The 72,089-nt window shown below is 43.1% G+C and overlaps 1 protein-coding gene across 1 annotated transcript; it reads right to left on the bottom strand.

Moving 5' to 3' along the window:
* Positions 1-14,782: 14,782 nt before the first annotated feature.
* Positions 14,783-60,623, bottom strand: LOC124616255. Its single transcript, XM_047144562.1, has 4 exons — positions 60,510-60,623; positions 38,589-38,762; positions 31,069-31,170; positions 14,783-15,623 (listed from the first exon to the last, which is right to left on the bottom strand). The coding sequence occupies exons 1-4, from the start codon at positions 60,547-60,549 to the stop codon at positions 15,490-15,492; spliced, it is 450 nt and encodes a 149-aa protein (XP_047000518.1). The 5' UTR covers positions 60,550-60,623; the 3' UTR covers positions 14,783-15,489.
* Positions 60,624-72,089: the final 11,466 nt, after the last annotated feature.

Genomic DNA, 72,089 nt, shown 5'->3' with positions numbered 1-72,089 from the left:
ATCACCTGGCCAGGACATGGTTTTCCAGTCGTCTAGAGTCCAGCCGATATGATCATGAGCCCAGAAGAGGCGCTGCAGGCCATGTCGTGCTGTTAGCATAGGCACTGCTGTCATAGCCCATTAACACTAAATTTCACCGTACTGTCCTAACGGATATGTTCGTTGAACGTCCCACATTGATTTCTACGCTTATTTCGTGCAGTGTTGGTTGTCTGTTAGCACTGACAACTCTACGCAAATGCTGCTGCTGTCGGTCGTTAAGTAAAGGCCATCGGCCACCGCGTTGTCTGTAGTGAGAGGTAATGCACTGAAATTTGATATTCTCGGCACACTTTTGACGTCGTTAATCCCGGAATATTGAATTCCTTAACGATTTCCGAAATGAAATATCCTATGCATCCAGCTCCAGCTACCATTCCGCGTTCAGAGTCTTTTAGTTACCGTCGTGTCGCCGTAATCACGTCGGAAACATTTTCACAAGAATCACCTGTGTATAAATGACAGATCCGTCCATGCACTGCCCTTTTGTACCGCGTGCACACAATATTACCGCCATCTACATTCGCATATAGGTATCTCATGACTTTTGTCACCTCGGTGCAGCACCTATTCGCTAACTTGATATACAGTACTTTCTCCTCTGCTTGTGACGTCGCCATATATACAGTGGCGGTCGAAATAATAGAGCCACCTCTATTGACGAGATTAAGAACTAGGATATCTATTAGTTCGTGAAATCGCCACGAGTGCCGTGTTGTCAGTCCCTTGTAGACAACATCAGGGAAGACGTTGCTGCTATCTTTAGTCGTCCGAAAGGAAGCGTTTGAGCTAGACGTGTGAAAAGAGGCATAAAGGTAAGAATCTTATGGGTCAAAATAATAGAGCCGCTTTACACATGTGCCTTTAAATTGATTTTTATGCAGTTGTTTTGTATGTAAATTGACGTGTGGTTTTGTTTACATTCGTCTAGATGGGCAGAGCAAAGCATACCAGTGAAGATGAGCGTATAGTAATGTTCCGGATGTTCAAAAGTGGGATGTCCATGAATAAAATAGCCAATGTCTTGCACGTTTCGCGAAAACGAGTCCAGAACGCCATGAGACGGTCAAAACAAACAAAGCCGCAGGTGGAGAACAGGGGGCGACCTCGTGTAACTACTCCTCGCGTAGACAGACTCATCACTAGGGAAGTGAAGAAAGACCCATTTTTGTCAACACCACGACTGAAAGCCATTTTGTTTAGCGACGAACATGATGTTCAACCATCAACCTCAACGATTCGAAGACGACTGAGATCTGCAAAATTGAATGGGCGCATTGTAAGAAAGAAGCCACATGTTTCACAAGCTAATGTTCGGAAAAGGTTAGCCTTTGCCCGGAGAAATGAACAAAAACCTAATACTTGGTGGAGGAACATCCTTTGGTCCGATGAATCCAAGTTTAATAGGTTTGCCTCAGACGGAAAAGTCTATGTGCGCCGCCCACCAAACCAGGAATTTAATCCCAAGTACACTTTAAAAACTGTGAAATACGGTGGCGGAAGTGTTATGGTATGGGGATGTTTTTCGTGGTACGGCATTGGTCCAATACACCGTATCAACGGCATAATGAACGCAGAAATGTACAAAGACATCTTGGCAAATGTGATGCTGCCTTATGCTGAAGAGGAAATGCCGCTGAAATGGAAATTTCAGCACGATAACGATCCAAAGCATACTGCAAGGATCATAAGGCAGTTTGTTCAAGAGCACAATATCGAAGTATTAGAGTGGCCACCTCAGTCCCCTGACGCATCACCCATTGAGAACTTATGGGAGATCTTAGACAAGAGAATTGACCGCTCAAAAGCTACATCGTCAGAAAAACTGTGGGAAGAAATCCAGAGAGCCTGGTATGCGATCAGTAGTGACGAATGCAGGCGTTTAGTAGACTCTATGGGTAAGAGGTGCAGGGCAATCCTCCAAAATAAGGGTTACCCCACGAAGTACTAATGCAGTCCTATGCAAAAAAGACTGTTCCTGTACGTTTCATAAGACTGAGATCAAGTACAATATATTTGTTTCAATTGGCTCTATTTTTTTGACCCTGTGGTCTGGTATTCTTTTGAATATTATCGATTATTACTGATTATTTTGTGTTGTGTTATCGATATAACTGACTATAGTACAATGTGACTCGGTTGTAATGGTTTCCATCATAGTTCAAACATGTCAAGTAATAAATGTGCACTTTATTCCAAACCTTTGCCAGGTGGCTCTATTATTTTGACCACCACTGTATATCTGAACTACTGTGGACCAGTTGTTTTGCATCGTTTATGAATTGCACTTGCTGTTGGTAATCCCTGTTGCTGCATTCTTCTCTATTTGACTGATATTACTAAAGTTTATGTATCGATATTATGTGGGTACCACTGGATATTGGCCTTGGGGTCTGAAAATGATTATTTCTAAAACCAACAGAAAAATGCAACTAGTGCTCACATTTTATTTTAAATCAATATTGCAATTGCGGAACCTGAATCAACATGCTACATATGCTGGACAAGGAATTAACTATTGTTGTTGCCGCTGGTTTGCTGTCGATCCCGATGAGAATAATCCTGTCACTGAAGTGTTCACTATAACTCAGTCTGTCCTACCTTCCTATTCGTAACGAATCCTGCTTCAGTTAAACCATTTTCTACTGCTGTTGGTGTGACCCTACATTCGTCTGATCAGAAACCTTATCTTCTCTCTATTTCACTTCACTGATACCCACTATATCTTGAAGCTATGCATTTATTTTTTTCAGATTTTCAAGTTTGCCCTACCACTTTCGTCCCCTACCACTTTCAAACTTCTAATGTTCCACGCTCCGACTCGTAGAATGTTACTCTTTCGTTGATAATTCAGTTTTCTCTTGGTTACCTCTCCTTTGGCTCTCCCAGAGGTCTGAACCGGGGAATAATCCGGAATCTTTTCCCGTCGGAGAGATCATAATGACTCATTTTCAGTTACAGGCTACGTGCCCTGTGGATACACCTCATGTGTCTATAACGCAGTGGTCTCCATTGCCTGCTGCGTGTTCCTGACGTTGGTCATTGCTAATTCTCCCTCCAGTTAGGGCAGTTTCCCACCCGCAGTGCAACACGGTGCCCGACGATTTTATTCAAAATTTAAACGTTATGTAGATTAAAATGTAACTGTAGGCTGTCAAGTATGGTTACTCTACCGTCATGTACTGACTAACATCAGTATGTTAGTGTTGAATTTGTATTTTGGTGACTTTTGGTGACGTATGTAAGTTTAAAATGCTGCAGGCTTTCTATTTATCAGTTCCAACTCCAGTCCCCCATTTATTGTGAGTGACGAAACTATCTGAAAGGATTTTTAGAAATACTCTCTTCCACGCGAACCAAAAACATGAGGATGGTATCTTGCTTGATACTGTTAGTATTGCCACTATGTGGTATAGTCCAGAACCGCGCTGCTGCTACGGTCGCAGGTTCGAATCCTGCCACGGGCATGGATGTGTGTGATGTCCTTAGGTTAGTTAGGTTTAATTAGTTCTAAGTTCTAGGCGCCTGATGACCTCAGAAGTTAAGTCACATAGTGCTTAGAGCCATTTTAACCATTTGAACTGCGTGGTAGCTTTTACTGAAGACATAGGTGCTTAAGAAGAGTGATTTTTTCTGATTTTTCCATACACCAAAAATAATGCAGGGTAATGGCTGTATCAAACGACTTCATTAATTTTAGCCTTTGTTTTTTGGAACTGTGATTATTTAAGCCTGTGACGAATTATGCTTTTGGTGTTGGATTTAGTTTTATTCTATCTTGTGATCAGTTAATTATTTGCAAGCTTCAACGATAATAACTGCCATATGCTAGTATCACGCAGAACGAGTCAGTTTACAGTCACAATACAGTATACTCTCTCACTCAGTAACGTGCTAACCTGTTACGTTAGTCTGAAGAAACCTTAAATTTTTTTCTCTTACATCCAACGATCTGTAATTTGATCTCTCTCTCTCTCTCTCTCTTTTACAACACACACACACCACACAGAAATGTGTGGGAGTTACCAAGTAGATATGATTTCAGCTAACTTTATTTTCTATTAAATTCTACGTATCGCTCGGTAAATGGTCAAACATTTTTATTTCTGAATCTTTCTCTGCTACAGTAAACTTGTGTGATGTGTAAAGTCATTTCACCCTCTAGAACTGAGTTTATGAAAGTTATTGGTATTTTCGAACTGCGATTTACTATGGATAAGAAACTTTATTAGGTAGCAAATGTTCTGTGGGGCTATGCTGTGTAGCGATTTTAATTTGTTTTACAACTGATTTGTCTTTTTATGATTGCTGTATGGAAACTTAATAATTTTTTCTTTTTTGATAACTTTATAATTATTCGACCCTCATAACAAAGATTCATTCCAAAAGTTTTAACATTGACGGACAAAAGATGATTTAAGCTCTTCGTTTATTAGTTTTACTAATAGTTGCCTTTCGTTGTTTTCATGTCCTGGTGATAAGACATATAAGGCAAGTGCTCTGTAACTTCAAGTGAAATTGTGTTAAATAATGGAAGCAACTTCTGAAACAATACTATTTTCTCATTTACGATAACTCTGGAAGATGATAAATATTTAAATTTTGCATAGAGAATTTAGATGGAGGCGACGATCTTCACGACCTCGCTGCTCAACAATAGAGGTACGTGAATGTTTTCATCTCTTTTCCTTCGTGGCCGCCAATGTCAATTTCAATATCTAGTCACATTTGCCGCGACATTCAGAACCTGCAATCTTTCTTTTCATTTAATTACTAAGTCCGATTGTTTTCTTTCTAAGATGAATAAATGCATTTTAACCACAATTCTTTTTACCCAGGCCATGGGGAATGATAGTACTAAGAATGTACGTGCCTCTATCCCGATCGTACGTTTGCATACAACTGTGTGTATACCGACGTAATTGTACTTATGACACAGTTCCCTGACAGTATTAATTCTTATTTTGAACCACTCACTCGCAAATGTACGTGTCCTCTTATTTCGTGTTGTCAGTCGGGTGTATTCCTTATAAATGTTACTTTTAATATTCAGTGGCTTAGTTTCCACAATTGACCTTTGCCTCTGTCGGAAAGGCGCTTCATGCGAAATATTTACTACGCGACATTCATACTAACTCTCATTTCAAAGTTATGACACTAAGTTTATAACAATTTAAGTGGAGTTAAAAGGAAAACTTTTTCACATTTTCGGATTTTTATCTCATTATAAAATTTGCAACTTTCCGAATAAAATTATACGTATGCATATCACTTACGAACTCACGCGGGAACTATTTTACTTTATTTAACTTTTTTTAATGTAGTCTACACCAGTTGAAAATGTTAAAATTTTTACTTGCATTACTTCAAGAGTTAATAAAATCGGTAATTTGTTATATAGAAGGCTTTGGATTGCTGTGGTATAAAGGTTAAATTACGTGTTTGTATTGGTCATGTCCAGAAGAGGATGAGCACCAGGTTGAGGAAGTTGAAACAAAGTTTGAGAGACAAGAAACTCTCTGATGCTAAATCCATAAGAGGCAAGCTGGCAGACAAATTCATGAACTACAGCAGTATTATGGGATGGCCATTAGAAATAATACTGAGGATTTGTTGAAAATGAAGCAGGCAGTATGGGCTACCTTCTTCCACGGACTGTCAACTGATGAAACACCAATACACCAACTTTGCCCTCCTGGATCTGGTTCATGGTGCAATTAACGCAATGCCCAGTACTCAGACAATTCATACAACCATAAACATTCCATCCCAGCAGCAGTTATGGGTATCTTAAAATCTGTTTACAGAGACCTAGCAAATCCTGAATTACTGAAGAAGTGTATGCATGGTCAGAGTCAACATCCCAATGAGTCATTCAATAATCTTATGAGGACTCGCATACCAAAAAATGTTTGTGTTGGAATGAAGACACTAAGGTGGGGGGTCAGGGATGCTGTTAATGCTTTTAATGATGGCAACATTGGTAGGGTGAAAGTGCTTCAGCATATAGGAATTAATCCTGGAGCAAACTGCATCAAAGAACTTGAACGGATGGACAAGGTTCGCATTCATAAAGCGGAGGATAACACAGTTGGCCTCTAAGGAGCCCAGAAAGAAGAAAAGAAAAGAAAACTTGGAAGAAGATCAAGAGGATGATACACAGTATGGTGCAGGGTGTTTCTGAGTGGCTAAAAATTAAAAATTAAGCATATATTGAGTTAAAGTCTTTTGAAACTTTAGAAGCCATTCCTGAAAATTTATATTTTCTGTTGCATTTTCCCCTAAATCTAAGAACTCACTTCGAGTAGAGAATTCAAATTTTCAGGGAGTAATAACATGCATATCTTGAGTCTATTGAACTAAAATAACAACATAATGTTATGTAAAATTAAAATTATTTAGGATAACGTACAAACAAACAAACACAAAATTTTAACCGTGTGATTAAAAAATTGTATTTCGGAAAACAGTGATTGAAATGCAATTATTGTAGTTCAGTAGACTCAGAAGATACAGTTTAATGTCCTGTAAAAGTTTCAAGTCAATGGCTACAGTGGTTCCTGAAATACAGGGAAGCAAAGTCACTAAATTTAACATTAGGTTTGTTTATAGATAAATCTTCTGCTACCAGTCACGATTTTGTTTATTTAAGATGTTTTGGATGATTGAAGTGTACAACAAGTTGTGTGTGATGTTTAGTGTGTGTGAGACTCTGCACAAATGGACCATTAGAAACGAAGCAGACACTCACACATTGACAATATTAATAGAAATGACATAATTCACACAGAAAACGCACTTGAAAATGGGAATCATTTCCCGAAACGCGTCGTGCGAACAGTAAATAAAGAAAATCGTGATTGGTAGCAGAAGATTTATTTATAAACAAACCTATTGTTATCACAGTCGCTTTCAGAAACCATTCATAATGGATCAAAACAGAAATTTAACATTGTCGGAATAGAGCTTTCCAACTCCCCTTAACAGGGCGGTTACATTACCTTAACTCTCAGTTATATTCTCCTCTTCTTTTGATTCAGGATTGTTCAAAGGGATAAGATCTATTACCCACTTATCCACCAAGCTAGTAGGAATTAAATCAGTGTATATGAATTGATTCTATCAAACGTTCCTGTTGAATTGCAATCTCCAGGCCCTATTTAGTCGTGTTAGATAACTTGTTACTTTCTGTCTGCAAACCTTCGTGGCGAGAAGACTATTTTGCAAAATTTTTATGTCGCACGAGCAGGTCGACCATATTGCGAGGTACGGAGGCGTCATCTTTCCACGACAAGAAACTCCATAGCAACTGTTTCCTGGCACCCAGATGAACTTCCGTCCTCAAGAACATATTTTATGGATAATTATACAGGGTGTAACGGATATAAGAGCAGCAAATATTTTTGTGTGTGGCCCCATAATATAAACAACCATCAGTGTATTGGTTGGTTTTTCTCTGTGTCGAACAAACTTCCGACAAACACGTCACAAACTTTATGACCTGACGTTTCCTGCACGGTCGAAAGTGCACCAATAAGAGGTATAGACTAACCGATTTGCGTCCACGTATGCACACTGCTGCGCCTTATTTGCTGCACAGGGGAAAATGTGCATTAATAGCTTGCTCTTGTAACATGAACTAGAAGTTACTGGCCAACCCGAAAACATACTACTCCTAATCGCTATAATTATTATTCAGCAGATGACGCAACTACTGATGTAATTTTATTCAGTACACCATCCTCAGTCACCACAAGAAAAACAAAATATCAGCACTTATACCCGTTACACGCTGTTTCCACCGGAAAAGTGTCTGATATTCTTTCAATACTAGAAGCTATGAAGAGTTTTTTGTGAATATATGAATCACTGGCAACGTTGATGTATAAAAGGATCTCAAGTGGCTAATCTTACCATAAGATTGCAACATAAATACCAAGTACTGCTGGAAGAATTAGATTTCAAGTTACAGCTTTCTGTTTGCTAGGACCGGTAATAGTAATGAGGTGGTTTACTTCACTTATATTTGAAAATGAAAGATAGGATAATTTAGATCCAAAATTGAACAATGTGTTCTGTGACATTGGACATCTTATTTAAGACTGTTTTCTTGGGTCTTATTCACACGCGCGCGCGCGCGCGCGCGCGCTTGTGTGTGTGTGTGTGTGTGTGATGTTTGTTTTACAGATATTAAAGTGCAAAAAAAAAAATGCTGTGCCTCAGTTAAAAATTAAGGAATGGTGTCTATGATAATGTGAATCGAATGAGTGCTGAATAAACCGATCATTTCTCTTTATCTTTTTATCGTCTCTTAGTGCTAAACGAGACAGGAAGTCGAATAATATGACAATACGAAATGCTTGTTGTTATCTGGATCGATAGGAAACCAAATAAAACGTTCCTGTCCTATGTCTGAATTGCGTGTAAATATAATGGTTTCGTCTCCAGTGCCTGAATGTGAAATATTAAACTCGTATCCTATATCTGAATTGTGTGTAAATATAATGGTTTCGTCTACAGTGCCTGAATATGAAATATTAAACTGGTATAAGACACATTGCACAGAAGATACAAAATATGTGAAATAGTGTATGATTTTAACGAACAGTTAATCGCTACTAGACTCGCTATAGGATATATGGGACTGTATGTCAACCTTTGTCTTCGTTTCAATTCTGTAACTGTACATAAGAGCACAGTCACAACACTGAACTCTATAAACTTATCTGACAGACACTTCTCCAGTATATAACTGGTATACTGGGCTGATGTGGGGGAGAAGGATCTTACCATGGCATTTCACTACGTACAAACCACTCAGTTTCGAGCAACTGACTGGCAACACAGACCTTCGTCGGTAGCTGTAAGTGGATGTTAAGGGGGGTAGGACGTGAAACGGACCGACTTGGAACAGGAGAGGCACCACAGGATATTTTAATTTACACTGTCTACACTTTTACAAATAAATTCATAAAACTTTGTTAGCATGACCAGGAAGGATTCAGGGTTCACACTCATAGCAGAGGAAGTTCAAAAACATAACAAAACAGTTTTTTTTACATGTGAAATTTTATCATTATCTTGGTTTGGCTGAATTTGTTGCTGTAGGTACACTTTTCTTCATAAGTAAGAGAGATTCTTCGATGAATTTTGCACAGCATACAAAACCTACTTACAGGTGTATCAAACTCTAGAATTTCCCAAATCTGTTAAAAACTGTGGTAAAAATTGAGATCATTAACTATAAAATTCGAGTTTTCTCCAAACACGAAGTTTAAAACGTAACAGCCCATTCATTTTTCCATAGATTAAATAAATTCTAGAGTTTCACACACCTGTAAGCTTGGTTTGTAAGGTGTGCAAAATTCATCTAAGAATCTCTCTTACTTACGAAGCAACAAATGCAGCCAACAGTAAGTAAAAAAAAAAATCATGAAATTTCACATTTAAAAAATATTATTTTTTCGTGTTTTTGAACTTCCACTGCTATGAGTGTGAATCCTGAATCCTTCCTGGTCATGCTGACAAAGTTTTATGAATTTATTTGAAAAAGTATAGATAGTGCAAATTAAAATGTCCTGTGGTGCCTCTCCTTCTCGAAGTCGGCCCGTTTGATGTCCAACGCCCCTTAACTATAGCAGGAGATGAGGCAAATATCTGCCATATATTTCTCTCTGCGTTTTCTGTCGCTGCGCAGGTTGTCCAAATTAAAAAGGTAACCTTGAGTTTGCCTTTACAAGATGTTCAACGTTAGTTCGAGAAAGCTTTGATGATCGTGTGTGTCACACTAAGTAAAGAACTTTAAAGCTGAAAGCAAGAAATTTGACTTCAGACGACGGTCAAACAAAATAAACATTGATGTACTCCTAATATGAAATATTAACAAAAAATTCTGCAATTTGAATTATAGAGATGTGGCAATCGGAAACCTCCCTTGCTGCCCACTCATAAAAGGGCTATTTGTTTGCAGGAACACGTCTGTAGTTGTGGTGCACTTAGAAATCCCCTACAACAATATCTTAGACAAAACAAAACGGTGCAGACCATTGATAATCGGCGTGCTGCGGTACTGTAGCGAGTGGATTTCAGTGTTTACGAGGATTCACGCACCTACCAACAAACAGAAAGCCAATTACGCAACTTTAGTTTGCTAAGATGATAATTAAAGCCTTACGACTACACGTGGTGCAGTCGTAAGTGACTAGCAAGCGGGCCGATCCGACTGGGTGGGAATGAACTTTCTGACTCTTGGTTTTCGTAGTTTTGCGTTTCTGGACTGCTGACCGTGAGTAGTAACTATCGTGTGTAAGTTTTTGTTTTCATTTTGGGTAACTCAATGTAGCTGACTGTAATGTGCCTTAACGTTTATTACACTAATCAGAAACATTTTTGTTTCCAAGACTATGAACGGTGTTCCCTGCTGTGTCGTCGATTATGATTTCGGAAATGAAATTGGTTTTTGACTATCGGGCTTAGTTTTCTTGCGACACGCTACCCTCTCTCTATACATCGAAATCCATGAAAACGCTTGGTTAGTCCTCTGTGAGTACATTCTGTTGATTTATTACTGAGCAATTATCGTAATATGTACAAGGAATAACAAAATGGAGCCTCGGTTCAGAAATGAAGGTGGTTTGACAGCAGTGCGGCTGAATTAGGAATGGACACTTAGAATCACGTTGTGTTTCTACCGACTTGCATCTCAGTATTGAGAGTTCGGACAATCGTTGGAAATGACTGCTTGTCCTTATTTCTTGAAGGTTTGTGGTTTGTGTTTTGTGATAATGCAGTAACAGAAATCCTACAAAGCTGTGTAATTGGCGCAAATTCGTTTCAGTATGTCTGTGGAGAGTTAACTCAGAAAATGAAAAAAAGGGAAACTTAATCCTCCTGTAAAGAAGTGCGCTACGAATTTTATTTCGGCAGTATTGTTGGTGACCATTGCGAGAATTGGGCTCCACACACATTAAACCAATGAAAGAAACACGTTTTAATTTCCACATGAATGGGTTCAAATCTAGTGAGCTTGGTGGACACGCAGTTTGGGACAATCGACCATTTATTCGGTTTTCTCTAACTGTGTTGTGGAGTATCCGAGTAACCTCAAGAGCGATGTGTCTCGTCGTGCATCAAAACTGTTGAGCCTAAAGCACCTTTTCCCACAGAGCTAGGATCACACGCTGGCGAAGCAGATCACAGTAACGCGTACGTGTACGCTGCGTATCTTTCGTCCTTGGGGTCTGAGATTCTCAACGAAAAATGGACCAATCATGAACTGTGCCGTAAGGCCACATAACACAGTGACGCGTCCGCTATTCAGGAGACCTTTATGAAATTTCGTTGGCTTTGCCGATGCCAAAATGCGACAGTTGTGAGTGTTCACTGCCCTAGTAAGCGTGAAGTGTGCGTCATCACTACACAGAATATTCCAAGGCCACATGTCATCAACTTTGAACCTTGCGGTAAACGTAAAGGCAAAGTCAACTCGAATGTCTGCGTCACGTGGCAAAAGTCGATGAATAATGTGAACACTGTATGGATATCATTTCACAACTGTCGGCAGCACTTTTTGAACGGTGCACCATGGAATGTTCAGCTGTCGCGACGCAGCTCATGTACTGCTTGAAGATTGCACACTGCGTTCAGCTGTGGCAGCAGCGACTTCTTCAATACTTAGTGGCGCTACTGCTTGTTGGTCATGTTCAACGCTGGTGTGGAAGATGACCTCTCCATATTCCTTTAATGCGTCGATAGTCGCGAATAGCAGCAGCACTATTGCTGTTGTTTTGATAATTTAGTCTTGCCAGTAAAGCTCTCATCACCTTGTCCAGGCCCCTGTTGACTGTCTGAAACTGTAATTCATACTGATGCTAGTGTTCCAGTTCTACACCGCTGCTCCAGTACCACCGGCTAACGGAAGGTCACGACACTAACACTGATAACAAAGCAAATCCTGCAGCGCACAATGAAGGTACCGATGAGATAAATTGTTTTCGGTCTACACTGGCTCAAGCAGCGAAAATTTAATTGTAACCACTGTGTACTACGTTCCTCATAGACTGGTTAAAAAGATCATGTGGCAATTGCTCTTACTGTGGTTTGGACGGAACCAACGGGCCATCCAACAGACTCTTATTTTCGCCTGACAGAAATGGATAGTCGTTTTGAAAACAAGGAAAACTGTGTGATACCAGAATTTGTCCTCTGCCTATAATGCCCATATCTCACAATGAAGAGCCGCCAATACCAGAGACTCCTGAGAATGTGACAGTGAATGGAGGTGAATACAGTGTCAAAACCGCAAAAGACAGAGAGTTACACGTGTGCCTCTTGTTGACACCGAAATTTGTATCTACCTCCACTGACAGTGAGCTTTGTGGAAGACACGGACAAAACGCAAGTGGATTCATGTATCTACGAGAGAAGTTCCCAAGGATCAGTGAAACAAAAATAAAGGAAGGAATATTTTGAGTACTTCAAATTAGGGAACGTTTCCTTACTTATTGAGTGATGACGAAAGAGTGATATGGTTGTATTTCACGAGGGTGTGTAAGACCTTGTAATGTGACAACGTGCCATTTAGTGAAGGCCAGGCATTGTCAAGGCGCAACGGTAGAGAAAGTGGACGCTTATGCCATCTGTGGGCCAGAATCGAAGGCAAAGCGGAAGTGGTTCCGCCTGGTGGCAGCTAAATTAAAGAACGCTATGTGGGAGACAGTGTCTGGCTTGTCTTGCACTCTGACAGCGAAATAACAGAAGAACTAAACTAAATAATATTGCTGCGTGTAGTAAAAATATAGATGTAATATTATAATATAAATATATAAATGAAAAGCACCAGTTCGCTTTTGTTCTACAATATTACTTTTATTGCTAACCGGTTTTCGGCTTATAAGGCCATCGTCAGACATTTACCCCAGTAAATGTCTGAAGATGGCCTTGGAAGCCGAAAACCGGTTAACAATAAAAGTAATATTGTAGAACAAAAGCGAACTGGTGCTTTACATTTATTATTATAATGTTGTTCTACCAAGAACCGACATAAGATTCTGTTAATATGAATGTAATATTACTTTAATATATGAAAATGACTGTAATTGAATATTGTAATGCTACGGTATTTTTAATTGTAAATAGAGAATTGGCGTAATGTAAAATAATGTTTAGGTGTGGGGGGAATCCACGAGAATGAGAACAGTGTACAGGCTGGCGCGTAATATTGGCGGTAGAAGTAAGTTGGTGTAGTAGCTCTGAGGCAGAACAAGTGTTAAGTGGCGTAAAAGTGACTGCCATTGTGTGCTACGGTAACGTTGCTAACAGACCATTCAGAAGTGAACTGAAAATAGATATGGACTTCGTTTATCGTATGGCTACAAGCTAAATTGACACTAAGGCTTGTAAGACGCGGTATTTCGAAGGAGATGGACTGTGAGCGGCAAAATAGTACGGTTTCCCGCTCTGGGGTACATGGCACTGCATGGTGTAATGCTGCGTTAATTGCGACGAGTTGCTTGTGCCAACGGCGAGGTGTTAAGGGACCAATAGCCGCACCCACCGGCGTATTGTGATCTCAATAACTGATGAGGTCCATTGGTGAGCTCACTTCGGCAGCAACGAATTAGAAGTTATCTTACAGGAGTATTATTATGAACAGTGGTGGTTATACCGATGCCATTACCAGTACATTTATATTCTGTGAATCAGTTTGTGTAATAGTCAAACCAAGTTCTTTACAGTGTGTAAAGTTTGGAGGCAATAACAATTTCGTGGTTTAAATTGCATTCCCCGAGTATAATCAATTATTTAAAGGAAATAGCTCATCATTACCCCATATCCAGTGATTTCTATGTGCTGCAACATCAGTGAAAAGTTATGGTGCGTGAGTATCGGCGTAGATATATTGAACCAGCTAGATGTGGTGACTCTTCAGTGCCTTGCCATAGTCAAAAATTACTCGGTTCCGGTCGAGCAACGTAATTCTCAATTAGTGTTTTCAGTAACTATATTGACAAGCAGATCTATATTGTTCTTTAGTTAAGCATTCAAGGAAATTGCTGCCACCACAGAACACATTGTGCCTTCAGCACAATGCAAGCTCAATAACATTAAATTCAGTAATTACAATTTTTGTAGTTTACATTAATCCAAAACAAGTTCAAATGTTTATCATGTGTGTTTATATATTGTGAAACGATTTCAGGCTGTGGTAGTTTTTTAAATGAATAATGTCACTTCAAAGAGATTATCAGTGCTACTAATAATCAAATATAGACGTAAAAATAAGTTGGTTACGCGCCATTATCATGATTTATTCCAAAAATTCCGTGTCGTAGTTGGAGCACCTTAGGGTGTATATTCAAACCTATTACACGCGAGAGCCGCTTTCCGGAAGTCCCGACAACGCATGGTCTAATAATAATACAGTAAATTCGGGTAGTGGTATCGCAACCTTCTTGGCCATCCTCACGGCAGAGAACTATCGCTATGTTTTACAAGAACTACTGAGATCATACCATCTTATGGGATTGTGCTTAAAGTACATTTCTTGAATGATTATGTGTACTTCTTCCCGGCTGATCTTGGCGCCACTGGTGACGAACATGGAGAACGATTTCAACAGGACATTTCTCAATTGGGTAAGCTTTATCAAGGCAGATGGAGTACTGCAATGTTGTCCAGGTAATGCTGCTCCTTAAGAAGCGACATTCCCGAGGTAAAGAATCGCAGGAAATCGGAAAGGAAATATTCTTATACGTGGTTTTTTATTTTTTTTCGCTCCTGTGTTACTCATTTCTTTGATTCCTTTGTGTAGTTACATATTTTTGCTGTTTGAAGTCTTGCTTCGGGAAACTGTAATTTTTCCAGACACATCTGATACATAGTCTGCTTCCTCTAAACATGTACAAAAACCATTATTACATGACAACTGAGGCCACTATAGAAAGTCTGAAATTAGACCTATATTTAGTGGCGAATTATTTTTCAGAAAAAGTGTAACTGAAAAAAAATGCTTTATTAAAATTCCAGTCTTGGACCAGAATGTTTATTTGTAACGACGTTATTAATTTCGGTTGGTAATGGTCTTGTTCATAACTGATTACAAACGTGTTGCATTACACATATCACATCTTTATGTGTGATACGTGTAATGCAACACATTTTTACTCAGGCCTGAAGGTGGTCATTGCCGACCGAAGTTAATAAATTTACTACAAATAAACAAGAGTGGAATTGTAATAGAGCAAATATTTTCTTGGATCGCTAGAAACATTTTTTGTAACTACGTCACAACTTGAAAAAAAAATTGACCAATGTTATTAATATAGTACGGGACCAGCATCTGGTAGGTGAACTGTGTGGAAATGTCTTCTGCAGTGGAGCGAGCAGCATAGCCACAGAGAACCGGCGACGCCACAAGTCTCGGCCACAAGTCGCCGCTACAAGTCGCCGCTACAAGAAGTCGCCGGCTGCCACCAGCGTCGCGACGACCGCCGCCACTGCCAGCACGGCGCCGGGCGCGAGACCCGCCCCCGCAGCTGGCGTCGCCTTCGTGGTGTTCAGTATCCGGATCTCAGGGCCGTCGTCTGCAAACCAGTGTACACAGTAGCATCCTAGTGCTCAGTCTTCGTTTTAGTTTACTATCCAATATTCTCCACAACGGGAAACTTCTTGCAACGTTTGCTGGATTTCAGAACTTTTGTATTTCCACAGATCTTCAAAAACTTGAACAACTAGTGCTCCCCTCCCAGGCCACGAAGTGAATCCCAATATCTACCAAACTTACCCATTCTAACAGACTATTTTCTCCTCAACACACAAGATGCCTAGTTCCACTAGCTTTCACTTTAAAAACTTTCTATGGGGAACCTTTTTTCAAATTATTCAAGTCCTACTCTGTTCCTAGTAATTCATATAATAGAATCCACAACAAAGACCGTCATAACTATTTCACTCATTATCTTTGGAACCTATGTATTTCCAATCTTTCTTCAATTATCAAAACAAAAGCAAAAGGAGGATAATGGAATGTAGTCGAATTAAGTCGGGTGATGCTCAAGGAATTAGATTAGGAAACGAGACACTTAAAGTAGTAAAGGAGTTTTGCTATTTGGGGAGCAAAATAACTGATGATGGTCGAAGTAGAGAAGATATAAAATGTACACTGGCAATGGCAAGGAAAGCGTTTGTGAAGAAGAGAAATTTGTTAACATCTAGTATAGATTTAAGTGTGAGGTAGTCGTTTCTGAAAGTATTTGTATGGAGTGTAGCCATGTATGGAAGTGAAACATGGACGATAAATAGTTTGGACAAGAAGAGAATGGAAGCTTTCGAAATGTGGTGCTACAGAAGAATGCTGAAGATTAGATGGGTAGATCACATAACTAGTGAGGAGGTATTGAATAGAATTGGGGAGAAGAGGAGTTTGTGGCACAACTTGACTACAAGTAGGGCTCGGTTGCTAGGACATGTTCTGAGGCATCAAGGGATCACCAGTTTAGTATTGGAAGACAGCGTGGAGGGTAAAAATCGTAGAGGGAGACCGAGAGATGAATACACTAAGCAGATTCAGAAGGATGTAGGTTGCAGTAGGTACTGGGAGATGAAGAAGCTTGCACAAGATAGAGTAGCATGGAGAGCTGCATCAAACCAGTCTCAGGACTGAAGACCACCACCACCACAACAACAACACAAGAACTTCAATTATCGCCGACTGAGAAACCAAAATAGCGTGGCCACTGTCCACAGCTAGTGGTGGCGTGGTGGGCACGTGATGGGGTGAGAGAAGACTAGAAGTGGAGGAGAGACGATTGGAGAATTTTTCTAACGACGACACGGGCCGCAAATGGGAAAATACGACACGGGCCGCAAATGGCAAAATACGTCGACATAAGCGACATTGACAAAGGGGAGATTGTTACAGCTGGTGCCTGGGAAGGTGTATCTCGGGAACGGTGAAGCTGGTCGACTGTCTGCATTCTACTGTAATGAGCACCCACAGAAGGACGGTGAAACCACGGGTGGGCGACTAGGTGTTAAACATCTGGAGGTTACAGGTTCGTCCACTCTGTAAAACAGGATAGGTAGCGATTTGTGGTAGATCTGACGACAGAGTACTATGGAGATGTAGAAACAAGTGTTTCTGGGCACACAGTTCAGCGCACATTGTTGAACGCGGGGCTCTGAAGCAGACGATATCCTCCGCGTTCGCATTTTGAGCGAATGGGTTCGTCAGTTGCGTTTGCAGTGGCCACATTATCATCGAGATGGGCCGTAAATCAAAGGAATCTGATTTCCTGGTAGGATGAATGACGTTTGGACTACGTCGATAGTCATGTCTGGACATGCCACCATCCACGCGAACAGCTGCGCGAAACAAGCACAGCGCGAAGGACGCCGGCTGGTAGGGGCTGTATTATGCTATGGGAGGTATTCACCTGGACTTCCACGGGACCTGTGGTAGTATTCGATGGCACAATGACGGTGGTGGACTTAGAGAACATTACTGTGGACCGCCTGTATCCCTTCACAGTTGGTGTCTTACCCACAACGACGGAATTTTCCAGCAGGATAACAGTCCATGTCACAAAGCCAGACACGTGTAGCAGTGAACTCTCATTGAAGTCTTGGCCACCAAATTCGTCTAATCCTAACTCCATGGAACATATCTGGGATGCTATCGGACACAAGATCCGCATCCATGAATCACCATCCCGTAATTTACGAGAGTTGTTTAAATGATTTGATACCGCCTACAGCCCTCATTTTTTCCTTATTCGTTGTATTATTGCACAGTTTTTGTTTTACATCATATTAACGCCTGAATGACGTGCAGATGTTGTTATCACAAAACCAGTATCACTGGCACCGTTAGTACGTGTGGATATCAGAGTTTAAAAGTTACAATGTTTCCTCGTGCCATCGCACTAGACTTACACATTATGACACCACATTAGTTAATAGTTACTGTTAGGCTTATGACGACTACGACACCGTCACTCACTAGTGCAATCGCAGAGGAGACCATTCAAATTTGACATTTGCAGAGATTTGTGTAGCACACTGTGCCATCACTGGATTATTTACGGATATTTGAAATAAGGTCTAAGATTGAACTTTTCCAACAGTGCAGCGAATAAAGAGAAATCAAAGCTGTAGGCAATATCGAATGACTTAAGCAATTCATCGCAGCTGTGGACCCGATTTCAAAGAAGTTTACGGAAATTTCTTGACTTGTGGGTAGGCATCCGGTGCCACATACATCCTGAAACCTACCAGAGACTTGTTCAATCCATGTCACGCACAATCGCTGACCTGCTGCTTGCCGATGGTGGACTGTTACGCCATTAAGCAGGCAGAAGTAATGCTTCGGGTCTTCACTGTGTGGTGCAGGGCCTTTTCATCAAAAAGACACCGTCTGTGTAACAATGATGATCTCGTCGTGATACGTGAAACGCCATCTGGGAGACGTTCATTGTCAGGGACGGAGGACCATAGCCTTACAGCCATGTACACACTAGCAACCAAGCATCCTACCTTTTTTCATGTTACTGCTCAGTATTCTGCACAATGGGAAACGATCTTCCAACTTCACCTGGACTTGAGTGCTCCCGTAATTCTACAAATATTGAAATCCTTCGTTGCGCTTACCACATGTCCCGAAACATTTGTTTTCGTCCCATCTAGGTCACGAAATATTTTCCGATATACAAGCAACTTACTAAATGTAACAGACTGAGCTCTTCCCTTCAGACACCTACCCTCCTCCCCTCCTCCCACTTTCCCTTACGATTCTTTTATTTAGGAAACTTTTTCTAAGCTAATCAGCTTCTATCCTATTCCCAACAATTTATCTCCTAAAATCTTTAATGCAGGTCGCCATAGCTTCTTCGTCCCTCATCTTCCAAACCTACATATTCCTACTCCTTTTACCATTCTAATCACCACATACTGGTGCAAGGTATTATCATAAAGACGTCATAGTTAACGTGTATTCACAAACTCATTATTGTATTTAAAATAATGAATCTTAACACATTCTTTAAATGTTTATCACAATTGCATATATTTTATGTAAAGTTTTTGCTGAACATTGGTTATAACTTAAACCACTGAGATCCCAACCAACACCCATGTGTGGCAAACGGGATTAATGGTAATAACGAGAGTAAGCTTACTGAAACAAAAGCTGGTGCGTTCTCTTTGCATGTAGAGAAAATTATCTACAACTTGTAATGTTAATGCAAACTTTTATATTTTTGATGATCATATAATCGATTCAGAAGTTATGATATGTATTAGCAAGTGATATTAAATGACGAAATTTGACTAGTGTAAATAATACTATATAATAATAATCAGTATAAAAAAATATAGAAGGCGAATGTATCGATAGGTCATAGCTGGGATGCAATACAACAGTCTGTTGGAGCGTTCGGTTCGATAGATACTTGGCTGCGTAGTTACACGAAGCAGCCAATGCATGTCCAAAAAATCACCGATTTAAAACACATTCAGTTACCAAGCGATGTGTATCAAGTGAAGATAAGGACACGTAGGGCGACTTCCTGATTTCTGTGAATGGAGCCTTTTTTTTTAAGGCAATGAATGCGGAGATGAGTAGGGTATAAGAAAATTTACTCACATTCCAGGGCAGAGAGGAGCAGAAGTTCTGGGGTAAGAAGTATTACGTTAAACATAAGATGGATAAAATACCAATACGTTTCACTTTTATATAAAAATTACTAATTCCTACTGTGTTCAATGCTGTTGGAAGTTGACTGTATGTTGGACATCTCCCACATTCACATATCTGGTAAACAACTGATTTAGTTAATATGTTTCGGCTATCTGTACAATACATCTAAAATTGTAGGGTGTCGTAAGGTAGCGCTTATTTTACATCACATCATACACTAAATCCAAAAATCATCGATTTCATTCCAACTGTCAGCGTACCTTTGTAGCTCCGAGTTTCGTCCACACTGCTGTTATAAATATTTAAACCTTGAGAAACATGAAATCTTCATTTCCTTCGCTTGTCTGCCAAGATCCATTTGGAGCTTTTAGAGATATAATATGTCTACTGGATAATCTCAACTACTGGGACAAAGGCCTGACTAGATCCTAAACTGATGTGAGCGTGTAGGCTTCCGGAGCCACAGTCAGTTAACGTAAAATTTTTCTGGGTATTGAGCCATGTCATGTAAACAATAGTCGTTAGCAATAAAAGAACGCAAAACAAGTGGGACATATATAAGCAGTGCGCTTACCGCATGGGAAACGATCATTAATCGAATAAGGAAACATCTTAAACGGATTGGTGTCCAGTCTGTCTTCTGCAGGTCATGTTCACCAACGACAGGACAGATGCCCTGCACACTGCAGGCCTGTACAGAGTGGACTGTGAGAGTGGAGAAGTCTGCATTGGTGAAACCAGCAGCTCAGTGGTAACGCACATCTAGGAGCACGAGCGCCACGTTCAAATTGGGCAGGCCAGAAATGGACGGTGACCAAAGAGAATCCCACGAGAAAATAAAAAAAATGTTAATCGAAACTTGTGCATTTGCCAAGAATCCAGGGATGGCGAAGCGCAAGATCACAGAGTCCGCCGGAATACTGAAACATCCTAATAATGTGAATATAAAACGTGAGTGTTGCACGATCATGGCTGCCAGTCATCTGAGGCCGCAGGTCCACACAACAATTTGAGACACGAGCGTTGCCATCGAGAAACTGGGACTGAACGACCACGTGAAGAACACCTCATTCGCCCGTGATTGCCAATCATCGCTGATAATACATGGAGCGATAGGAAACAGCAGTCCCTCTCTTTTTGCGAAAAGAAACTAATGTTCAAAAAGTTTTTCACTCCTTTCACCGTAGAAGACCTATAATGTCATCCGTTCTTGAAATTGTGACGTAATGTCATGTTCAGTAGAGGGCTCATAACGATATATGTAAAAGGTATATCCTAATTAATACGAAAACTGTCACGGGTGAAAATAGGGATAACGGAAGCAGAAAAGTTCCAATGAAGATGTGCCCACAAATGAGCGGTCATGAACTAGCCCCTAATTCAATATGACACATTTTACTAGTTTGTACAAATGTATTTAAAATGTAGATTGACATGACTAGGGATAACGATATGCACGTATCGCGTTCACAAGGCATAAAAGGGCAGTACATTGGCGGAGCTGTTATTTGTAGTCAATTAATTCATGTGGAAATGTTTCCGACATGAATATTGGCGCACGACGCGAATTAACGGACTCTGAACACGGAATCGTAGCTGGGGCTTGACGCATGGGACATTCTATTTCTGAAATCTTTAGGGAATTTAGTATTCCGAGATACAAGCGTCAAGAGGTACTGTGGGAATACTAGGTTTCAGGCATTACCTCTCACCAGGGATAACGCAGCGGCCGACAGCCTTAACTTAATGACCAATAGAAGCGGCGTAGAATTGTCAGTGCTAACAGACAAGCAACACTGCGTGAAATAACCGCAGAAATCAATGTGGGACGTACGACGAACGTATCCGTGAGTACACTGCGACGAACTTCGGCGTTAATGGGCTATGGCAGGAGGCGAACGACGCGAGTGCCTTTGCTAGCAACACGAAATCGCCTGCACCTCTATCTCTTGGGCTCGTGACCATATTGGTTGGGCCTTAGACAACTGGAAAACCGTGACCTGGTCAGATGAGTCCCGATTTCTGTTGGTGAGAGCTGATGATGGGGGGAGGAGGGGGGAAGGGCGGGTTCGAGTGTTGCGCAGACCCAAGTTGTCAACAAGGCAATGGTAGTGGCTCCATAATGGTATAGACTGTGTTTACATGCAATGGACTGGGTGCTCTGGATGTTCAGCTACTTGGAAACCATTTGAAGCCATTCATGGACGTTATGTTCCCTAGCAACGATCGGATTTTTATGGATGGCAGTGCACTGTGTCAGTGGGTCACAATTGTTCGCGATTTGTTTGAAGAACATTCTGGACAGTTCGAACGAACGGTTTGGCCATCCAGATCACTCAACATGATTCCTATCGAACATTTAGGGGACGTAAGAGAGAGGTCAATCCGTGCATAAAATCCTGCACTGCTAACACTTTTGCAATTATGGACGGAATAGGGGCAGTATGGTTCAATATTTCTTCAGGAGACTTCGCATGACTTATTGAATCCAATGCCTCGTCGAGTTGGTGCTCTACGCCGGGAAAAAGGGGGTCTGACAGGAAATTAAAAGTTATCCCATGACTTTTGTCACATCGCTGTAAACTCTCCAAGTAAGTCCTTGTCCAACAGAATTTCAGCTTTGTACAATGTTTGGGAAATGTAGTAGACGCATCATAGGGCTGCAGCACATTTTGCTCCTAATGTAAGGCGACATCTAATAGACCAGTATGGTCCCACAGAAATAGGTCGATCAGGGCTTGTACATTGGCATCCAAGATCAGCTGACTTAAATCCTCATTTATCCCTGTGGGGTCATTTCAAGAATGAAGTCTACAACACTCTCGTTCATATGGTCGGAGGACTGGAGCAGCTAATTCTATAGTCTTGTCAAGATTTAAGAAATGACTCGACGATTATTTGAAAGAATTTTTATCTCAATGAAGACAAGAGAGCATTACTGCATCGAAATGCGAGAACAACACGTGGAACACTTCCTGTGACACCACGAGCCTGCAGTAAATTGTAACAAGCAACGCTCTGTAGCGGTGTTGGTAGTGCAATGCGCACCTGATCCCTTTGTTGCTATCGATTCTGCTCGCGCTAGCTTTCCCTCTGTTGGTTGGGGGAGGCGACGACGCTTGGCCGGGAGTGTAGGCACGTGGGCGGCGCCGCGAAAGGGATATATTCCGCTGCTCGGCTTCCTGTGGGTGGGAGGCGAATTGTTGGCTCGCAGTAATGGTAGTTTAATATCCGTTTTGATGGGGGAAATGTGAGTGCTATGCGTAGGTCCAGAATTGGTCGAAGGCGGCGGCCTCGACTATGAAGAGTTATCGGCTCCGTCACACTGGCTGGGTACGTCTGACCGTTGAAGGAAGCGAGCTTCCTTGGGAATTATAATAAATTTCGTTCAGACCGAGAAGCTTATGTCCATGAACCAGTACGGGTTTAGAAAATATCGCTCATGAGAAACTCAGCTTGCCCTTTCGTCATATGATATACTGAGAACTGTGGATGAAGCGCAACAAGCAAATTATATATTTCTAGATTCCGAAAAGCATCTGACACGGTGCCCCACAGCAGGCTGTTAACGAAGGTACGATCATCTGGAATAGGTTCCAAGATAAGTGAGTGGCTCGAAGACTTCTTAAGTAAGAGAACGCAGTATACTGTCCTCGACGGCGAGTGTTCTCCAGATACAAAGGTATCGTCCAGAGAGCCTCAGGGAAGTGTGATATGACCGCTACTACTTTCTGTGTACACAAATGAACTGACGCGACAGGGCGGGCGGCGATCTGCGATTCTTTGCTGACGATGCTGTGGTGTACGGTAATGTGTCGAAGTTGAGTGAATATGAAGGGATTCAAGATGACTTAGACAAATTCTGTTGTTGGCATGATGAATGGCAGCTAGCTCTACATGTAGAAAAATATAAGTAGCTGCGAATTAGTATTAAAAAATCATAATGTTCGGTTCAAAATGGTTCAAATGGCTCTAAGCACTATGGGACTTAACATCTGACGTCATCAGTCTCCTAAACTTAGAACTACTTAAATCTGACTAACCTAAAGACATCACACACATCCATGCCCAAAGAAGGATTCGAACCTGCGACCGTAGCAACAGCGCGGTTTCGGACCGAAGCGCCTAGAACCGCTTGGCCACAGCAGCCGGCTTAATGTTCGGATACAGTACGAGTAGTGTACATCTTGACACAGTCACCTTGTTTAAATATCTGGGCGTAACGTTGCAAAGCGATATGAAATGGAGCGAATATGTGAGGACTGTGACAGAAAGGCTAATTGTCGTGTTCAGTTTATTGCGAGAATTTTAGGAGAAGATATGGGACGCTAGTGCGACATATTGTTGAGTACTGCTCGAGTGTTTGGCATCCGCACCAGGTCGGATTAAATGAAGACATCGAAGTAGTTCAGAGACGGGCTGCTAGATTTGTTACCAGGAGGCTCCAACAACACGATAAATATCACGGGGTTGATTCGGGAACTCAAATGGGAATCCCTGAAGAGAAAGCGACGTTCTTCTCGAGGGACACTATGGAGAAAGTTTAGAGAACCGGCATTTGAAGCTGCCTACAGAACTATTCTACTGTCGCCAACGTACATTTGCATATGGACCACGACGATACGAGAAACTAAGGCTCATACGGAGGCTTAATGGATACTTGTTCTGTTTGTGAGTGGAGCAGGAAGGGAATTGACTAGTGGTGTTGCAGGGTACCTCCCGCCACGCATCGTATGGTGGCTTGGTGTATGTGTGTTGTGTACGTGTGTTGCCTGCACATATTGTGCACTGTGGTGTGGTACGTGATTACTGGCTTTCAATTCATGTATCCTGGTTCATTATGCGCCTTCTTCGTAGTTGTGACATCGTTTCCGTCGGATACTGTGTGCCACAGTCACTTGTTTGTTTTTGATATCTAAGAGCAGACTCGAGGTTTGTGGCAAACGTGTGAACGTAAATGTGGAAAAATGAGTTTGTGGCAAGCATGTGAACGTAAGTATGTAAAACTGTTATTTATTGAGCAACGTGGCTGTCTTGTGGTGTGTGTATAGGATGGCTTTCTGTTACGTACCTTGGTAGATTATCTGCTCTGTTCTCTGCCGCAAATTGGTAGTGTTTAAAGGTGTTTATTATTTGTTTGAACTGTGTTCTAGGTGGCTAATTTCAAGCTTACCCACAGTTTGCTTGCCTCACATGTTATCCAAAGTATGGTTTATGAAAGCAGCGTTAATTCAGTTTGTTTTCCTGGTGCTTTAAGTGCTTGTTAGTCTTACTTTACACATAGGCTTTGCAACTTATACTGTTTGATTATTTTTATATGTAGCAGGACACGTGACCCATTATTTAAAGCTTTACTATCACGGACTTCACTGTATGCACTAGTGCTGTGACCGACGTCAAACCGAACTGGTAATACTTTCATTAATAGTGGTCTATTTTTGTAAGATAGCTGGCCAGTTGAGTACCTTAGATCCATATTACTTGCCGTTTATTATTTTTATGAGCTAGTTCTGTGCCTGTTAATTACTTGTCAATTGTTTATTTGATAGTGCTGTGTGGACCCTGCATAGTCTGTCGGTAGATTTGAGCGGCTACTGCCTTTCTTTGGTGTCCTGATGTTAAGTGTTGGTTTTGCCTAAAGGCGTTCTGTAATAAGAACTTATTGTTTAATTATTTGTGGAATTATTGTGTTTTCATCAAATTTCAGGACAAATCCGAAGGCACCTCCGCAAACTGTAAAGCTTGCATCAGCACCCGTCGACTGTTAACGCTGAGTTAATGACCCGCAGTCGATTCTTTGAAACCACTATTAAAATTCTTAGTAAACCTTAAAATTTTGTTCTGGTTACAATTTTAGTTTTAGTATTCATGTTCTTAAGCCGTAATTGTTCTTGCTACTCTCACTGCAACAGGTACCTCACTTGAATTTTTCAATTATCGAAATAGAAAATATGTTTCAGTAAAGAAAAACCTGCAATACAAGCTTCGGGTACTGTTTGGTTGGCCATTGTGCTGCAAATCTCACAACAGTTGGTTACTAATGGATTTCTTACATTTCACGCGAATTCCAAGCAAACCTTAAAACGCCTTCACCGATGTAAACTTATTTCTCGTGGCCACGTGCAACTAATTTAGTTAACCTGTACGTGTTTACTACTGAAGCTCAGTGTTTTTAAGGTTTATAGTCCCTTTAAAATTTGGTGTTGCCTTCATCGCAGTTAGTAAGTTCAATGAGCCATACGGTCATTTGATGAAACTGCCAAGTGTTAATCAATGGTTTCAGCTTTTAGGTCTTTAATCTGCAATTATTCTTTGTATTTGCAATCTCATTATAATGCGCTTTTGTCATTGGGCCTTAAGCCGTTGGTGCAGTTGTTAAGAATAGCTTTTGGATTTACCTACCTGATGATAACAGTTTTCTTTGGCTTTCCTACGAAACTGCCATTAATTGGGCCTTAAGCCAATGTTGCAGTTGCTAAATTTATCATTTGGTTTCCTTTACCTCCCACGAACAAAGCCACAAGGCGATTAACTGTTTAGCATCAGTTTGATTTGTTCTTCTATGTTTGTCACTATAACAGTTCAAAATAAATTTTTGTTGTGCAAGGCACTTGTTATTTACCAATGAAACTTTTATTTAATTGTAGTCGGTTTAATTTCTTGTTAACTACTTGTGATGGGGATTCCCTTGTTGGTGTACCGTTTACTGTGTGATTTTAATTGTTTTAAATAAACTATTGTTTGAATGTACTTTACTTGGAGGCCCCAGTACCCTTCCATTCCGCAAACAGCTCCCTGCCTCTTCAAATGTATTCCTTGTTACAGTAGGCAACGGCTGAAATATGAGACCAGTTCATCGACTTACCGAAAAGTTTTATTTCAGATACACTGCTCTGCAAAACTTAGGGACGAGATAAATTAACACAATTTGCTAATGAATGGAAGTGCGGAGCATGTCGACAGAGGTCTCCCAGTCGTGCACAGAAAGTTGAACGTCGCAAGGCATAAGGTCAGCGTGACCATAGCGTCAAATGGGGCTGGCCCCACAGCACGAGTCAGTTGAAGGAACGGGAAAAAACAGTTTGTGTCAATCAGCAAGCAGTTACTGTGCACTGTGGTGGCGTTCTGTATCACAACATGGCTCGGGGACACCTTTTGGATGACTTCACACCAGGAACAACCATCGGCAAACAGGAAGATGGACGGAGTGTGACGAATGTTGCCCAGGAGTTTGGTATTGGCCACAGCACTGTTTCACTTGCATGGGGAGCGTTCCGAACCACAGGCACTGCTGCAGGGCACGTTATCTCGCCCTGCACGGCGATTGCATGGGGATGGTCTCTCTGCCCGACTAGTGCTCTACGGAACATCAGCAAATCCGCAGCACCCTTTGCAATAGTGCTAAGAGGACAGGGACTGGACTAAGGAGAAGGTGGGTCGCGTGCTCTTCTCGGATGAGAACAGGTTCAGTTTGAGTGGTGAACCCAGACGTACACTCATATTTCGAGAGGTGGGAACGTGTAACGCACACAGAAACATTGTCGAACATGATCATTTTGATGGTCCAAATGTTACGGTGTGGCGGAAGGGGGCATAATGTTGGATTTCAATTCTGACCTCGAAATCTTTGAACATGAACATTCACCGTTCAGTGTTATTGTGACTCTGTACTCCTTCCTCATGTGCGTTTTTTCAGGGGTGCATTCGGCCCTGACTTCATTTTTACGGACGACAAGTGCGTCCGCATCGTACAGCACAGGTGTAGGAGCTCTTGGAACTAGCTGATATTCGGCGAAGAGACTGGCTTGCCCGTTTCCCCGACTGAAGTCCCACCAAACACGTGTACGATGAGCTGAGGAGACGTGTATATTTGTACATAATAGGTCAGTACTTCAAAGTCAGTAGCGGCTAGGAGCCACCCATTCTCGAACAGTTCGTTTGTGAACGTCTATTTGCTGGAACGTTTCTGCTTCTACTAACATATGTTTTCTACTGTGTCAGTTTTCGCTGTGGATTGTGGTACACCTTTTGAATGTGGACCCTGGGTAACACACAACACCAGCAGACCCACAGGAACGCAGCTGTAACCGTAGCTGAAACCTATTCTTTTGGAGGGGGAGGGGCCGTAGGATAACGTGGTTCATCAGTGTTCTGACCGGTTTGATGCTGTCCACCATGACATTCTATCTGGTGACAACTTTTCATCCCAGATTAGCACCCGGGCGCTGTGGCCGAGCGATTCTAGGCGCTTGAGTCGGGAACCGCGCTGCTGCTACGGTTGCAAGTTCGAATCCTGCCTTGGGCATCGATGTGTTTGATGCCCTTAGGTTAGTTAGATTTAAATAGTTCTAAGTTGTAGGGGACTGATGACCTTACAGCCGTTTGAACCAGATTGGCACTTGCTGCCAACATCTTCAGTTATTTGTTCGATATTACCCTCTACAGCTACGTCTAGGATTCTCCAAAAGTCATAACACATGTCCTATTATCGTATTCCTTCTTCGTTTCGATGTTTTCCAAATGTTCCTTTCCTCGCCCATCCTTCGGAGGACATCCTTATTTCCTGTCTTATCAGTACATCTAATTTTCAAGGTCATTCTTTAACACCACAAAATCAAATGGCTCTGAGCACTATTGGACTTAACATCTGAGGTCATCAGTCCCCTAGAACTTAGAATTAGTTAAACCTAACTAACCTAATGACATCACACACATCCATGCCCGAGGCAGAATTCGAACCTGCGACCGTAGCGGTCGCGCGGTTCCTGACTAACGCGCCTAGAACCGCTCGGCCACACCGGCCGGCTATAACACCACATCCCACACCCTTCTGTTTTCTTCTTTTCCTGTTTTTCCACAGTGAACGATTAACTTCCGTAAAATGATGTGCTTGAAACGTACATTCTCAGAAATTTCTTTCTCAAATTAAGGCTTAAGGCTGACACAAATAGACTTCTTTCGGCCAGGAATGTTCTCTTCGTCTGTGCTAGTTTGCTTTGTGTTCTCCTTGCTTCATCTGTCATGTATGATTTTCCTTCAAAGGTATTTCCTTTGTGAACTTTATTCTCCCCAATTTTGATGTTAAGTTTATCGCTGTTCTCATTTTCGGTAGTTCGGGCAGCTTTCGCTTTCCTTTGGTCTACTCTCAACCTACGGTGTATTCTCATTACGTTGTTCATTCCATTCAATAGACCCTGTAATTCCTCTTCACTTTCACTGAGGATAGCAGTTTGATTAGTGAATCTTATAATTTATATCCTTTCAGCCTGAACTATTCTCTTATTTTTTCATTACTGCTTCGATAATTGAGAAATAGCAACGAAAGACTGCACCTCTGACTTGCACTCTCTTTAATCCTAGTTCACCGCATTTTCTGGGTCAACAAAAACCTATATATGTACCTCGACTTTGCTGAAGTCTTGCTTCCATTAGCAAGTGCAACGTAGTACCTTACTCTCTGGTATCTCTACCTCTCCTAAAGGCGACCTGATGCACAGATACACTGAAGCACCAAAGAAACCGGTATAGGCACGCATATTCAAATGCAGAGATATGTAAATAGGCAGTATACGGCCCTGCGGTCGGCAACGCCTGTATAAGACAAGTGTCTGGCGCAGTTGTTAGATCGGTTACTGCTGCTACAGTGGCATGTTATCAAGATTTAAGTGAGTTTGAACGTGGTGTCAGAGTCGGCGCACGAGCGATGGGACACGGCATCTCCGAGGTAGCGATGAAGTGGGGATTTCGCCGTACGACCATTTCACGACTGCACTGTGAATATCAGGAATCCTGCAAGAACGGGACCAACGACGACTGAAGAAATTCGTTCAACGTGACGGAAGTGCAACCCTTCCGCAAATTTCTGCAGATTTCAATGCAGGAATATCAACAAATGTCAACATGCGAATCATTCAATGAAACATCATCGATATGGGCTTTCGGAGCTAAAGGCCCACTCGTATACCGTTGATGACTGCCCGACACAAAGTATTATGCCATTATGCCTCGTCTGGCCCCCTCAGTACTGACATTAGACTGTTGATGACTGGAAACATGTTGCCTGGTCGGACGAGTCTCGTTTCAAATTGTATAGAGCGGACGGAGGTGTACGGGTATGGAGACGACCTCATGAATTCATGGACCTTGCATGTCAGCAGGGGACTTTTAAGCCGATACAAGATCTGTAATGGTGTGGGGCGTGTGCAGGTGGAGTGATATTGGACCCCTGATACGTGTAAATACGACTCTGACAGGTGAAACGTACGTAAGCATTCTGTCTGATCACCTGCATCCATTCATGTCCATTGTGCATTCCGATGGACTTGGGCAAATACAGCAAGACAATGCGATAGCTCATACGTTCAGAACTGCTACAGAGTGGTTCCAGGGACACTCTTCTGAGTCTAAATACTTCCGCTGGTCTCCAAACTCCGCAGACATGAACGTTATTGGGCATATCTGGGATGCCTTGCAACGTGCTGTTCATAAGAGACCTCCACTTCTCGTACTCTTACGGGTTTATGGACAGCCCTTCAGGATTCATGGTGTCAGTTTCTTGCAGCGCTACTTCGGACATTAGTCGAGTCCATGCCACGTCGTGTTGCGGCACTTCTGTGTGCTCGCGGGGGCCCTACACGATATAGGCAGGTGTACCAGTTTCTCTGGCTTTTCAGTGTAATCATTCCTTAATTTTCTTTTCCGTTCTTCTGTATACTATTCCTGTCCGCAACTTAGATGTATGAGCAGTTATGCTGATTGTGCGATAGTCCACTTACTTATCTCCCCTCGCTATCTTCAGGACTTTGTGGATATTCTTCCGAAAGTCTCTTAGATTCCGCTCACCAACTTAAATAAGTTTTTGATTGTCACTTCCCCCAATGATTTTAGAAAAGCAGACGGAATGTTATCTACCCCTTTTGCCTTATTCGATCACATGTATTCCAAAGCTCTGTTAAACTTTAAAACATGAATGGCACGACTCGATTCTACACCTAGAGAAATTTTACGTTAAGATCGGACACTTTCTCTACTAGGACTTCCTACACTCCTACCAGGACGAAATCGTAGTGTGTTTAGCGCTTCCTAGCATATTCACAACAGAGTTGGTATGAAGGCTAGTCTCAGCCTCGAGAAGTTTTCCCGCATTCTCCGACGGACAGCCTGCACGTCGGCCGTGACCATGCGGCGCAGCTGCCGGTCTATGGCGACCAGAGACAGTCCCGCGCTCCTTCTCGCCTGCGACAGCTCCGCCACCACAGGGAGGGCCCACGGTCCGTGACCAGGGTGCACCTGCGCGCAGGCAGAACCCGGCACGCAGCCGCCGCCGTACACACCTGTCGACTCGGTGGTCGTATCCATCTCTGGGAAGCACTCTGGTATTTCCGTCTCGTTAGACGGGCTTCCCTCGCAGCTGCCAGACGTCAGCTCCTTGAATTCTGAAACAAGGAAAACGACTAGCTCACCAAACAAAAAACTACTCATCATGTTGAATGGACACACAGGCCTGTGGACTGATGCTAAATATTTGGCCAAATTATAGGTAGGGGCGCCCAAGTTGCTGACAATGGGACGCAAAGGAATAGCACTCTTATGAATCTTGGGTAAACGATACAATCATACAAAAGAAAGGACCATGGGACTTTTGGACACAGTGTGTATCGGAAACCTATTCACACTGACCGCTGTCTTCATGTGACCAGCTGTCATCCACCACACCAACGTAGCGGAGTTTTGCGGACTCTGGTGAAAAGAGCTTATGCCATTTCTGACAAGGAACATTTGAAAGAAGAACTTGATCATTTGAAGATAGTTTTTAATCAGAATGGATATACGGAACAACAAACGTGCCGTGCTCTTCAGTTTGGTCCGTCACGCGAGCCAATAGAGAATACTTTTGAAGCTGTTGCTTATTTACCCTTTGCGGGAAATATATAATCAAAAATTTCAAGAATTTTAAGAAAATATGATACGAAAAGTGGTTTTACGCCGGTGGCCAAGAATAGGGCAGGCACTCATACTTGACAGAAGACACGGTTTTCTATGCATCTTTATGTGCACACTGTGCACCAGTGACTGAAAAGAGCGACGCGACGCGATTGATGGGCATACTAGAAACACTGCTCAACACATACGTATAAAGCCTCATTGGGTTTTCACTGTGTTTTCCATTTCCCGACCAATTGGACTTTTATAAACGAATTGCCCTGTATAATCAGAATGTCAGTGAAAAAATAGTTAAGGATTGAAAATAAAAAAGTGGGTATCAAAATGAGCTAGAAGTGCATATATGAGAATCAATTAAATTTTTTGAAATTGGAAGTAAACCAATACGATCAGACATCACACATTAGAGCCTACTCATCTCAAACAAAAAAAATCATAAAATATAAAAACAAGAAAATATTCAACACGTAATGATACGCTATGTGATCAAAAGTATCCGGACACCCCTAAAAACATACGTTTTTCATATTAGGTGCATTGTGCTGCCAGGTGCTCCATATTAGCGACCTCAGTAATCATTAGACATTGTGAGAGAGAAGAATGGGGCGCTCTGCAGAACTCACACACTTCGAACGTGGTCAGGTGATTGTGTGGCACTTGTGTCATACGTTTGTACGCGAGATTTCCCCATTCCTAAACATCCCTAGGTCCACTGTTTCCGATGTGACAGTGAAGTGGAAACGTGAAGGGACACGTACAGCATAAAAGCGTAAATGCCGATCTTGTCTGTTAACTGACAGAGACCGTCGACAGTTGAACAGGGTCGTAATGTGTAATTGGCAGACATCTATCCACACCATCACATAGGAATTCCAAACTGCATCAGGATCCACTGCAGTACTATGACAGTTAGGCGGGAAGTGACAAAAATTGGATTTCATAGTCGAGCGGCTGCTCATAAGCCACACATCGCGCTGGTTAATGCCAAACGATGCCTCGCTTGGTGTTAGGAGCGTTAACATTGGACGATTGAACAGTAGAAAACGTTGTTTGGAGTGGCGAATCACGGTACACAATGTGGCGATCCGATGGCAGGGTGTGGGTGTGGCGAATGCCTGGCGAACGTCGTCTGCGAGTGTGGTTAGTGCCATCAGTAAAATTCGGAGGCGGTGGTGTTATTGTGTGGTCGTGTTTTTCATGGAGGGGGTTTGCACCCCTTTTTGTTTTGCGTGGCACTATCGCAGCACAGGCCTACATTGATGTTTTAAGCACATTCTTGCTTCCCACTGTTGAAGAGCAATTCGGGGTTGGCGACTCCATCTTCCAGCACGATCGAACACCTGTTCATAATGCACAGCCTGTGGCGGAGTGGTTACACGACACTAACATCCCTGTCATGGACTCGTCTGGACAGAGTCCTGACCTGAATCCTATAGAACACCTTTGGGATGATTTGGAACGCCCACTTCGTGCCAGGCCTCACCGACCGACATCGATACCTCTCTTCAGTGCAGCATTCCGTGAAGAATGGACTACCATTCCACAAGAAACCTTTCAGCACCTGACTGAACATATGCCTGCGAGAGTGGAAGTTGTGATCACGGCTAAGTGTGGGCCAACACCCTATTGAATTCCAGCATTACCGATGGAGGGCGCTACGAACTTGTAAGTCATTTTCAGCGAGGTGTCCGGATAGTTTTGTTCACATAGTGCATATGTAAAACATAGCGAAAACCTGAGAGACAATCGAAAATGTGTATCTGAGCTAGGGGAGGAATAATTAACAGCAATAATATATTGTCAGAAGTAACAAGTGGCACAGTGTCACTTGACAGGGAATTTTTCTGAGGTGTTTGTGTATTTCTTCCTTTTTCTTAATTAATATTATCTTTTATCAGAAATGGACTGGCATACAAAACAACTGAAGCACTCAGATGACATGGTCAGATATCAAGGTAACTTCGTACAGGTGGGCACCAGCGTGTGGTAATGACCCCATGTTGGACTGCATGGCAAAGTGATGACTGGAATACTCGTCGTCAAGGTTCCACTCGATCACGTCTGAGCACAAGAAGAGGATCGCCGTACTGTGCACCAAGCACACTGTGACACCCTCACATCTGCGCCTGCCATCTGAGAACAAGAAATGGATTCTCTGCAGCATACTGCGTTATCCCGCACGTTTGGTCGGAGGCTAACAGCAGGTAGTATAGGGAATTACCGTCGCAGGTGTTGGCTGCCGTTAACACACAACACAAATAGCTGCGTTGTAGTGGTACCGAGGCCTGGAAGCATGGATTGCTGATGAAGGGCCTCGCATTGTGTCCAGTGATGGATGACAGTCCTGTACACCCTGGATGACTGTCGTCGGCGCGTATGGTGGTGACCCGGAGAGAGGTCCCATTCTAGAATGAGATTTTCACTCTACAGCGGAGTGTGCGCTGATATGATACTTCCTGGCAGATTAAAACTGTGTGCCGGACCGAGACTCGAACTCGGGACCTTTGCCTTTCGCGGGCAAGCGCTCTACCAACTTAGCTAGCCACGCACGACTGACGCCCAGTCCTCACAGCTTTAGTTAATTTCATATCAGCGCACACTCCGCTGCAGAGTGAAAATCTCATTCTGGAAACATCCCCCAGGCTGGTTCAAATGGCTCTGAGCACTATGGGACTCAACTGCTGTGGTCATAAGTCCCCTAGAACTTAGAACTACTTAAACCTAACTAACCTAAGGACATCACACAACACCCAGCCATCATCCCCCAGGCTGTGGCTAAGCCATGTCTCCGCAATATCCTTTCTTCCAGGAGTGCTAGTTCTGCAAGGCTGACAGGAGAGCTTCTGTGAAGTTTGGAGGGTAGGAGACGAGTTACTGGCGGAAGTAAAGCTGTGAAGACGGGCCGTGAGTCGTGCTTAGGTGTCTCCGTTGGTAGAGCACTTGCCGGCGAAAGGCAAAGGTCCCGTGTTCGAGTCTTGGTCCGGCACACAGTTTTTCTACCAGGAAGTTTCAGGTCCCATTATTTCAATGTTTGGAGAGAGAAACAATGGTGTTACTCCTGGAGCCTTGGAGTAGTTGTTTTAAAACCAAGAATCATAATTCGTAATTTACGTGACACCATGTTGTTAATGCTACGTTAAAAGATAAAATCAAATGAAACTATTTGGTTCCAGAGACCTTTTAAAGTCTCAAACATTTTTGATGTGTGTATGCAGCCTGAAGCGAAGAATGAAAACGTGTACCAGGACCAGGTATGGGAGAGCTACACTAGCGCCAGTGAGCGGTCTAGTTATTTTTAGTAAGTCTGTGACTCATGCGAGTAGAAATTATACTTCCCAAGCGATTGTCGCTCAGAGTCAGTGTTGGGAATGGCTCAGTGTTAAGAAGCAAACCCGCATTCAGGGAAACGCCCGATGAATTCCCCGTCACACAAGCGATTGTCGCTCAGAGTCAGTGTTGGAAATGGCTCAGTGTTAAGAAGCAAACCCGCATTCAGGGAAACACCCGATGAATTCCCCGTCACATTAATTAGGATTTAGGTTTTCCATGGTTTTCGCCGAGCGAGGTGCTGCATTTGTATACCACTGGACCCCGCATTCAAAGTTTTCAATGATCTCTTTAAATCGCTTAAAGTGAATGCAGGGATAGTCTATTTGAAATGGTGCGTTCGATATTCTTCTATACCCTCCCGCAATCCGAGAGAGCGCCCCGACTCTAATGATTTCGTTGACGGGACTTTAAACTTTCCCTGAACCACTTAAGGGGAGGTTTACTATCTTTTGGTTCAAAAAATCGAATTTTTTAAAATTGCATTTTTGGATCCATAAAAGTGCTTAGAATACACATCTGAAACGGTTTTTCCAAATACGGAACGTAAATGTTTGTTATTCACGGTTGAACCAAAAAATGCACCTGCCTGAAATCGGCCTTCTTTCTCGCACTAGTTTTTTTTATTTCGGAGGGCGAGTTATTGTACCGGTGCTTGGGAGGAAACACACAAAATTCAAATGAAAGTTTGAAAGTATGTGTTTGGAAGTTAGCCCCCAAGCATTTGCATTCTGGTGCGAAGGCTGTGGAGATTGCGACTTTCCTGGCAGTGACCAGCTTAAACGAAGGGTATTGAGCAATTCTGAAGACCATGACAACGATGGACGTCACCCTGGGACTCTATTCGACGCAGTTCGCCAAGCATTCGGACGACCACCGGATTCAAGCGTCCGAAAACCGCTTGTCACCGGCCGTACGAGCGGCTCTGGAACAGCGCAGGATGGCCCAGATCGAGCAGAACGCCTTGTATGAAGAAGAGGAAGGACTAGTTTATGGACCCGGGATAGCAGACTGAACGTACGTTGCATAATATTGCATTTATATGTTATCAAAACTTCAAGCGCGTTTTTCTCGACATGACTTTTTCTTTTATCGCGTGGTATGCTAACTTCAAATCTACTGAATGATTCCAACGAAGCTAACTAAATTGTCTAGGAGTTGTAGCACTTTTATTCCGATCCGTCTACTACAAATACACTCCTGGAAATGGAAAAAAGAACACATTGACACCGGTGTGTCAGGCCCACCATACTTGCTCCGGACACTGCGAGAGGGCTGTACAAGCAATGATCACACGGACGGCACAGCGGACACACCAGGAACCGCGGTGTTGGCCGTCGAATGGCGCTAGCTGCGCAGCATTTGTGCACCGCCGCCGTCAGTGTCAGCCAGTTTGCCGTGGCATACGGAGCTCCATCGCAGTCTTTAACACTGGTAGCATGCCGCGACAGCGTGGACGTGAACCGTATGTGCAGTTGACGGACTTTGAGCGAGGGCGTATAGTGGGCATGCGGGAGGCCGGGTGGACGTACCGCCGAATTGCTCAACACGTGGGGCGTGAGGTCTCCACAGTACATCGATGTTGTCGCCAGTGGTCGGCGGAAGGTGCACGTGCCCGTCGACCTGGGACCGGACCGCAGCGACGCACGGATGCACGCCAAGACCGTAGGATCCTACGCAGTGCCGTAGGGGACCGCACCGCCACTTCCCAGCAAGTTAGGGACACTGTTGCTCCTGGGGTATCGGCGAGGACCATTCGCAACCGTCTCCATGAAGCTGGGCTACGGTCCCGCACACCGTTAGGCCGTCTTCCGCTCACGCCCCAACATCGTGCAGCCCGCCTCCAGTGGTGTCGCGACAGGCGTGAATGGAGGGACGAATGGAGACGTGTCGTCTTCAGCGATGAGAGTCGCTTCTGCCTTGGTGCCAATGATGGTCGTATGCGTGTTTGGCGCCGTGCAGGTGAGCGCCACAATCAGGACTGCATACGACCGAGGCACACAGGGCCAACACCCGGTATCATGGTGTGGGGAGCGATCTCCTACACTGGCCGTACACCACTGGTGATCGTCGAGGGGACACTGAATAGTGCACGGTACATCCAAACCGTCATCGAACCCATCGTTCTGCCATTCCTAGACCGGCAAGGGAACTTGCTGTTCCAACAGGACAATGCACGTCCGCATGTATCCCGTGCCACCCAACGTGCTCTAGAAGGTGTAAGTCAACTACCCTGGCCAGCAAGATCTCCGGATCTGTCCCCCATTGAGCATGTTTGGGACTGGATGAAGCGTCGTCTCACGCGGTCTGCACGTCCAGCACGAACGCTGGTCCAACTGAGGCGCCAGGTGGAAATGGCACGGCAAGCCGTTCCACAGGACTACGTCCAGCATCTCTACGATCGTCTCCATGGGAGAATAGCAGCCTGCATTGCTGCGAAAGGTGGATATACACTGTACTAGTGCCGACATTGTGCATGCTCTGTTGCCTGTGTCTATGTGCCTGTGGTTCTGTCAGTGTGATCATGTGGTGTATCTGACCCCAGGAATGTGTCAATAAAGTTTCCCCTTCCTGGGACAATGAATTCACGGTGTTCTTATTTCAATTTCCAGGAGTGTATTTTTACTTGGCCGATGAAGTCGAAAAATCGATGAAAAAACCCAATTTTTTTCAAATGGCTGTCGTTTTCAGAATGAGATTTTCACTCTGCAGCGGAGTGTGCGCTGATATGAAACTTCTTGGCAGATTAAAACTGTCGCGAGTTCGAGTCTCGGTCGGGCACACAGTTTTAATCTGCCAGGAAGTTTCGGCTGCCGTTTTGTTTCCTATGGTACAAATAACTGAAGTGAGGTACAACTCCTAAAGAATCTTATACACTTCGCTTACGTCAACTCAATTTTGATTTCAGACGAGTCGGCTGACCTGTGACATACCGCGCGTGGAGGTCTACATCGAAATTTTGTTTCCTTTCGACGGTACTTCCGCCTTAGCTCTTCGATATTTCCGGTCGAAAAAATTTCAGTTTTTTTTTTTTTTACCAAATTTGATATTGATATCTATCACATATCCAGAGAAAAAAATTCTCAAAGAAAGATAGTAAACCTCCCCTTAAGGCAAATATCTCGATAATTCCTCGTATGCTTCCTCGATATTGTAAGGATGCGATTTCTTTCAGGTATTAGTTCGCTAGTTTTAAAGGGTACGGTCACCGTTATTGGCGTTCCTGGATTTCCCATAGTTTTTGTGAGGCCAAACCTCTGACATGAAGTACCTTTTTGGTAGAGATCCTGCTTTAAACTTGCACTGCGTCAACCATGAGGCAGTTATAATCATAGAGAACTTAAACAAAGGCTACCCATTAGCATCGACTGCATCCTCAACACAAGCAGGACACAAAGGTAACGTGACATACTTCGACGCGAAATAACCAGTTGTGAGTGATAAATGTCTTGTCATACCTGTCTTATCTCCTAGCTAGAGATAGTTACGACCGCGTACACGAAGCCCGAAGTCACGTTGCGCAAAAGTCCTCGGTGCGCTTTACCAGCCGGGACGGGGGCTTTTGCCTTTCGCAAATACGTACTTCTGTCGGAATCGGCGGCACGCAGCATGCAGTTGCACCAGAGAATGGTGCAGCTGTTGGGGAACGTCCAGATCTCCCCATCCTCGTCGACGCCGCACACGGGCAGCAGGAACTTGGAGCAGGGAGGGCAGTGTGCCGTCGCAGGGGACTGTGCGTCTGCCATCATGATCACACCTGTAACAAAGGAAAACAGCCGCATCTGTAACGTTTGGTGACTGACATGCCGTCTCCGCAGAGCCTTCACACTGCTCTCGTTGGGAAATGATATTGTCTGTTACTGCTCTTTACCGTCCACCTCTTGACTGGAGGTAGCAAACACCTAAAAGTGTGACCGGTCAAAAATCAAACTTGTTAACAATAAAGATTTGTTACCAGAATCGATAGAAAGGCAAATACACAGACGGCAATGGACAATGAAATGCTCCTGTCGGAGCACAAAAAAGGCGATTACGTTCCTCTTTAAAAGACTTCCAGAAAAGCGAAGAAACAGCTGCCTCATTCCTCATTCCACCTTCCACGACAAAAATTTTGGCATGCGACCATAGTCGCGCTCTTTTGGCACAGAATCCTTTTACCCAGTCTTCTTTTGTTGTTAAGTCTTCATAAGTACCTACATCTAAATCTACATACATACTCCGCATGCTACGTAGACTACATTGCGATGGGAACCACGTACCGCTTCTAATCATTTCCTTTTCCGTTCCACTTGCAAACAGACCGATGGAAAAATGGCTAAATAAAAGCCTCCGTGCGAGGCGTAATTTCTCGCATTTTATCTTCATGGTCGTCACGTGAAATGCACGTTGGCGGCAATAGAATCTTTTTGCAGTCGGCCTCAAATGCCGGTCCCCTAAATTTCCGCAACAGTGCCTTGCGAAAATAGGGTCGTCTTTCTTCCAGGGATTCACATTTGAGTTCACGAAGCATCTCCATAATACTACCGCGCTGATCGAACCTACCAATAACACATATAGCAGCACGTCTCTGAATTGCTTCGATGTCTTCCTTTAGTCCGACCTGATGGGACTCCCAAACACTCAAACAGTATTCGAGAATGTGTTACATTAGTGTTCTATACGCCGCCTACTTTGCAGATGAACCACACTTTCTAAAAATTCTCCTAATGAAACGAAGTCGAGTATTCACCTTTCCTACTACCAACTGACGTGCTCATTCGATTTCATATCGCTTTGCTACGTTACGTCTACATGTACACTGGTGTCCAAAATTAAAGCAACAAAAGAAAATTGTGCAAGGTTGCGTTTATTTTGCCCCAAAGCAGTATAAATAGGTGATAGCAAAGTAGAAACAATGTAGAGAATACAGAAGGTAAAAAATTGCAACAGGCGTAACAGTAGACGAAAATGTTCTTAGTTTTTTCCAACTTAACAGATTTGCACACACACAATGCGACAACTGGTTAATGTGCTCAGTATTGGGCGTGACCACCTGCGGCACCAATACAGGCCTAACAACGACGGGACATGCTTTGAATGATGTCATCAATCTCATGTTGAGGCAATAACGCCCATTCTTCCTGCAGAGCTGCTCGCAGTCTTGGAGAGTGGTTGGTGGTCGCTGACATGATGCAAGCCATTATCCCAGACATGCTCTGTGGGATTCAATTCGGAAAAGGGAACAGGCCACACCATGCGTGCAATATCTTCCGTTTCCAAGAAAACATCAACCACCCGTGCTCCATAAGGTCAAGCATTATCGTCCACCAATACGAAGTCTGGGCCCTCAGCACCTCGCAACAACCGCGCATGAGATCCCAAGATCTCCTCAAGGTACCAGACAGCGGTTAAGTCTTGCTGATTCACCCACACAATTTCATGAAGAGATCTACGAGTGGTCAACATAATCCTTGCGCACACCTTTAGGGGTCCTCCTCGATATAGGTCTCTTTACACAATGTTTTGGTCCAGAAATCCTGTTCCACGTGCCCTCCAGATGCGAATCCGTCGAAAATCATTCTGCAGACCAAATCGGGACGCATCTGTGAAAAGAACATTGGTCCATCGTCCGTGTGATACGTTGACGGCTCCACTCTAGACTTTCCCTACTGTGAAGACACGCCAAAGGTAAACAGACAGCAGGTCCCTAACAATAAAGGCCACTCTACTGAAGCCTTCTGTACACCGTTTGCCTCGATATAGCACGTCCAGGGGATGCTGCGAGGTCAGATACCAGTTGCAGTGCAATAGTAAGGCGGTACCGTGGGGCCCTTACGGCCAAATAATGGTCCACTCTTTCTGATGTCACACGTGATCAGACCTGTACTGGTCTCCGGGACACAGTTTCGGTTTCTGTAAACTGTCATCTCATCCGAGAAACAACAGAACGATTCAAAATGGTTCAAATGGCTCTGAGCACTATGGGACTTAACATCTGAGGTCATCAGTCCCCTAGAACTTAGATCTACTTAAACCTAACTAAGCTAAGGACATCACACACAGCCATGCCCGAGGCAGGATGCGAACCTGCGACCGTAGCAGCAGCGCGATTCCGGACTGAAGCGCCTAGAACCAAAATGGTTCACATTGAGCCAATGGACCACATCAGTTTGCGACTCTCCTGCTTCCATTCTTCCTGTGGCCCTCCACACCAGAGTCTATAGGCGTCTATTCTGAGCCATACTGCACCGTCTGTAACTGTGTGCCCAGCGATTGAGGCTGTGGGACTACCCTGCAAATACTACCCCGCTTGATAGGTGCCCTGACATCATTGCTAGCGTAGTTGTCCGTTGATCGGAATGCTATCTTCGGTGCAGAACACGATCGTAACGACGCCTGTTGACAGTTTGTATGATCGTATCGTCAGTTAGACACAGGACGGAGAAATAGCAGTTTTTTGCTTTAATTATGGACGCCAGTATATAATAGCTGTGACTTCCAAGCAGCATCATAGTTATGGTGAGTTCGAACGTTACAGGATTGTTTTTCCTACTCATTAATTTACATTTTATACATTTAGAGCAGGCTGTCATTTATTATACCAACTAGTGAGTTGGTCTAAGTCGTCTTGTATACTTCTGAAGCACTCTCTTATACCTTGTCACCGTTGGGTGGTGGTACAGGACTCTGAGTCCCACCGCCACATCTACATCTACATGGTTACTCTGCAGTTCACACTTAAGTGCCTGGCAGAGGGTTGATTGAGCCATTTTCATACTACTTCTCTACCATTCCACTCTTGAATGGCGCTTGGGAAAAAGGAACACCTAAATCTTTCCGTTCGAGCTCTGATTTCTCTTATTTTATTATGATGATAGTTTCTCCCTACGTAGGAGGGTGTCAACAAAGTATTTCCGCATTCGGAAGAGAAAGTTGGTGATTGAAATTTCGTAAACAGATATCGCCGCAAAGAAAACCGCCTTTGCTTCAATGACTGCCACCCCAGCTCACGTATTATATCAGTGACACACTTACCCCTATTGCGCGATAATACGAAACGATCTACCCTTCTTTGCACTTTTTCAATGTTCAAAAATGGCTCTGAGCACTATGGGACTTAACATCTATGGTCATCAGTCCCCTAGAACTTAGAACTACTTAATCCTAACTAACCTAAGGACAGCACACAACACCCACTCATCACGAGGCAGAGAAAATCCCTGACTCCGCCGGGAATTTATCCCGGGAACCCGGGCGCGGGAAGCGAGAACGCTACCGCACGACCACGAGCTGCGGACTTTTCAATGTCCTCCGTCAATCCTACCTGCCAAGGATCCCATACCACGCAGCAATATTCCAGCAGAGGTTGGACGAGTGTAATGTAGGCTGTCTCTTTAGTCGGTTTGTCGCATCAAATGGTTCAAATGGCTCTGAGCACTATGGGACTCAACTGCTGAGGTCATTAGTCCCCTAGAACTTAGAACTAGTTAAACCTAACTAACCTAAGGACATCACAAACATCCATGCCCGAGGCAGGATTCGAACCTGCGACCGTAGCGGTCTTGCGGTTCCAGACTGCAGCGCCTTTAACCGCACGGCCACACCGGCCGGCTTTGTCGCATCTTCTAAGTGTTCTGCCAACAATGCGCGGTCTTTGTTTCGCCTTCCCCACAATATTATCTATGTGGTCATTTCAATTTAAGTTGCTCCTAATTGCAATTCCTAGGTATTTAGTAGAATTGACAGGCCTTAGATTTGTACGATTTATCGGATTTCTTTTAGTACCCATGTGGATGACCTCGCACTTTTCTTTGCTTAGTGCCAATTGCCACTTTTCAAACCATACAGAAATTCTCTCTAGATAATTTTGTAATTGGAATTGATCGTCTGATGATTTTACTAGACGGTAAATTACAGCGTCATCTGCAAACAATCTAAGGGGGCTGCTCAGATTATCACCTAGATCATTGATGTAAATCAGGAACGGCAGAGGTCCTATGACAGTACCTTGCGGAACGCCAGATATCACTTCTGTTCTACTCGATGATTTAGCATCTATCACTACGAACTGTGACCTCTCTGAGAGGAAATTACGAATTCAGTCACACAACTGAGACGATACTCCATACGGACGCAGTTTGATTAATAGTCGCTTGTGAAGAATGCTATCAAAAGCCTTCTGGAATCTAGGAATATGGAATCGATCTGGGATCCCTTGTCGACAGCACTCATTACTTGATGGGAATAAAGAGTTAGCTGTGTTGCACAAGAACGATATTTTCTGAATCCATGTTGGTTCTGTATCAATAAGTCATTTTGTTCAATGTGATTCATAATATTCGAGTATAGTATATGCTCCAAAATCCTACTGCAAATTGATGTCAGTGATATGGGTCTGTAATTCAGTGGGTTACTCCTATTTCATTTCTTGAATATTGGTGTGACCTGTGCTACTTTCCAGTCTTTGGGAAGAGACTTTTCGTCAAGTGAGCGGTTGTATATGATTGCTAAGAAATTCGCTATTGTGTCTGCATACTCTGAAAGGAACCTGATTTGTATACCATCTGGACCTGAAGTGACTTGAGTTGTTTTAAATGGTTCAAATGGCTTTGAGCACTATGGGACTTAACATCTGAGGTCATCAGTCCCCTAGAACGTAGAACTACTTAAGCCTAACTAACCGAAGAACATCACATACACCCATGTCCGAGGCAGGATTCGAACCTGAGACCGTAGCCGTCGCTCGGTTCCGGATTGAAGTGCCTAGAACCGCTCGGCCACAGCGGCCTGCTTGAGTTGTTTCGCAGCACCGAAAGCATCTACTTTTATGTCACTCATGCTAACAGCTGTTATGGTTTCGAATTCTGGAATATTTACTTCGTCTTCGTTCACGAAGGCATTACGGAAAACTGTATTTGGTAAGTCTGCTTTAGTGGCACCATCATCGGTAACATTTCCATCGCTATCGCGCAGTGACGTTATTGCCTTTTTCTTTGCGACTGGTATACGAACAGAATCTCTTTGGGTTTTCTACCATATTTTGAGACAATGTTTCATTGTGGAAACTATTAAAAGCATCTCGCATTGACGTCCGCACTAAATTTCGAGCTTCCGTGAAACTTAGCTAGTCATGCGGATTTTACTTTCTTCTGATTTTGGCATGCTTTTTTCGTTGCTTCTGCAACAGTATTCTGACGTGTTCTGTGTACCGTGGTGGATCAGTCCCGTCTCTTATTATGTTATGCGATATGAATCTATGTATTGCTGTCGATACTGTATCTTTGAATTTGCGCCATATCTGGTCTACACTTACATAATTAGCTTGGAAGGAATGGAGAATCTCTCTTAGGAGGGCATCAAGCAAATTTTTATCTGCTGTTTTAAATAGATATAGTTTGCGTTTATTTTTAGTGGTTGTGGTTGATATGGTTTTTGATGTGTTGGTAAATGTGCCAACACCTTGTAGGTAGAGGAAGCCGAAAAGGAAGGTATCTAACGCAGACGGGCGTGAATTCTGGAACAGGATAAGTATTGAATGCTAATAAGAAAAGTATGCAGCTCCTCGAATACTTATCTTTTAATTCCTCATTGGTTTACAACGTTCTTGATGAGACATTTCATACGATAACTATCAAACTATGTAAGGCTAATGGCGCCTTGCTAGGTCGTAGCCATGGACTTAGCTGAAGGCTATTCTAACTGTCTCTCGGCAAATGAGAGAAAGTCTTCGTCAGTATAGTCGCTAGCAAAGTCGTCGTACAACTGGGGCGAGTGCTGTATCGTATCTCGAGACCTGCCTTGTGGTGGCGCTCGGTCTGCGATCACACAGTGGCGACACGCGGGTCCGACATGTACTAAATGGACCGCGGCCGATTTAAGCTACCACCTAGCAAGTGTGGTGTCTGGGGGTGACACCACAGTTTTGAGCCTCGCTACAATGACCTTGTGTTCACTAATCCCTGTATCCGTCATGACGCTCTCTATTAGATCAAGATTATTTGCGGCTAAAAGGTCAAGTGTGTTTTCGCAACCATTTATAATTCGTCTGGGCTCATGAACTAATTGTTCAAAGTAATTCTCAGAGAAAGCAAACAGTACAATTTCGGAAGATGTTTTCTGTCTCCCACTAGGTTTGAACACGTATTTTCAATAAGAAATCGAGGGCAGATTGAAGTGTCCACCAATTATAATTGTATATATCTCCAAAGTGTATTGCAGTGACGCAGCGGCACTGCCCTGTGGTTAAATTTACTGCCGCACCAACACATTTAGACCGGGAAACACCGGTGATGCTGTGTTGTACCGTATAACATTAAAAAAAATTCCCGTATACCACAGCATCATCAGTAAACAGCTGTAAATTGCTGCTTACTCTGTTTGTGATAACAATTACGTATATATAGAATAAAAGCTGTCCTGCCGCACTTCCCTGGGACACTCCTGAGGAAACCTATGTCTCTGATGAACATTCGTCATCGAGGACAAAGAACGGGATTCTATTACTTAAAAAGTCTTCGAGCCAGTCACAAATTCAGGAACCTAAACCGTATGCTCGGACCTTCGTCAGCAGTCTGCAGTGGGGCATCGTGTCAACCGCTTTCCAGATATCTAGGAATATGGAATCCGCCTGTTGCTCTCTATCCACGATTTGTAGGATATCGCCTCCCTCACACTGCCACTATCTATACAGGGTGTTACAAAAAGGTACGGCCAAACTTTCAGGAAACATTCCTCATACACAAAGAAAGAAAAGATGTTACGTGGACAAGTGTCCGGAAACGCTTACTTTCCATGTTAGAGCTCATTTTATTACTTCTCTTCAAATAACATTAATCATGGAATGGAAACACACAGCAACAGAACGTACCAGCGTGACTTCAAACAGTTTGTTACAGGAAATGTTCAAAATGTCCTCCGTTAGCGAGGATACATGCATCCACCCTCCGTCGCATGGAAACCCTGATGCACTGATGCAGCCCTGAAGAATGGCGTATTGTATCACAGCCGTCCACAATACGAGCACGAAGAGTCTCTACATTTGGTACCGGGGTTGGGTAGACAAGAGCTTTCAAATGCCCCATAAATGAAAGTCAAGAGGGTTGAGGTCAGGAGAGCGTGGAGGCCATGGAATTGGTCCGCCTCTACCAATCCATCGGTCACCAAATCTGTTGTTGAGAAGTATACGAACACTTCGACTGAAATGTGCAGGAGCTCCATCGCGCATGAACCACATGTTCTGTCGTACTTGTAAAGGCACATGTTCTAGCAGCACAGGTAGAGTATCCCGTATGAAATCATGATAATGCGCTCCATTGAGCGTAAGTGGAAGTACATGGGGCCCAATCAAGACATCACCAACAATGCCTGCCCAAACGTTCACAGAAAATCTGTGTTGATGACGTGATTGCACAATTGCGTACGGATTCTCGTCAGCCCATACATGTTGATTGTGAAAATTTACAATTTGATCACGTTGGAATGAAGTCTCATCTGTAAAGAGAACATTTGCACTGAAATGAGGATTGACGCATTGTTGGATGAACCATTCGCAGAAGTGTACCCGTGGAGGCCAATCAGCTGCTGATAGTGCCTGCACACGCTGTACATGGTACGGAAACAACTGGTTCTCTCGTGGCACTCTCCATACAGTGACGTGGTCAACGTTACCTTGTACAGCAGCAACTTCGCTGACGCTGACATTAGGGTTATCGTCAACTGCACGAAGAATTGCCTCATCCATTGCAGGTGTCCTCGTCGTTCTAGGTCTTCCCCAGTCGCGAGTCATAGGCTGGAATGTTCCGTGCTCCCTAAGACGCTGGTCAATTTCTTCGAACGTCTTCCTGTCGGGACACCTTCGTTCTGGAAATCTGTCTCGATACAAACGTACCGCGCCACGGCTATTGCTCCGTGCTAATCCATACATCAAATGGGCATCTGCCAACTCCGCATTTGTAAACATTGCACTGACTGCAAAACCACGTTCGTGATGAACACTAACCTGTTGATGCTACGTACTGATGTGCTTGATGCTAGTACTGTAGAGCAATGAGTCGCATGTCAACACAAGCACCGAAGTCAACATTACCTTCCTTCAATTGGGCCAACTGGCGGTGAATCGAGGAAGTACAGTACATACTGACGAAACTAAAATGAGCTCTAACATGGAAATTAAGCGTTTCCGGACACATGTCCACATAACATCTTTTCTTTATTTGTGTGTGAGGAATGTTTCCCGAAAGTTTGGCCGTACCTTTTTGTAACACCCTGTATAAGTCTCTGTCCCACTGTCTCCTTTTTCTCCCTTTGCCCCATCGTTCTGTGTTTTTCCGATTATCATTTCTTTCATCCCTTTCTCTCTCTCTTGTCCGTACCACTGTCTCTTTCTCTTCCACTTTCACTGCCTTTCTGTTCCGCTGTCATTGTCTTTATCCCATTCTTTTTCTTTTGCATTAGCACTCTTTCGTTCTTGATTACAGTCTGCTGTATTTTGCTTAAAATACCATCGTCTTCTCTCCAGAATCGTGCTTGGAGAGCGTTTTCCCAGATTTAGACTAATAGAGCGGGAAGCCTTAATGCATGGGTATAGGGGATGAGAGAAATTGAGCAATTTTTTTAACACGTGGGTGTAGTGCGATGGAAGAGAACTGCCAATCGGTATCTCCTCTTTCTTCGGCTGCCACCGCTATTGCCTTCATCCATCTCTCTTTCTCTTCCACCGTCACTTTCTCTCTCCACAATCACTGTCTCCTCTCTCTTTTTCTCCCACTGGCAATCTCTCCTCTCTCTTTCACCGTTACTGTCTCTCTTCTTCTCTCTTTCAGCACAAAAAAGCGGGAATATATTCGCATGTTAAAATTTTTATTAAAGAACGTGGTATGAGGACGATGGCTGCTCGTTTCCCTCTTTTCTGTCAGAGGTTTTCAAATTGGAACATATTCGTCTTTTTTGTGCTCCTTTCTTTTCGCGCTAGAGCAGGGTGTACTGTTCATATAAAACGAATTTACAAGTCAGCAAACATTTGACAGTTTATTTATGTGGTCCGACACATATTTACTATGGCACATATGAGCAACAAATAATCACGCATAATAAAAGGTTAACACAAAATTATTTGCGTTAGATTTTTTTCTTTATACTATGGCAACTCAGCGAAAGCGCCCGGCTTATGATTTGTTTCTTAAATGGGAATCAACGTTCGTTTCTTCCAAATACAAATTGAGTACTACATTAAACTAATATCCCAACCCATCGTCTGAGGAATAAAAACAAAAGGTTTTTAAAGCTGTACTAAAAATGTACTTTGAACAGAGTAGCGAACGGACAAACACCACACGCCGAAATAGAAGTTTCCTCTAGTTTAAAGTGAGTGCGTTACACTCATTCAACTTAAGTTCAGAACAATGCACAATATTTACAGAAGAAATATATTGGCTACTCGTTCAGTATACTCAAAACTGCGTTGTTTTATTTGCAAGTATAAAGTATTTTGTACGACAAAATATTTTTTTTACTTCAGTTAAAACTACATTTACGCCTCAGACAGGATATTACATGCGTATTTTACGCGAATAAGTACGGTAACTCTGAACTTCTGTATCTCGTAACGTATAACGATAATCGAGAAAAGTATCAAGTTTCGCGAGAACATCATCTCAAGAAAATACGGTAACAATTTCGACGGTTTCCCAGGAACAGAAATTGTAGAAGTGGGCATCCCCACAACTGATACTTATGGTACCCAAAAGTCATAGTTTTCCGTGTATATCTTGATAACGGATAAAGGTTTTCGAAAACGGAAAATAGCGTTTCTAGATAAATGTCTGAATAACATTTAGTTACAGTTTGAGCCGTTTGTTATGGTTAGTTATTTAGATAACTGAGGCACACGGTGCAAAAAAACGGCTAAAACCGGTTTTTGCTGTTTTCCCAGGAATCACCCATGAACAAATGGTGCACTTATAAGCCGCCTAAGGGCCACGCTCGGCCACACCTAATGCAAAAGAACCAACAGATTTACTCAATTTGCTTGGGCTGGAGGAACAGTGTGATGCTTAAATTTTAACCCTGTACTGTAGGATCCCCGTTTTTCTGAGAGATGTACAGACGGTCAGGAGGCCGAGGGCTGTCCAAAACCACTTGACTCCTTGTCCCCGAGATCAACAGAACCAGAGATAAGGCCCCCTTAAAAATCGTATTTTTGTGCGCGGTTTTTGGAACATGTTAGTCCCGTGCAGTGTCCTGTACGGACCAATTCAACTTCCATCATCAACACGAATGAGAAATGCTGACACGAAAGCTGCATTCGTTGTAGCATGGGTTCAAACAGGCTCTGAATGACACCTTCAGGGTTTTTTTTTTTTTTTTTTTTTTTTTTTTTTTGCCGTATCTGAAACACGCGCCAACAGACTCGTCTCGTAACTCAACGCTTCTCAAACTACATTACCAGACTAATTAACATAAATTATTTTTGGATCGCAAATTGATACAAGAGTGACCGATTTCGATTGTCATATTCCACAAACATGACGTTGTCAAGTATTCGCTGGTCATCGGGGCTCAGTTCGAAGCGGAACTCATCGCTGAAGACAGTTCTACTCCCGTCAGTAAGATTTCAGCCCGAAGACGTGTCTGCAAATGCTCCGCACGTCGTTGGGATACTAACGTGGCTGTCGCTCACCATATGGTCCGACAACAAGAAGTGATGGTCTGGGATGCCATTTCTTTTCATAGCAGACGTCTTTGGTTGTCGTCCCCGCCACCCTTACAGCTTAGCGGTACGTCGGGTATGTTCTGTGCCCCATTTTGTTGCCCTTCATGGCAAGCCAACCTGGGCTTATATTTCAGCAGGACACTGCCTGCCCGCACATGGCGAGAGTTACTTGTCTTCGTGTTTGCCAAACTCTTCCTTGGCCATGAAGGTCCCCGGATCTCTCCCCAATTGATAATATTCAGAGCATTGTAGGCAGGACCCTCCAACCAGCTTGAGATTTTGACGATGTAACGCACCCAACTGGACGGAGTTTGGCACGATAGCCCTCAGGAGGACATCGGGCAACTCTATCAATCAATGCCAAGCCGAATAACTGCCCAAGGGTGGATCAATGCCTTATTAACTAGCTCGATTTGTGAAACTTTTCTTCTCGAATAAATCATCCAAACTGTAATCATTTGTCTGTCAGTACAAGGAACCACATCTTCCTACTTCCGTCGCATTTGGATAGTTCCTTAGTGGTGCGTAGTTTTTTTGTCCTAGACTTGGGGGCCTTAAGATTATAATGAAATGGTGTGGTGGCCCTCAACTACGTACCCACAGACTCAGAGTTGCAATTTTAAAAGTTTTGGCTGGGATACGTAGTTTCTGCATTACAAGCCAAATACTGCTGAGTCTACAGTATACAATATGAAAAGACACATGAACCGAATGGTTGAATGTTCCTTTCACTCGGCAATTGCGAATTTTTAATGCAACATAATAATTTCTAAATGAATGATTGCAATTAAATAAAATCTGCAGGTACTATCTTAACGACTTTAAATGATGAATACTATAGCAGAAGTACCTTTTAGAATGCCGTTTATTACTGGAAAACTGTTATTGGTGTTGATGGTCCAGCAATTAAATAAAATATAAGTCGAATAACAGGGAAACAATAGATTCATACTTCACGTAATTAGTTATGAACAACAACATATGACCGAGCGGGGTGGCGCAGTGGTTAGACACTGGACTCGCATTCGGGAGGACGACGGTTCAATCCCGCGTCCGGCCATCCTGATTTAGGTTTTCCGTGATTTCCCTAAATCACTCCAGGCAAATGCCGGGATGGTTCCTCTGAAAGGGCACGGCCGACATCCTTCCCCATCCTTCCCTAATCCGATGAGACCGATGACCACGCTGTCTGGTCTCCTTCCCCAAACAACCAACCAACCAACAACAACATAGCTCGCGAGATATTCACTTCTAAAAGCATACTACGTCTTCACTGCAGAAGCCATGGAAATCTCACCAGTACACATGTCGGCGATAGGAAATATTTGTATCTCCCGCTACCACTCGCAAAACTGCTCCACTCTCCAAGTCTTGCCGGCTGTTGTGGCCGAGCGGTTCTAGGCGCGTCAGTTTGTAACCGCCTGACCGCTAGGTCGCAGGTTCGAATCCTGCATCGGGCATGGATGTGTGTGATGTCCTTAGGTTAGTTAGGTTTAAGTAGTTCTAAGTTCTAGGGGACTGATGACCTCAGCAGTTAAGTCCCATAGTGCTCAGAGCCATTTGAACCATTTTGAACATTTTTTTTCTTTTTTTTCGAAAGAGAAAGTAGACGAATATGAGAAAGGAAATACGATACAGCGGGAAGAATTTGGCAGACTATTGAAAGTCTTAAACAGGACCCCTGGAGTAAACGACATCCCGTCAGAACAACTGATATCCTTGGGGAGCCAGCAACGAAAGAGCTGTTACACCTGGTGTGCAAAAAGTATGAGACAGGGGAAATAACCTCAGACTTGAAGGTAAATGTAATAACTCAAATTCCAAGGAAAGATGCTTTCCGGTGTGAATATTACCGAACTATCAATTTAATAAGTCATGATCGCAAAATGCTAACGCGAAAAATAACTGGTAGGAGCTGACATCAGTGAAGATCAATTTGGATTTCGGAGAAATGTAAGAACACGCAACAAATTCTGACTCTACGACTTACCTTAGAAGGCAGGTAAAGGAAAGGTAAACGTACGTTTATAGCTTTTGTATAATTAGAGAAAGCTTTTGACAGTGTCAACTGTAATACATTTTTTGACGTTATAGAGGTAGGAGGGATAAAATACAGGGAGCGAAAGGCTATTTACAACTTGTACAGAAACCAGAAAAAAAGTCCTTACAGTCGAGGGGCACAAAAGGGAAAGCAATTAATTAAAGGGAGTGAGACAGTGTTGTAACCTATCCCTGATGTTATTCAATCTGTACAGTGAGCAAGCTGTAAAGGAAACGAAAGAAAAACATGGTTCAAATGGCTCTTAGCACTATGGGACTTAACATCTAAGGTCATCAGTCCCCTAGAACTACTTAAACCTAACTAACCTAAGGACATCACACACATCCATGCCCGAGGCAGGATTCGAAACTGCGACCGTAGCGGTCGCGCGGTTCCAGACTGTAGCGCCTAGAACCGCTCGGCCACCCCGGCCGGCCAGAAAAGTATGGAGAAGGAAATAAAGTTCATGGAGAAGAAATAAAAACTTTAAAGTTTGCCGATGACGTGGTAGTTCTATCAGAGGCAGCGTAGGCGTTGGCAGGGCAGTTGAACGTAACGGACAGTGTCTTGAAAGGAGGACATAAGATGAACATCACAAAAGCAAAACAAGGGTAATGGAGTGTATTCGAATTAAATAAGGCGTTGCTGCGGAAATTAGATTACGGAACTAGACACAAGAAGTGGCAGTTAAATAACTGATAATGGAAGAAGCAGTAAGAACGTAAAATGTAGACTGGCAATGGCAAGAGAAAGAGTTTCTGAAGAAGAGAAATTTGTTAACATTAAACGTGAATTTAAGTGTTAGGAAGCCTTTTCTACAGGCATTTGTCTGAAGTGTAGCCTTACGCGGAAGTGAGACGTGGTTGACGTAAATCTCAGAGAAAAGAAAGTAGAAGCTTTTGGTTTTGTTACAGAAGAATGCTAAAGATTAGATAGGTAGATGGTGTAACCAATGAGGAGGCACTCAATTGCAATGGGAAGAAAAGAAAGTTCTGGCATAATTTGACTAAAAAAATGGTTGTTAGGACACATTCTGAGACATCAAGGGATCGCGGACTTACGGTTGGAAGGAAGAGTCGAGGGTAAAAACATAGCCGGACGATGTGGCCCAGCGGCTCTAGGCGCTATAGTCTGGAACCGCGCGACCCCTACGGTCGCAGGTTCGAATCCTGCCTCGGGCATGGATGTGTGTGATGTCCTTAGGTTAGTCAGGGTTAAGTAGTTCTAAGTTCTGGGGGACTGATGACCTTAGAAGTTAAGTCCCATAGTGCTCAGAGCCATTTTTGTAAAAATATTAGGTGGGGGCCAAGAGATCAATACAGTAAGCAGGTTCAAAACGATGCAAGTTGCAGCAGCTTTTCGGAGATGAAGAGGCTTGCACAGGACAGGGTAGCATGGAGAGTTGCATTGAAGCGGTACTGTTAGTACACTTCACCACTATTTCCGATATGCAAATGATATCAGAATGCCAATCAGGTAATGTTTACAGTCGTCTATGACATGAAAAGAGTGTTTCTTCTCTTGTAATCATAAACCTCGGCCATTGGACCTGGAAATGTGCACCACTGTGTTTTATTCCGACATGTACTCCTATGTGTCACACTTCCTCGTCCTGTCTATATCCTACTGTGTATAAGAGCATGAAACTCCGCGATCAGGTACTGAAGCCTACGCGGTAGTTGACCGACCGCCATGTCATCCTTCATTCATATTCGGATGTGGTATGGAGGGGCATAGGGTCAGCACACCACAGGCCCAGTCGTTGGCGACGTTTCGGCGTTGGAGCCCCTACCTCTTAACCAGGTAGCTTCTCAATTGACATCACGAGGCTGAGTGAACCCAATTCAGTCCTCTCACCAAAGAAAAATCCCTTGCAGTACCAGGAGCCAAGCCGGCCGCTGTGGCCGAGCGGTTCTAGGCTCTTCAGTCTGGAAACGCGCGACTGCTACGGTATCAGGTTCGAATCCTGCCTCGGAGATGGTTGTGTGTGATGTCCTTAGGTTAGTTAGGTTTAAGTAATTCTAAGTTTTAGGGGACTGATGACATATGTTAAGTCCCATAGTGCTCAGAGCCATATGAACCATTTGAACACGGTATTATGCATGTGTACCAGTTTCTTTGGCGCTTCAGTGTATTTGCTGAAGGAGAAAGAGGGAATTTGAGAAAAAAATGGTTTGAAAGACATCGGCGAACGCGGAAGCGAACCAGGAGCCGAAACGGGGCCCCGACGTGAGAGTCTGTCGTGTTGACCACTCAGATATCGAGGCTGACATTAATGTTACGGGAATGTAATGGGATGCAGGTAGGTGATGTACTAACCCAAAAATAGATAGAAAGCAGTAGGCTTGTCAAAGCTTAGCAGGAGAAAGTTAAGCACAGAGTTTGCTTCAGAGGGCTGTAGAAAGATCGATTCGGACGAGAGTTGAGGGTGTAGGTTGGTCTTCAGCCAGTGGAGACCAGCGGTTTAATAAGGGACAGTTGTCGCCGGAAAGAAGGCATGTTCTGACACTGCTGCTAGTGGGGTCGCGCTAAAGTCGTCCTCCTGCTGAGCTCCAGTTGGTATGTGATAAGAATTGAAAATGAGTTACAGCGTTGTGGACTGGACTCATGTTGCGTTATTTAGGGTTGATTTGATTAGTGAAGAGCCAAATGTCGAGGTCATTATTATTATTTTGGCGGAGTAAGTTGATGAGTGGTGGTCATTGCCACTGTCTTCGAACAAGTGCTGACCATCAGTCTTGCACCTTACAGGACGTGCTCCAGACTAATTCATGGTGGTATTTACGAAAGCAGGTGGGGATATTTCTTCGCTAACATAGTTTTGTGCAATGGAGGTAACTTTTGAAGTGGTCTTCTTTGTAATGGAGTCTTGGGCACCAGGTCGCGCCATTGCTGGTATAGCACAGTAATTGCGGAAAATACATAGGTGTGAACTCGATCAATGGTATCGAACTTTCAAGAAAGGTAATAGAAAGCGGGCTAGAATGTTTTCAGTTTTTGGACGAATTCGTGGCACTATCTTTGTAGTTTGTGTCCGCGTCATGTGTCATTGCAACTTCCGAAAGAAAGCAGTAACGGTCAAGATATTGTGACTGGTGGGTGTTTAACTGTGGTCAGTGATTATTAGAGGTAGCATGAATTGCGGGATAGACATCTTACTCGATTAATTTGAGTGTTCGGTTGATTCTCTTCGTGGTTCGTGGTGGAGACGTTGTGCTGCGCTTGTGTATGCAGCTTGTAGCAGTGTCTTGACCAAGGTAGCCAGCTACTAACGCAGTATCCTAACGGGTACTAAAAGTAATTTGAGACGTTTTGATATTAATTTTGAATACGTTTCATTGTGAGCGGGAGAGAGCCATACGATTAGCAAGGATTCACGTGGTGCCTGTGCCCATAATTTTTTATTAGCTATCCCCCTCTTTCGATTTCAGTATTAGAAGTATAACGCCTTCAGCCACGTATACAGCAACATTCAAGCGGATTTTGCGTGAGTCACAGCAGTTCTGAGCATTACCACAAAAAGTGCATAGTACCTTCCGTCAAATGGTTCAAATGGCTCTGAGCACTGTAGGACTTAACTTCTGAGGTCATCAGTCCCCTAGAACTTAGAACTTCTTAAACCTAACTAACCTAAGGACGTCACACACATCCATGCCCGAGGCAGGATTCGAAACTGGCGGTCGCGCGGTTCCAGACTGTAGCGCCTAGAACCGCTCGGCCATCCCGGCCGCCACCCCTCTGTCAATTCATGTCATTAGGTAAAGTGATGAAACATTTTCTGTATTATTTATTCTAATAAAAGCCTCCCCTCTGAACGTGTGTTTGCTCATTAATTCAATCTTTACCACTTGCTTCACGAGCTTACGTAAATAATGCACCCTGAGGCATCTTAAATGTAGAGCTTTCGCATGACGTACGTTAATTCAATTCGTTTTATCAGTAGCGCGCTGCTGCTTTCTATGCGTGTATCTGTGAGTGTCATTGAATGAAATTGGTGTGTTGTTCTGAGAGTGTTTCCCCCTTCTGACTTTCTGATAGTGTGATCAAGGGATAATTCATGGATAAGAGACCGATTAAGGGAACTTCATTTACTATTAATTCCTTATAATTAGAGCTTACGTTATTCCAAGTAAGAAATAATGTAGTTCATATTCAGAGAGAATGTTGTTTGTTACAACATTCATGGTAATTACGTGCTGCTCATGAAGTTCCTAACCCCCTCTTTATTAACTGGATGACGTAAACAAAATATAAACCCCATAAGAGAAAAAGTGACAACGCTATTAAACGAAATTAAATCAAATAATTAATAAAATTCCGATAGTTGAATATACTGTCAGTTTGGTTAAGGGCATGTTTCAAGCAATGCATTGGGTGAATGTGCGACTAGTGTTATCCGTTGCATTTCTTAAGTTATTGATTCCAAAGATCATAAAAAGTAACTTAAAGTTGGCCCATTGAGAATAATTAAACAGAATTTCACGGAATTTCACGGAACCTCATCATACGGGAAGAGGCAAAAAATTTCTCTTCAAAAGTGTTGCAGAGTAATACAAAGGTAATAATGACGACACAAACATACCTACAGCTAAACCAAAAGGAAAGTAAAAAACAATAACAGACCATTATGGTAACCATGCAGGATCAAACCACTCATCAAACTGATGACTACAACAACAAAGGAAGCGTCATACGTCCATTACCATTCACTATTATTGTAAATGATCTGGTGAAAGTAGGAATTTGCTTCCCTCCTCACCCGCAGCAAACAATTCTTCGGATACTAAACTCACATAAGGTCCCATCAGACAGACAAACGTATCGATTCAGAACATGTAAGGCATACTTACAAGTAAAGTGCACGCCAAATAACTTGGGCCAGTACCTGTGCAGACTGCGTGGCAATGGAGTGAATAACGGAAGTGGTAGAGGCTCCGTTGTTAACGGCCATAGTATGATATGGGACGAACAGTTCGACAGCTGAAGACCACACGTGAACGGATATGTCGTGTAACTTGTAAGCTACAGCCGGAGAATGTTCATAAACAAAACGCCAACGAAAGCAGAACAGTTCTGGGCAAGTGCCTGTAGAAGGAAATCTCACGAATTTACAATGAGGTAAAAATGTGGTATAGTGGACAACATTGCTTACTACGATACCAACAACGTAAAAGGAAGATCATGTGCCACGTGGAAATTATGCGTCAGTCCCACTCAACATTACCAGCATATAAAATTTCTTCTACACTCGGTGCAGGGATTGGCAATTGACGAGCAGCTTAAATAAATGAAGCGTATTGCTCAAAAGTAGTTCGAGAGACATCTTACACTTCGGTTACAGCGTCGGAGGTAAATTATTGCAAATATTTTAGCAACCGTAAAATCTCTAGGAGTATCCATCTGAAGCGACATAAAATGAAAGTAGGACATAAAACTACCAGGGGCGTTTGATAAGTAATGCAATACATTTTTTCTTTGGCCGATTTCGGTTGAAAAAATGCAGTATTTGTTGTGCGGTATCACAGAATGTTCCCGCTTCAGCACCTATAGTTTCATGATGTTCCGATAGGTGGCGCCGTTATATATACACTCGTGCTCATAAATTAAGGATAATGCTGATACATGGTGAAACAACGCTCTGGTGGGCGATTTGCGGGTTTACGTCACCTCGGGGTATGACCATGTGGTGCATTTGACCTGCGGTCGTCGCACGGTGGCGCTGGCAGCAGTCCAAATACGCAGAGGTGTGTTGGTGCATGTCGGAGTACGGTGCAGCGAGTAAGTGTGCAGACCTTTTCAGACGTGCTAATGGTGACTGTGTGTTGAAAATGGCTCAAAGAACACACATTGATGACGTTACGAGGGGTAGAATACTAGGGCGACTGAAGGCTGGTCAAACACAGCAGGTCGTGGCACCGGTCCTCCGCGTGCCACAAAGTGTGATCTCAAGATTATGGCAACGATTCCAGCAGACAGGAAACGCGTCCAGGCGCTACTGTACGGGACGTCCACAGTGTACAACACCACAAGAAGACCGATATCTCACCATCAGTGCCCGCAGACTGCCATGGAGTACTGCAGTTAGCCTTACTCGGGACCTTACCGCAGCCACTGGAACAGTTGTCTCCAGACACACAGTCTACAGACGACTCAACAGACATGGTTCATTCGCCCGGAGACCTGCAAGTTGCATTCCACTGACCCCTGTCACAGGAGAGCCCGTAAAGCCTGGTGCCAAGAACACCGTGCATGGTCATTGGAACAGAGGTCCCAGGTTATGTTCACAGGCGAGTTCAGGTATAGTCTAAACAGTGATTCTCGCAGGGGTTTTAATGTGGCGTAAACCACGAACCAGATACCAACCCCTTAATGTCTTGAAAGGGACCTGTATGGAGGTCGTGGTTTGATGGTGTGGGGTGGGATTATGATTGGTGCACTACACCCCTACATGTCTTCGAAAGCGGAACTCTAATAGTTCAGGTGTATCGGGACGTCATGATGCACCAGTATGTCCGCCTTTCCAGGGATGCAGTGGGTCCCATCTTCCTCCTGACGGATCATAACGTACGACCCCACCGACCTACCATCGTGGAGGAGTACCTTGAAACAGAAGATATCAGGCGAATGGAGTGGCCTGCCTGTTCTCCAGACCTAAACCCCATCGAGCACTTTGGGAATGCTCTCGGTCGACGTATCGCTGAACGTCTTTAAACCCCCACGACACTTCAGGCTCTCCGTCAGGCGCTGGTGCATGAATGGGAGGCTGTACCCCAGCAGCTACTCGACCTCCTGATCAAGAGTATGCGAACCCGTTGTGCGGCCTGTGTATGTGTGCATGGTGATGATATCCCATATTGATATAGGGGTACATGCGCAAGAAATAGTGACGTTTTGTAGCACATGTGTTTCGGGACGGTTTTCTCAACTTATCACCAATACCGTGGAGTTACAGTGTGTGTCGTGTGTGTTCCCTATATGTCTATGCTATTAGCGCCAGTCTTGTGTAGTTCCACGTTGTGTGACACTACATTCTGCAATCATCCTTAATTTATGAGCGTGAGTGTAGCAGCAGAGAAGCGTTCCAAGCAGACAGCCGTCACTGAGTTTCCTTTCGCAGAAAACCAGAGTGCCGTAGATATTCACTGCCGCTTACAGAATGTGCGCGGAGACCTGGAAGTGAACAAAAGCGCGATGAGTTGTTGGCCGTCTGTCATCATCGCAACCTGCTCGATCTTCCGGGTGCCTGCCGGCCGCAGACAGTTGTCTCTCCTACAATGTTGGAAACTGTAGAGCTCTCATCCGAGGCGATCGACGGATCAGAAACGAACAATTCGCTGCACAACTGCACAACTGGACGTCTCTGTTGGTATTGTTGACACAGTCAAAGGTATGTGGCCGCTGGATCCTCGATGCTTAACAGGAGACCATAAAGAACAAGGAAGGACCGTACGTGTCGATATGCTTGCACATTACGAGGCTGATCGTGATAATTTTTTTGTCGATCATCGTCACAGGCGATGAAAAATGGGTTCATCACTTCGACCCGGAAACAAAACGCCGATCTCTGGAGTGGCTCCATACCACCTCTCCTACTGACGAAAAGCTCAAAGCCGCACCCTCAACCGGTATAGTCATGGCGACCGTCTTCTGGAGCTCTGAAGAGGATATTCTGTTTGACGTCCTGTCCCATGCTGCAACGATCAACTCAGAAGTGCACTGTACTACCCTCAGGACTTCAGCGTGTTCGTCGTCACAAAACTGCAAACGAGCTTCTCCTTCTCCATGACAAAGCAAGGCTTCACACCAGTCTGCGCACCTGAGAGGAGCTCACAAAACTTCATTGGACTGTTATTTCTCATCCACTCTACAGCGTGGACCTCGCACCTCCCGACTTTCACATGTTTGGCCCAATGAAAGATGCACTCTGCGGGAAGCAGTACGTGGGTGATGGGGAGGTTATTGATGTAAGACGTTGGCTCATGAGTCGACTGGTATCATGCGGCCATACAGGCCCTCCTAGTAAGGTGGCGTAAGGCCATCGCATTGAACGGAGATTATGTTGTAAAATAGGGTTTTCTAGCCGAAAGAGTGGGGAATAATATGGGGTATTGGAATCCTGAATAAAACAAACATGCTTTCAGAAAAAAAAAAAAAATGTTGCGCTAGTTAATGGGCGCCCCCTTAGTTAAAGTAGAATCGCAGACAGATTCAATACAAGAATCCTAAGCAAATGCAATTAATCAACTAAAGAAATGGCTTACAAAATACTCGTCGATCGATTCTTGAATACTACTCGTCTGAGACCCTTGCCAGGTAGGATTAACAGAACAGCAGAGAAGATCGAAAGAAGAGTGGCGCGTTAATTAGGTCTTATTTCAGTAAACGCGTGAGCGTTATGGAGCAACAAACTCCACTGGCAGACGCTACAAGAGTAGCGCCGTGCACAGTGTTAAATGACGAGAGTATGCGTTCCTAGAAGAGTCGGGAAACATGTTACTTCCTGCCACCTGCCACCGTGAAGGGAAAATGAAATTTGAGCTCACTCGAGGACTTAAGACGGTAGTTCTTCTTGTACACCATTCACGGGTGGAACAGGAAACGGGAAAGTAACAGTGGTAATGACCTTCTCTAGGCAACACAACGAAAAACGGCTTGAGTAGTATAGTTGTTGAAGCAGAGATCAACAATGTGTAAGTGCTATCTTCCGTGGCAGTGCGAGTGTGGTGCGAAAGCAGTGGCGTAGTGCGTGGTCAGATACGGAGGCGCTACTTTACCGAGTGCGACGAGCGCGGAGAAAACCTTTGCTGGCCCCATGGCTGTGGCGGCGGAACTCCAACTAAACGACAGACAAGTAAGCCGCTCGCGCAACCCGGCTGGCACCAGCGGCGTGGCCCTGCGATAGCGGCAGCGCGCATATCGCCCGTCGTGCAGCCTGCCACAAGTCTCATGCGTCACGAGCACCTGCAGTACAGACATGTTCGAGGCTTCATAATGAAACGCTCTTCTCTAGTAACTAAGTAAGTCAGGGTCTGCAGTGTATATCTGTGTCTCTGAGAACTGGCAATTCCATAGTGAAAACTGATACAAAATAGACACGTGTTTCAAAGTTTTACTGTCGTTCAGAGTAGTCAGCACCATTATACAGGGTGGACCATTGATCGTGACCTGGCCAAATATCTCACGAAATAAGAGTCAAACGAAAAAACTACAAGGAACGAAACTCGTCTAGCTTGAAGGGGAAACCAGATGGCGCTATGTTTGGCCCGCTAGATGGCGCTCCCATAGGTCAAACGGATATCAAATGCATTTTTTTAAAAAATAGGAACCCCCAATTTTTTTACATATTCGTGTAGTACGTAAAGAAATATGAATGTTTTAGTTGGACCACTTTTTTCACTTTGTGATAGATGGCGTTGTAATAGTCACAAACATATGGCTCACACTTTTAGACGAACAGTTGGTAACATGAAGGTTTGTTAAATTAAATTACACGTTTGAACATTTTATTTCGGTTGTTCCAATGTAATACATGTGCATTTGTGAACTTATCATTTCTGAGAACGCATGCTGTTACAGCGTCATTACCTGTAAATACCACATTAATGCAATAAATGCTCAAAACGATGTCCGTCAGCCTCAGTGCATTTGACAATACGTGCAACGACATTCCTCTCAACAGCCAGTAGTTTGCCTTCCGTAATCGCACATGCATTGACAATGCGCTGACGCATGTTGTCAGGCGTTGTCGGTGGATCACGATAGCAAATATCCTTCAACTCTCCCCACAGAAAGAAATCCGGGGACGTCAGATCCGGTGAACGTGCGGGCCTTGGTATGGTGCTTCGACGACCAATTCACCTGTCATGAAATATGCTATTCAATACTGCTTCAACCGCACGCGAGTTATCTGCCGGACATCCATCATGTTGGAAGTACATCGCCATTCTGTCATGCAGTGAAACATCTGGTAGTAACATCGGTAGAACAATACGTAGTAAATCAGCATACATTGCACCATTTAGATTGCCATCGATGAAATGGGGGCCAATTATCCTTCTACCCATAATGTCGCACCATACATTAACCCGCCAAGATCGCTGATGTGCCATTTGTCGCAGCCACCGTGGATTTTCCATTGCCCAATAGTGCAAATTACGCTGGTTTACGTTACCGCTGTTGGTGAATGACGCTTCGTCGCTAAATAGAACGCGTGCAAAAAATCTGTCATCGTCCCGTAATTTCGCTTATGCCCAGTGACAGAACTGTACACGACGTTCAAAGTCGTCGCCACGCAATTCTTGGGACATAGAAATATGGCACGGGTGCAATCGATGTTGATATAGCATTCTCAACACAGACGTTTTTGAGATTCCCGATTCTCGCGCAATTTGTCTGCTACTGATGTGCGGATTAGCCGCGACAGCAGCTAAAACACCTACTTGGGCATCATCATTTGTTGCAGGTCGTGGTTGACGTTTCATATGAGGCTAGACACTTCCTGTTTCCTTAAATAACGTAACTATCACGCGAACGGTCCGGGCACTTGGATGATGTCGTCCAGGATACCGGGCAGCGTACATAGCACACGCCCGTTGGGCATTTTGATCACAATAGCCATACATCAACACGATATCGACCTTTTCCGCAATTGGTAAACGGTCCATTTTGACACGGGTAATGTATCACGAAGCAAATACCGTCCGCACTGGCGGAATGTTACGTGATACCACGTACTTACACGTTTCTGACTATTACATCGCCATCTATCACAAAGCGAAAAAAGTGGTCCAACTGAAACATTCATATTTCTTTTTCGTGATACAGGAATGTGCAATAAAAATGGGGCTTCCTATTTAAAAAAAAAAAAAAAAAGCAGTTGATATCCGTTTGACCTCTGGCAGCGCCATCTAGCGGGCCAACCATAACGCCATCTGGTATCCCCCTTCAAGCTAGACAAGTTTCGTTCTTTGTAGTTTTTTCGTTTGACGCTTATTTCGTGAGATATTTGGCCCGGTCACGATCAATGGACCACCCTGTATATATTCCATTGCCAACTTTGTGAAACTCACGGGACACCTTTAGCAGCTCCAGTTCTGTTGATAGTTCGAATAGAGCGGTCTTTGGTCCGAAGAATCTCTCTAACCGTTCTGGAACGAATGCCACAAAGTTCTCCGTCCGTTTTAGGGATCCAGTCGAAGTCACAACGGCTTAAATCCGGGGAGTGCGATGGTTGGTCAGCACTTCCCATCCCCACCACTCGAATAAATCAGTCACAAATTGCGCCATATGTGCCCGAGCATTGTCCTGCAAAGCGATCGGTTCGTTCTGCAGAGAGTGTTGGTGCACCTTTTTCAAAGCTGGTCGCACGCTGCGTTCCAAAAATGAACAGTAATACAGCTTTATTCTTTGAAATTGTAAATGGGGGGGGGGGGGGGGGGGAGATAGGCGATCCGTTAGTTTTAAACTTGTATTGATAAAAATCGTACTTCGAGATCGGAAATTTTTTTGCTAACTACCTATTTCGGCACATTACCGAGCCATCTTCGGATCAATCTAAAATGATGTTCAGTATATGACACTCATTAGAAATCGTCGTATTTTGTAGAACTCAGTCGCCCTAATTAAATACAAAATTCTAAAGTGAAAATCTTATTTGGTTATGTAAACTGATTAGTGATTAACGTTATCGGTTTATATAACCAACCAAGAGGTTCACTTTAGGAATTTTTTAATTAACTAGGGCGACTTAGCTCTAAAAAATACGACGATGTGTAAAGTGTCTCACACACTGCACATTTTAAACTCATCTGAAGATATCTCGATAATGGGCCGAAACCGGTAATTAGTAAACAAAATTTGTGATTTTGTCGTAGGAGTTTCATTCACACATGTATAAATACAACTTATTGACATTCTGCCGTGGGGGGGGGGGGGGGGGGAAGTGCATGTGTTAGAATAACACCATCACATTTATATTCAAGAACCGCCATAACATTCACATTGCTCATATCTACATGACTATTCTGCACTTAAGTATCTGGCAGAGTGTTCTTCCAGTCACCTTCCAGTTTCTCTACCTTTCCACTCTCTAATAGCGCGTGGGGAAAATGAAACATTTAAATATTTCTGTACAAGCTTTGATTTCTCTTACTTTATTATGATGATCGTTTCTCCTTGGCGAGAATAGCACATTTTAACATTCAGACGAGAAAGCTGGTGATTGAAATTTCCTGCAAAGATCTCGCCTCAACGAGAATTGCCTTTGTTTTCATGATTCCCATCTCATTTATCATATCAGTAACTTCCTTTCCCCTATTTCGCGGCTATACAAAACGAGCTGCCCTTCTTTGAACTTTTTCGATACCTTTCCATCAATCCAATGTCGTAAGGCTTGCATGTAGCACCGTAATACTGTAGCAAGTACAAACAAGCGTAGTGCAGGCAGTGTTTTGCCAATAAAACGTAGTCTTTCGTTTCAGCGTAAGCTGTTCGTAGTTGTTTCTTGTTAGGAAAAAATTTCGGTATTCGGAATGATCTGTAATGAGACTCTGTAATGAGACCACTCGTTCGACTGGCGTTTCAGTTATGGCTGTTACGAGTTGGCCCACGTCTCATCAGTCGTAATGGTACGGCGTAAGACAGATTCTTTCTCGCGCTCATTTCGTTCCTACTGGGTATAAGCAGCGTCGTATCGTAGCTATTTCTGCAGTTCTGCGCAGTCCATCCTTATGCAATTTTCCTCATGCCCAGACGTTACTTCAGCATGCGAAGCACAGCTGTATGTACTAACCTTGTCTCTTGGTTCAGTTCAAGAATCGTTTAGCACTGATCACTATCTAGTAATGCGGTAAGAGCAGACGACCCTTGGTGACACCGCTCTGTTGCACGTCTTCTGGCACATTTTTTATCCAACTCTGTTTTTCTTGTTTCGCAAACACCGTAACAGCAATACATTAGACAGTCTGCATCACGAGTTTCTGTTTCTCTTGTCACTGTCTATGCGCGTGGTTGGGAAGAGAAAGTCCATTTGCGCTGTGGTAAAGTAGGTGTATATAACTAACATGTGTTGTAGGCGGTATTATTTCATTCTGGTGCACTGCGTCTCTACGGCAATGTTGGTGCTATTAAAGGTCCAATCCTGATAATGTAGACACCTTGTATTAGGTCGTCGTCTCTATCTTTCCTTCTCCTGCGCTTTCCGTATTAAACCGATTGTGGTCTGTTATGGTTTCCAACCTTTTCTCGATCCGCCAAGATCTCTTTTCTCTTTTGGTTTAAAGTTCCTTATTTGACTTGGCAATCTCTATAGTTCCATTCTTTTTGTTTTTATTCAGTTTTCCTTTTACGATCCAAATTTTCAACTTCTTTCGAATATATTCATTTCATATTTCATTTATTATTTTACATTCTTTTACTGCTCTAATAAATCTCATTTCTATTTTTTCGTTTTTCTTGGGTTTTATTCAATACCCACGTTTCACTTCCGTATAACTGTGGTGGCAATGCGATTGTTTTGTAAAAATTCAGTATTGTTTCTTTCCGTGTTTAATGTTTGAAGTTCTGTTGATTGTTACGTAAATACTTCAAAATCTATTCAACTTAATCTACATGTCTTCTTTGCATTCTTACGATATTTTACATCCAAGGCAGTTAATATATTTTACCCCTTCAATTGTTTTTTCATTAACTACTTTCTTATTTCTCAATGAATATTTTCACAAAATGACATTGACTTAGATTTGCAAGAAGAAATCTCTATATTTTTTCTGTACATGTTTTATGTAGTTCAAAAATTTCTTTTTGAAAATCATCACTGTTACATCATCAGCTGTACCGAATTTTTTACCTGTATCACGGCGTTTATCCTAGAATTATATCTGTAAACTGCATCACCAGTGTCGTCACTGTACATATTGAACAACGCTGGGGAAAAGCTACAGTCTTGCCTCGCCCCTTTACTTATTTGTATCAGTTATGTATACGCGTCTTCTGTATTTAAGACTAGCTGACAAATCTTGCATTGCTCGAGTATTACTATCACAATTTTCTAAGAAACGAAAACAAAAAATGATCTATGTTTGCTGTGTAAGATCGAAAAAATACCATGTACTCTTACAATAGGCTCGGTATGAGATGGTCTCAGACAGTTTCTCTACGCTGGGTGCAGCAGGTTGGCATGTCTACAATTCGATTTTCTAAACGTCTCTATAGGAACGGCTCTTCATAGCTCGATAGACGTCTATTGTTATGCCTACAGCCGTTTGCGCTTCGCAGTTCAAAGCTATCAAAAGCGCTGCCGGGTGTCAGCTATTTCCATAAGTTGATTCGATTGAAGGAGTGTCTTAGAAGTAACGAATTAATGATTAAAACTTCATGCATGATGTGGCAGTTTTTAAACATTTCAGTGTCTACGATGTCATATCTCCTGAACTATGTGTGGTACCACGATATAATTTTGTATGTACATTTAGCGGCGTATGTGGATACTGTCCGCGAAATTTATTGCGGATAGAATAAGTAGCAAAGTAGTAATTTAAACTTCACCCATGATGCGGCAATTTTTTTCGCGAATGTCATTGTTTATGACGTCATATCTCCTGAACTGTGATAGGTAAGTTTTCTTACCCTAACAGTGATTGTTGACTGACACTAAGGGATACGTGCACCAAGTTTCGCTGTAATCGATCAATTGGTTTAAGAGGAGATGTGGGACGTACATACACATACACCTATATACATCCATTTTTATAATATGTTTGGATAACTTATGTTTCTATATATAGGCTTTTGATAGCTGGTATAAACTGTACAGGATAACTTCTGTTCTCCATTATTCTCCATAACTTTCCTCTAGCCACATTATGGAAAGCCTGATAATCTTTTCTTGTTTTCTACAGTCCAGTGAAGCAATTCCATTGTCGGTCGCAGGTTCGAATCCTGCCTCGGGCATGGATGTGTGTGATGTCTTTAGGTTGGTTAGGTTTAAGTAGTTCTAAGTTCTAGGGGACTGATGACCTCAGATGTTAAGTCCCATAGAGCTCAGAGCCATTTGAACTTCCATTGTATTTTTTTTTCTTACAGTTAGTGTAAGGTGTTGTTGGAGCAGTGTTAACAGGAAGAGAGTCGGAGAGCGAGCAGATGCACTAATGTCTTGGTTAAGAATGTTAACGGGGTACAATGTATCTATTGAACAATTTTCTGTGACTGACGGAACACGGCCTTAGAAAATGGCGGAATGTCGAAAGGCGTAAGGCAGTTTTGGAAATAATAAAAAGTGCGGTCAAGACATCTGAAAGTTGTTAAAGTGCAGATGTTAAAAGCAACGAAAATGCGAATTGTGACTGGAATGCGTGTCGCAAAGACAGATTGAACGCAGATGAAAAAGGCGGGTATATAGCCAGAAATAATTCGGTAATAATTAGCGAGTTTGATTCGCATTCTGAATGCGAAATAATTGGGATTCAAATAAGTGTTAAGGTATCAGTTATAAGAGGGGATGATGAAATTACTGTCCACACCGAAAGTGTATAAGGAGTTGATAACACCTTTTGAAAGGAATGAACAGTCTAGTGAGTAAACAATGTAAACCGAGAGTAAGCCGCGAAAAACGAAAGTATTGAGGAGTAGCAGAAATTATACTAGCGATAAGCTTGACAGCAAAACGGAGGACCACGAAGTAGTCAGAGTTAAGTAATTCTGCTGCCTTGGAAGGAAAATAACATAGGGTGGACGAAGCAAAGAGGACGTAAAAATCAGATTAGCGCAGGGCAAAGAGGGCATTCCTGGCCAACAGTCGTCTGTTAGGATCAAACGTTGGCCTAATTTGAGACGAAATTACTCAGTATGTACAGTAAGAGACAGAATTCCTGAGACCCTTCACCTTTTCCTTACGCTAACTGTAAAGCATTACTGTCTGTTGCACGGTACAACAGGCAAGGAGACACAATGCTACCGGCATATTGCCACCTCACATGTGTCCCTAACTGATTTACAGTAAACAATATTTGAGATACGAACTGGACAGAAGTTCGAAGAAACTGAGATATTAGATTTAATGGAAGAACAGCTAATTTTCAAGATCAGTTTTGTTATGCTACAAAACATGGAAGGGAAATAGTCATCTACACACATCACAGCCACTAATATCAACACTACCTGTGACGCGTCCTGTTTTGTGTAACGTCATACAGAGCTCGTAATTTTCAGTTTACACTGAGACTTCCTTTTCTACATCCCTGTCATCTTAGTTTCAGTGAAAAGAGACAACAATAACATGAGATGCTGGAATTTGAACATTCTCAGTCATTTCTGACCCATTACAATAAATCGGTGCCTACTTTATATGGAATCCCATGAATTAGATTGTGAACAGCACACATTCGACAGTAGCCAATACCTCATTTGATGACAGCAGACCTACTAGATCACCATTCGGTGGGTATCTAATTCACTGATAGTGGTAACTTCAAAGGAGGATGATACGAAACCTGTACGTATATTTCTTTATCGGTATTAACTTGATTTTATTTCTACATGGAACCATGTTATATCTTAAGGTATTCGTTGCAATAGTAGTAAGAACCAGGTGAACTTTTCCTGTTGTTTCTGATTGTCGGTTAACTAAAGTAAAAGCCACTAAAAAGCTCAAAGTGTACTTGGGTGAGTAGAGCTAATGACTAAGACGCACATTCGGGCTGGCTGGCATAATCAATGACGTGGATATAGAATCCCAGGCGGATTTCGCCTTCACAGCCCGACAGAGTGCCATATTAAATGACGTGACGACACCAGCATGTGTCCGTAGCTGTGGTTCTCCCTTTTTGATCGCAGCACATGCCCAGTTAACTAGCATGTGCTGCATTAGCACCTTTGCTGGTTAAGTATTAACAACATTAATTCATAGCGGAACAGACCCGGAGGGATCCAGCTATATACCCTCTGTCACGCAGAGTCCCACCATTTTGGGACTGGCACATGGCGGTTTGCACCCACCAACTCTGTCAAGCACTAGGACGGGGACAGCTGTTTAGTGCGTCAGGACACCGGTGGTTTTTTCTAAAGTGAAAATTTCATTCTAACTGTTGTGTCCACTATTTTCAACACTTGCTGTAGACATAACAAATAAAATATTAATTTCAGTGTAATTCAAGTATCATCTAGCTATGATGCGAGTGATGACAATTTCTTTTATCGATGCACTAGCCTTTTCCCCATATCTTCACTCATGTACGCATTCGACTCATATATTGCATGCATTTCCTAGTCCTCTTTCTCTGTATGTGACTCTTCGTCCCACCGTCTATCTGTCCAGCTCATCCTCCATCTATCTGTCCATCTCTTCCTAACCCACTCTTTCTATCTATGCATCTCCTTCTTTACCCTCTGTTTGTCCATCTCCTCCACCACCTCCCTCGAACTATATCTTCCACCCTCTCTGTCCATCTATATCCTCCTCCCCTTCTCTGTGCTCATCTCCTCCTTCTCTTTCTTTTGCACCTGCCAATTTCCAACCTACCCATCCACTTGCCTCCTCCCCCTCTCTATCCATCCCCTACTGCCCCACTCACTGTATAACCATGCCCTCTGGCCCCCTCTCTCACTCTTCATCATCTCTTCTATCAATATCAACCGTTCCCAGGTGGTACCAATCTGTACATGTGACCTCTGCAAAACAGGTTACCGAGCGAGGTGGCGCAGTGGTTAGCACACTGGACTCGCATTCGGGAGGACGACAGTTCAATTCCGCGTCCGGCCACCCTGATTTAGGTTTTCTGTTAAAACAAATGGTTCAAATGGCTCTGAGCACTATGGGACATAACATCTGAGGTCATCAGTCCCCTAGACTTAGAACTACTTAAACCTAACTAACTTAAGAACAGCACACACATCCATGCCCGAGGCAGGATTCGAACCTGAGACCGTAGCAGCAGCGCGGTTCCGGACTGAAGCGCCTAGAACCGCTCGTCCACAACGGCCGGCTAGGTTTTCTGTGATTTCCCTAAATCGCTCCAGGCAAATGCCGGGTTGGTTCCTTTGAAAGGGCACGACCGACTTCCTTCCCCATCCTTCACTAATCTGATGAGACTAATCTGGTCTCCTCCCCCAACCCAACCCAACCCAAAACAGCTTGATACAGCAGGCCGATACTACTCCCACAATACACCTGTTTTGTTGGACACCCTACATGTTAGGGGCCTGAAAAGTCTTTTTACCTGTGATGTGTAGGCGCCCGCATAAAGCAGGTCGACAAAGCAGGCCAATAATACTCAACACAACATGCCTGTTATGCAGGGGAGCCCACGCTGCAAGGGCTGGAAAACCATTTCTTGCCGCTGACATGCTGGCTGACCTGCAAAGTAGGTCGATAAGGCAGATATAGTAATAATTGCTATAACCTGCAACTCAGTGAGCTATGTTACTTTGGTTATTGTTAGAAATATCTACTCCACATTGGGTCAGCTGTGGAAGAAAATTGGTTGCCGTTAGAACTATGTTGTCCACATCACGATACGTAAAAAGGAAAAGTATACTGTGAGGAAACGGAAGTACTGCGTAAGAGGTAAAAATAGCGTCTCCAGAAAGCGCACATAATGAGGAAACGAATTTTCTAATTCCTGAAGTGAGAGTTGTACACTTAAGCTTTCAGCTCATTTGTAAATGCCATGCATAATTGTCGACAACTAGATATGTTAATCAGCGATTGTGTATCTTTGCAATCACAGATAATTAATCCAAAATCGATATTTTTTAAAAAAAGTCAATGGTAACCATATGACAGTATACTGATACCTAATATCAGCACATACAATTATTTGAAATGACAACTCAAAGCAACGAAATAAGTTTGTGTATTATTTCTGTCTAGCTGTCATAACATTGTCAACAAACGCAATCATTAGTGGCTCGTGTCCTGCCCTTAACATGTTTTTGCATTTCTATAGACTGTTACCTACGGTTTTGTCATCACAAAGAAAACTGCATATCTGATTTTAATAATATTGAAGGATCGCAAATACGATGAAGAAATTATTCAGGTCATTCATAGTCTCGTTCCGCAACCTTCAAAAACCTGGAGTATAAGAAAGTAAACAGTGAACTGCTTAACTCCAAACGAATTTCTCAGAGTAATTTATTTGCTACTGGATAATGACAATTTTTCTTATTTTTTCTATAACGTTTTTGTGTGTAACTAACAAATAGAGTGTTCATTTGCTGTGAAACCTGTCATCTCCCCCTCCTCATATCTATTGTCCACATTAAACAATGCCCGGTTCAAGTAACTAATACATAAAGTCTTTTATGAGAGAAGCGAAGATTACAATAAACTTTCAAGTTTACTTTGTTTGTCATGTTTAGATGGCTCCAGTTCTTCCTGTCTAAGGGTCTGATTCTTGAGGCTGAAACACTAACATCAGGTTCTCACCGTTGGCTTGAACTAAATAAATCGGAAGATTGTAGTTGCAGAATTTCTTTTACTTAAATATATTTTCCACTGATTTGCTTACATTTTAGTATATCATACAGTATTTTGATTTTTCACATTAACAAAGCCGAAATTACATCAGACGCAAGCTTACGACTCTCTCACTCTGCGGAAATAACAACGCTCCAAAGGGTACACAATTTATCTTAACAAATGAATTCCTCATCGTTTTCCTTACATTATTAATTTCGATTATTATTTCTTAAATGAATTCAGAAATAAACATAGTAAACAGTACAGGATTATATAATTAATAATAGAAATTTGAAGTGTGCAAGTAATTCGTAATCTCAAATATATCTATAAAAATGAATTTAACTGTACATTCAGAAGTAGTGCTTATCGATTATAACATCGAAACTAAGGTAGTTTATAAAATAGTTCCTTTTCACAAATTTTAACTTGAAATATAACATACTGTGTATAAAATTATATGAAAATTTTCATAAAAGCAGCTGAGGTAATACTGACCGGTCCAAAGTTAGAAAAATAATACTGGTGTCGACAACTACTGTTGAGGAAAAGTAAAGCTAGAAGAGGACGTCCAGTTACAACCCTCTTATGTCATTGTCGAATCTAAACTGTCTACATTTAAATTGGTAGTTGGAGGCATCACCTTGAAATGTGCCTATTACCACTTTCACAGTAAATTTTATGTTTTTATGTATCCTATCGTGATATTTATATTTTCTCTGCTGATCTATGAGATCTTTATGTAATCAGTTTCAAAAGATCTCTTTGGCAACCTCTTCGCTTCAACACTGTGACAAAAATATGCCATCGGTGAAACGGTTTTGCTGTCGATCGAATGTATTCGTTGTCTGTTAATAATTCCCAACTACTCTTGATCGCTTTTTGTCTGGACTTGGAA

This window comes from Schistocerca americana, chromosome 1 (assembly GCF_021461395.2).
Source record: "Schistocerca americana isolate TAMUIC-IGC-003095 chromosome 1, iqSchAmer2.1, whole genome shotgun sequence".
Taxonomy (NCBI): domain Eukaryota; kingdom Metazoa; phylum Arthropoda; class Insecta; order Orthoptera; family Acrididae; genus Schistocerca; species Schistocerca americana.
This window is presented reverse-complemented; position numbering and strand designations above follow the sequence as displayed.

What these genes read in the sequence shown, in the direction of transcription:
- LOC124616255 (XM_047144562.1), bottom strand. Translation starts at nt 60,549, where the DNA reads ATGGGGCCAGCAAAGGTTTTCTCCGCGCTCGTCGCACTCG. An exon ending in CTCCGCGCTCGTCGCACTCG is followed by an intron (nt 38,763 to 60,509) that starts GTAAAGTAGCGC and finishes CCTTTGTTACAG; the next exon opens with GTGTGATCATGATGGCAGAC. An exon ending in TGCCGCCGATTCCGACAGAA is followed by an intron (nt 31,171 to 38,588) that starts GTACGTATTTGC and finishes TCCTTGTTTCAG; the next exon opens with AATTCAAGGAGCTGACGTCT.